The sequence below is a fragment of the Candoia aspera genome, chromosome 7 (genome assembly GCF_035149785.1).
Source record: "Candoia aspera isolate rCanAsp1 chromosome 7, rCanAsp1.hap2, whole genome shotgun sequence".
NCBI classification, from domain to species: domain Eukaryota; kingdom Metazoa; phylum Chordata; class Lepidosauria; order Squamata; family Boidae; genus Candoia; species Candoia aspera.
The window spans coordinates 29317211-29389299 of record NC_086159.1 but is presented as its reverse complement, the minus strand read 5'-3'; the positions used below and the strand labels follow the sequence as shown (position 1 = coordinate 29389299).

Here is a 72089-nt window from a genome sequence, read left to right as displayed (position 1 = left end):
TGGTGACAAATAACACCCTACCCAAATGTTCTCCATTCTTGATCAAACTCTTGGCTTTCCAATTCTCCCTATTTCATTGTCTGCTATCTTGCTTTGCTTCTGTTTTTTTTCCAAATCACTCCTCCAGTTACTGTTGCTCAAGACAAATTAGTTGGGCATGATGCAGGGGTCAAGAGGACACTGAGGGAGGAAACACAAGTGCAGAGCACACAGCATTTTTCCTCCCCCAACCTGGTGACCTCCAACCATGGTGGACTCTAACTCCCATCACCCTAAGCCACCTATTCTCAAGTGTACCTCACACACACACACACAGGTGTACCTATCCTTTCGGTTAAAACAACAACACACAGCATAAGGAAACTATAGCAGAAAGTACATCAGAGTTGGCAACTGTGAATACAGGTAAATTGTACAAGGACTGGTTTTTATCTGTGGTGAAAGACAAACAGAAAGGGGAAAGTGAGAAGGAATTCTGGATCCAAAACAGTTCCTTATCTCTTTTCCATTTCCTTTGCCCCAGAGAGATACTGCAGTCTCAATGTGCTGTTGTTCCCTGAAGAGGTCTTTCTCTCCCTCTCTTCTCACCTGCAGCAACTCAGTTGTTGCTCAAGACTCAGTTCTTGTCCCACAGCAGTTTCCCTTGTACCCCCCGCCCCCATCCCTACTAGATGATTACTAACCTGACTGGTGTGCTGTTGGGGCTAACTAGTGTCAGTAAATTTAGAGGCACATGGGCATCTAGTATCTGGAAATAATTCAGCTCCTTAAGAGTTCAATTCTGAGAACACACACATACTCTTTGCTGAAGGGTCACAAAGTAAGGCTTAGCTCTGAGGCAGATTTCTCTGGGTAACATTGACTTTCAACTGAAACATCCCCTCCTTCCCCCTATGGTGCTTTCCCCCAGTCTGGGCTCTAGATGTGTTGGGCTTCAAACTCATTGTTCTTTTTAATGTGGCCAGAGGGGATTACAGAGATTACCTATATAGGGAGCAATCACATTAACTTCATTTAATTACTGTACTACTAATTAAATATAACTTGATTAAATCAAATTTCATTCAGCTATGTATATCTTTTTGGAATGTACCTTTCCCTCAGTCAAAGATTGCATATGTTCCCAAGTCCAGAAGAGTTTGTGCACTCAGAGTCAACCAGGCCATATTACAGGTTTACTTTCTGAATAATATTGTACAATTAATATCCTGAACATATACAGACTGCTTTATATAACTGAGTATTTCACACTTCTCTGAGGAAGAAACTATGAAGTGTCTGCATCCAAACCTTATAATACAGCTGTATCTGCTCAGACTCGTTGAACTCAGATTTACATCTTAATGATTTAAATTTCAAACTGCATTAATCACCCAAATAGTTGAATGCATACACCCCAACAGGGCCAGATGGAAAAACAAACAAATTGAACACCTCCTGTCATTTACAATTCCCAGCTAAAATTCTTCAAAGATACATGCAGTGAGCTATAACTCATCAGGAAAATGGATGTTTCCCTCTCACAGAGTTTGGCTGGTGGGTATGTACTTTCTGGCTTGGTATTTCAGGAGATGCATCAAGAGTTCCTGGTTGGGAAAAGCTGGCAGCAGCATGGCTGCAAAAGCGACTGTGATGAGCTACTACATTTCAGTTTAATCTAAAACATAATACTCTGTGCTTTAGGGACCAAAAGGCATAATAGACATTGTGTATATAAATTATCATGCTTTATCGTGCTCTTTCTCACTGTTTTCCTAAATTAACAAGTCCCCAGCATTGTGACATTTCTTCACGAGATATGCATCAACCATACTGTTCCTGAATTTCTCTATTTTCAGCAACAGATAGCATTGCTGTTCTTTTTTATACAAAAAGCAGGAAAATCTTGCTAGCTAAACTTACAGGAGCCAATACCAGGCTATGCTGGGCTCCAGAAGTGAACAGTTAGGCTTGTGCCTTTTGCAAGATGTCAAGAATCAGGTGTTAAGTGTGAACTTTCTGAATGTACTGTATAAGTTTTTTTTTTAAGTAAAAGCATAACTCTTAAATTGAACAATATGAACTGCACTTCAAAAATGAAAGATGAGCCTCAGTAAACAAAGTTTACAGTTTTTGTTTGTGAGCAAGCTTTCTGCTAATTAGCTCTGCAGTGTGACCCTTTTCAGGGTAGCATTATGTATCCATTTTTCTATCCCTTTCCAAGCCTGGATTTAATGAACAAGCCAGGATGGGTGTTGAAGGCTGTATTTCCTCCGGGGTAATCCCTCGGCAGCCATTTGGCAAACTGGGCTGAAAGAAGCAAAAAAATAGATGGGGATGTCCACTTTCTCTCTGGCACATGGTATGTTTGTTTTTCCTTTTTCTGATCCTTTCTTCGATCTCTCCCGGGCAATAAACCTCCTGGATGGAACCCACAGCTATTATCTAACCTCTGAAAACAGGGGGGCTGAAATTAAGCCAGAGGCTATAGGTTATCCAAACTTGGTGTACGTGGTTGAGATGTGATGACTTACAACCAGGCGGTAGACTTGACAGAATCCTCAGGAATCCCACCTCAACTGTATAATTTCTGAAGGATTGCCATCCTTATTGTTTTGCTTTAGCTCATAGTTAATAAATTAAATAATGGATTAAATATATAAAATAAATGAGTAACACTCATTTGCACAAGGGCTTAACTGGCATGCATGTTTAATTCGTAACACTTTGTCACTGGGCTTGAACAAAGAAGTAACAGGACATTAGAAACTGTGAAAGGGAGCTTGGGAATATTGAAGACATCGACTTTAGAAAATGACCACTAGCCTGTGACAATACCTATTTAGTTATTTGTTCAAATATTTATACCATATGCCTCCCTTTTTAAAAACGCTTTCAGAGCAACTTACATATAGTACAACCATCCAAATTTGTAAAAAAAAACAAAAACAGAATCAAAACCAAGAATCTCAGAAGATACTGTAGGCTCAGAAACCCATAAATGCTTACAAAAACAAGGAGAAAAGGGGCTTGCCTTCCTAGAGAAAGAATTTGAGACGTTAAGAGCCTCCACCTTGAACAATTTTCTCTCTCTACTACTGATAGAATGATAATAGTGAGAGAGACCTCCAGTATAAAAGCTGCTTAAGGGGTAGATATACTTCTATTAGAAAAGGATAAACAATAAATTTGCCCCTTAAAGAAGAATGCTTTCAAGAATGTGCTTAATCAATGTGAGAAAAAAGTTGTAACATCTGAAGTGCTTCCAGTTTCTTAAACAAATTTGATGGGGATTCAGATAAAGAATGAATAAAAAATATATATACCAGCAGAGAGAGTACAAAACAAAAATGCATGGATCTAAGGCATTTGACACCTCCCAAACTGTTTTCAGCACTGCTCATTATTTCATTTCATTTTCTTTCCTCTCCCAACCAGAACAGTTAAGTATGCAAAAATACATTTCACAGAAAGCCAACATTTTCAGCAATGAGTACGCAGATCAGGTCTACCTGGGTTCAAAAATTTGGACAACCACTGTTCATTGCCACTAGAGCTCATTAGGATTTTTGTAGCCCAGGTCTCATATCCGTACCCAAGAGACATGGGAATAATTAGATGTATACATCTAATTCCTGTGAACTACTAATCTCTGGAAGAGTCTTATTGTTCCTTGGTACTGGAAGCAGAAAGGTAACCCTTTTAAATAATACCTTTTAGGAGTTTTAGAGTCCTTTTGCACAGCTCCAGGATGAGACCCTGCTGACTTCTGAGTAAGCACCATATGCATTTGTCTGTGGCACAGGATACAGCAATGGGGTTCATTCTATGCATCCTTCCTCCTCCAAAAGAAAACCATTGATGTGCATACTTCATGTTTAAATTGCCTGAAAAATTGCCATTGATAATTATAGCTTATCTAAACAAATGTCTATGTTTTTGTTCAAAGTCTTTTGAACAATATATTTCCTAACAAAATTGTAGACCTTGGTTTTGTATCTATATGTATGTTTACATGTCAGTGTTAGCATGCACAGGCATGTAAGTTTGTGTGTGTATATGCACGTATACGTACACGTCCTGATTTCTCCATGTCTTTTTTTCCTTTCAAGAATGCCATATGGGGCAGAGAAAATATGATTCTTGGCAATTTTTCTAAATGTTACCTCTTCTGCATTGTCTTTCTGGTGGAGAAGCGTAGATAGAAATCAAGATCCCTTTGGCTCTGCCAATACAGTGACCTTCCAGTCTTAGTCTATAGAGATCTCATCCTCCATTCCATCAATCCTAGTAGACATCAGCTGCCATTGTGTACCACTGAGCTGCTAAGCACCACTTAGTGCTCCAAATGAATGTTGGAATGTAAGGACTGTTGGAAGAAATCAATATGGCAACTATGCAGTGTGGCCAGAGGATTGGGTCCGTTTTTTGTTTTTTGTTTAAAGAGGGTGAATATTGTAACTAATAAAGAGGAAAAATATAGATGCAGTGAATCTTGAAAACTGCAGGTTGGAATTTGAATGGCCATCATATGGAGTAACTGGATTGATGACATATTTAGTTCCAGTTCTGTTTTTCCAGTCAAATTTGTTTCCCCAGACAAGCTTCTTCTGAAGCTCTGGGCCCAGCCAAAATGTCTGGCAAAAACTGATGACCTTTCCCAAGGACAATGGCTGCCATTGAAATTGGTTGGGAATGCCAAATGTGACTGTCAAGACAAAGGCATTGATCTTGGCCATAGACATGACAAGACCATGGTTCTGCTTCGCTTCAGTACAAGTGAAATGGGAAGGGGGGGAGATACTGTGGAGAAAAAAAGGAAAGGAAGTTTTTCCTTTCATCTGAACCCAATTTCTCAGGCTTTTCCCTTCCTTATGCCAATGGCTTTGGGGTCAAACTGATGTCACCCATATTCGTTATGCTATTTTCCATTCTCCTCCAGCAAATTTGGTTGCAATGGAAGAAATGAAATTCAGTCTAGCTACTCGTTTATCTACATCATGAGCTATAATTGGCAGTGGGGGGGGGGGGTGGCAGGACTTGACTTCCTTCCTACACTCCTGAGACTAGAATTGCTCTGCTACAGTGGGACCATCTTTCATGGCTGGAGAAGAGCTCAGCCTCTGTTCTCCAGTTACTCTTCCATTCTCCTGCTAAGAAGCCTGCCAGCAAGATCTCCATTGCATTTTATTCTATTTTTTTGCAATGTGAACCTAAGAGGCAGCAAAAATAAGTGGTATGAACCAGATAAGAGAAATCTGAAGATTAGAATTTTTCTCTGGCACTGTTAGCACTGACATTGGTTGTATCACATAATCCCAACCAAAGGTTTTATTACAAAGTGATGCTATAACAAAGCAACACTGCCAAAGTACTTCTACTTATTTAATAAAATTATAGCCTGCATTTTTTTACACTCTCAAAGTGGCAATGCTATTAAAAATGTAGATGCACTCAATTAAAGTGGGTACAATGGAATCAACTATGTTAATACAGACCAATACCATCCAGCAGTGCTCAGGTTAAGCAAAGGCCTGAGTGAACAGATACATTTAAAAGCTGAAATTTCAGTGAAAGCAGCATTTCTCACTTCACTGAGAACTTCCCTGACATGGCAAGACAGTATACATCGGTCAAAATTCTAGGGCTGCCTTCTTCAATTAATTCTTCACATTGATTGGAAATGATGTGTTCTTATATGCTAGATATCATCTTAGAAGAGACATTCCATCTTTCTCATAGGAAGGGTATGCTGGTGGTATGTATTATGATGCATCTTGTTTTCTCCTTTTGTTTTAGCCATATGCAAATATATACACATTTAATTAATTCATGTAACATTTCTTTATGCTGGTTAGAGCCCAACAACCCTTTTTTTTTAACCTGTACAATTTTACATTTTATCTCCCAAAATTGATCATGTGTTTGGGCTGCTTTCAGCAACAATCCATGGTTGAAAGTCCTATTTACATACTGTATGCTAGTTGGAGCAGATGAGCAGAGTGGAAAGGCCTTTTCTTCCTTTTGTTATGTATATTATCTTTTGGAAATGGCAAGGGGAAGAGGAATGATGGTGGGGTGGGGCAGGACTTGGAAGTTAAAAGAAAGGCAAACAAGGAAACCTCATTGACATGAGACTACCCTCAACCCTTTTGACATGGTCCTGTGTAAAATGGGCAGAAACTTAGCAGGTGTTGCTTTCCCAGCCTGAGAGAAGTAGTATCATACAGATGTGCAGAGGTGTACAGACATGTGAGAATAAGATAATATATCTAACATGGCACTGACATTATTGAAGCAGAAAAGTAATACTAAGGAATGAGCTGTTTTGGTGCCATGGTTAATGGCACCAGGCTAGAAGCTGGACGACTCTGAGTTTTTGTCTTGCCTGGGACATGAAGCCAGATGGACGACTTTGGGCCAATCAGTCTCTCTCAGGCACTGGCAAACCACTTCCAAAAATGTTGCCAAGAATACTACACAGGCAATCATCAGGAGTCAAGACTCACTCAAAGGCACCAAAAACAAAACAAAGGCATGTTTCATGCTGCTGCTATTGTTCCCTGTTCCCAAAAGTCAAGGATTATTTTGCAACCTGGAAAAAAAAAAGGATGAGTCCAGGAAAATTCAAGAGGCTAAAGATCTGATGATGACATAGCATAGATGGCTTGCAAGAAAGGGAATGAACAAAGCATGTCTATTCTGACATAAGTTTCTAAGGTAGAAATACCACAATGGCATCCAGGTTCACCTACTAGCTTAGTCATGGTTTATTTTAGCCATGGTTTATTTTTAGCCACATGGTTGTGGCCACACATTGCCTTTAGCCATAAGCCCTATTTTATAAATATAATGCTTGGATCCCACAACACACTAAGCCAAGACCAAATAAACTATATTTATGGTGTAACTTAATGTATGAACCCAGCTATTGAGTTAAGTGGAGATGATTTCTGAGGAAGAGAGGATAGGAATACTGCATCATTACTATCATTCATACTACTATTAGCATAAGCATTTCTAATACTGGCTCTTCTCTGAGAGGACAAAGCAGCTTATATTTATTGTCTGTATGTAGGTGAGACCAAGAGGGCATGTCTGGCCAGGGAGCTCTATGGTTGAGGGGGGCTTAAAGATGGCCTCTCCTCCTAGCACCTAAACCACCAGCCACTCTGAGCTACCATGCAGCTTAGGGCCAGGAACACTGTCGTCCCTCCGAAACCAGACTGGCAAGGTGCCTGAATACTCCCTTCCAGTAGTGCTGAACCCTTTTGAGCCCTGACTCATATTACTCTAACAGGCTGATAACCACATCAAAAGGCTTGGCTGGCAGAGGTGGCCCTGCTAGCTCCAGCATGAGGAGGAATTATAGGCAAAAGGTTTTCCCTGCAGAGAGAGGTTTTCCCTCCTAGGATGGAAGTGCATCAGAAGCAGTCAGACCACCATGCAGCATACCAAGGAACTATAAAACTTAACTATGAGCTGCAAACCCTGGAATCCAGAGAATGCCTTTTGCATAGAATATGTGAATCCTATTGCATATTAACAGAGGCGAGGGAATGACCTGTCTTCATCTGCCCTCACCCACATACTCTACACAGAAACACACACTGCCCCCAAGGGGATGCATAGTTTCTTCTTCCCTTTATGTCAGGGAGTGACCAACCGCAAGAAGCTTGCATAGCCCTGGGAGAGCTCATACCATTCTTGCTATTGTCACCGTGCCGCTGTAGGTGATACAGTTCCTGAGTAATGGAATGCAAGAAGTTTAATAGTCATTAATTGTCCTCTGCAGGGAGATTTGCTTTCTCTTTAAGTGCCCAGATCACTGTTATTGGTTGAACAGATTTTATTAAACAGAATGATGTGATTCAAAGACAGCAACATCAAGACCTTTCCATATTTTTTTTAAAACAACATGGATAAATTTGTGTGCACACCAAAGGCAAGCTCAACTTAAAGAAGACAGTTGTATTATTTGGTTCCCTGATAGACTTCTGGCCCATAGCAAGGATTCTCCTGGGAAAATATACTGTCTGCCTTTATGCATCATACAAAGCAAGTTTGTTTTGATAATTTGTTAAATTAGTTATCATTTGACTAAGTTTAAAATGTTTACAATGTTTACAATGACTGGGTTCACTCAACATGTGAAGCCAAAACCTAAGAACCCGCATTATGACTTACTGTGATGTGTGAACCAGCCATTGTAACTTATTCAACAAAGCAGTCAACATCGTTAAGGAGTATGTTTACACATTATGCTAAGTGAAAAGCAAACAAAGGACTTTGTATTATGTGTGACCAATATGTCAGAATGAAACACATCCTCCCACATTTTAGACCTGCCCTTAATAAAGTCTGCACATAACCACTTCTCTATTGCTTTCCTGAGATGATGCAATTCGGGCACTGGTGTCATGTGCGCCGTTTCAATGTACTTGATGCATCGTAACGTTTCGCATGTCATTCATTGGATGCGTGTTGCATTTGTCTAGGGAGGATGGGAACGATTATATTTTGGCTTTGCTTTGGAATGTGTTTGTCTTATCTACTGCGCTCAAGGTTACTTTCCCAGGCTAGCAACTCTGACGATTGCTAGCACCTGTGCCGGGCGGGGCTGTTAGGAGGGAGGCGGGATACGTTTGAAGCAAGGGTTTAAATTTGTATTTGGCGCGCTTTTGCTCATTCTCAGCTTTCTCTGTATTTGCTTTTAGTACTCTAATAAATCAGATTTCATTTAGCATCCTCTTGTGAGTCTGAGTATTTGGGGCTGGGGCAATCATTACATAAAGCTGAGAATCTCAGTTCCTAACTCCGCTGGCCCCTGTCCAAGATAGGCAAGCGTCTAACTTGTGAGGGAGAGAGCCCGCGATGACCGAGCCCGAAATCGTGATGATGGAGGAAGGGGAACCGGACTCGACCGTGAGGCCGTCCGGCCGACCGTCCCAAGGAGGGGAGCTGTCCGCCATCAGAGAGGAGGCGAGCTCCGGGTCGGAGAGCGAAGCCGGGGGGCTGAAAACGGCCCCGGAGACCACCGTGAATTCTCCGGGTGAGCTGCTCACCTGGGATGAGACCCGAGGGGATGCCACAGCAGCGGGGGGCCCATCCTGGAGGCAGAGATACCCTTTATCCCCCAACGTGGTGCAGGTGCAGCCAACGGAGGGCTCACCCACTCCGGATCGAATCAGAGTGCTGGAGTCGAAAATGGATTCGTTGGAGGCTATTCTGAAACAGCTGAGCTTCGATGTAACCTCGATGCGAGAGCTCCGGGAAGAATCCAGCCAGAGGCATTCAACCCCTTCCTCCCAGGGGCTGACCCCGGAACGGCGACGGGTGGTGCGGAGGCGCGAAGGGGACCAGTCGGTCCAGATGGAAATCGCAGCAGCGCCCGGGCGATCGCCCCGGGGCCCCGTGCCGCTCCGAGTCAGGGAAGCACCAGCCGCTGCAGCCCCGGTGGTGGGGCGCAGCCCGGCGGGAAGCGGTATGCGAGACTTCCCTGTCAAGTTTGATGGGGACCCGACCAAACTCTCGTTCTTCCTGACTAATGCGAAAGCTTATATGGAAGAATGGGGGGGGGCTTTCCAATCGGAGAAGGCAAGAATCATCACCATTGCCACCAAACTGAAGGGGAGGGCGGCAGACTGGTATGTCCAGATGTGCCAGTCGGAAGCGCCTGAACTGGAAAATCTCGAGGAGTTCCTCTGGGCGTTAAAGCAGCACTTCGAGGACCCCTTAGCAAAGGAGAGAGCAAAGCGAGCCCTGAAGGAACTCAAGCAAGGGTTCCGATCAGTGGCCGATTATGCTTTGGAGTTTAAAGCGCTAGCTGGGAAGGTGGATGACTGGTCCCAAGCAACCATTATCGAGCTCTTCAAAGATGGCTTGAATACCGAGGTGCTGCGCTGGTCCCTGGGGAGGGACGACCCATACACGCTGTATGAGTGGATCCTGCTAGCAGGAAGGGCTGAACATGCCCAAGAGGTCTTTGCCCAGCGGAAGACCGTCAAGTCGGGGCGGGAGATGAAGCCCAGCCGCACATCGACCACCGGGGGAAAACCGGGACAGCGACCCTGGGACGAGGAGCGTGAGAAGCGGTATGCCAAAGGATTGTGCCTGAGATGCGGCAAGGAGGGGCATCGAGTGGCAGCATGCCCGAAGGCAAAGGTGGAGGAACGGCCCGGAAAACCGCCGGCGAAGTCCCCTGCGTTGCCGAGGAAACAGAAAGCTGCGGTGGCTGAGACCGAGGGAGACGATGTGATGTTCTACGAAATTGAAGGGGAGACCGAAATCCCGCAACCGGCGGGAAACGCCAGCCACCTGCTCTAAAGGGCGCCGCTGGGCAGGTGGTAGAAGACGGGCGCGAGCCTCCAGCGGTGAGTGGCACTTACCGCATACTCATGGTGAAATTGAAATTGGGTTCACAAGTCAAGACGGTGGAAGTTTGGGCCATGATTGATTCGGGGTGTTCCCGGTGTCTGATGCACCCCGACGTGGTGGCGGCTTTGGAGCTCCCCACTTTTCCCCTACAAAGACCCATCGCATTTACTCAATTGGATGGGTCCATGGCAGGGGGCAAACCGGTCACCCACTTTACAGGGCGGGTAGCCTTGCAACTGGGCAGTCACCAGGAAGGGTTGTCTTTTGTCGTGGCTCCCGTAGGGGGCCCATTGGTGGTGTTGGGGGTACCATGGTTGGTGCAACAAAACCCCCAAATAAACTGGGTCTACCGGACCATCACATTTAGGGATGGGTTTTATCAAGCGGCAGAGGGGAAGGGTGCCCCAGAGGAGATGGTGGGGGTTGCGGCAGCTGCGACTCCGCCTTACCCGGCCTCTCCTCTGGAGGGCTTGCCGGCCGAGTACAGGATGTTTGCTGATGTATTCGGTGAAAAGGAAGCTGACCAGTTGCCCCCCCATCGAAAGACGGACTGTGCCATAGAACTGCTGCCCAACACTCAATTACCTAAACCAAAAATTTATTCCATGACGCAAAAGGAACTGACTTTGTTGAGGGAATTTGTGGACAAAAATTTGGCGCGCGGATTCATTGAGCCGGCGAATTCACCCGTGGGGGCGCCGGTTCTTTTCCGCCCAAAAAAGGATGGGACATTGAGACTTTGTACGGATTTCCGCGGATTAAATGCCGTCTCAATTTCCAACAAATATCCCTTGCCATTGATAAAGGACATGTTGTCACATCTGGCCAAAGGCAAGATTTTCTCTAAACTGGATTTAAGAGAAGCCTACTATCGTGTACGAATCAAGGAGGGTGATGAGTGGAAAACTGCATTCAATTGCCCCTTGGGAGCCTTCCAGTATAAGGTGTTGCCGTTTGGGTTGGCTGGGGCCCCTGGGGTATTTATGCAATTAATCAATGAAGTTTTGCATGAACATCTGTTTAAAGGTGTACTGGTGTATTTGGATGATGTATTGATTTATACGGAAACCATGAAAGAGCATGTAGCTCTGGTAAAGAAAGTCTTGTGTAAACTCAGATCTGCTGAACTGTATGCAAAGCTATCCAAATGTGCCTTTCATCAGACCCAAATTGACTACTTGGGGTATAGGATTTCTGATAAAGGTATAGAAATGGACCCTGCCAAGGTACAGGCTATCATGGACTGGGAGAGTCCCCGTACCCGCAGGCAACTTCAAAGTTTCTTGGGGTTCAGCAACTATTACAGATTATTCATAAGGGGGTTCGCTGAGATTGCCTTGCCCCTAACGGACCTGCTTCGAACGAAAGGGGTGGGAGATACTAGGCGAGTCAAGAATCCCGGAGCGTTGTTGAGGTGGACGCCTGTTTGTCAAACGGCATTTGAGCGGCTGAAAGCAGCTTTCGTCAAAGAGCCCATTTTACAACACCCTGATCCTTCAAAGCCTTTTGTTGTACAGGCTGATGCCTCCGATTATTCTATTGGCGCATTGTTGATGCAAAAAGACGAGGCAGGATGCCTCAAGCCCTGTGCGTATTTATCCCGCAAGTTCTCCGAAACTGAGAGGCGTTGGCATGTTTGGGAAAAGGAGGCATTTGCAGTGAAAGCTGCATTAGAGGCTTGGCGGCATCTGTTGGAAGGGGCTAATCACCCCTTTGAGGTATGGACTGATCATAAAAACTTGGAGGCACTTAGTACCCCTCGAAAACTGAGCCCTAAACAGGTTCGTTGGGCTCAATTTTTCAATCGATTCAATTTTCAGTTCAAATTTATTCCAGGGAAAAAGAACTTCTTGGCTGATGCCTTGTCAAGGCAACCTCAAGACTCTGGGGCGGCGCCAGATGTGGTGAGCACCCTATGGTCGGCGCCCCAATTGGGCATGCAAGCTGTGACGCGTAGCCAAACGCGCGCGCAACAACCGCCCACCACAAGCGCTGCTCAGCCAAGCTCTTTGTCAATTCCCTCCCAATTGCAACAAAAGTTTTTAAAAGAATTAAAAACGGATACTTGGTTGCTGGCGAATAAAGACAATGTTACTTTTGACAGAGGCTTCGCGTGGAAGTCCGACCGCCTCTACGTTCCTGAAAGCCTCCGAAAAGACGTGTTAACACGTTCACACGATGACAAACTCGCCGGTCACTTCGGGTTTGTAAAAACCTTGCACCTCGTTCGGAGGCAATTTTGGTGGCCCACATTACGTAAAGATGTCAAAGACTACATTGCTTCCTGCACTGTTTGTGCAATGTCCAAGCGCAAGGTGGGCAAGCCCCAGGGGCTGTTGCAGCCAGTAGCAGCCCCCTCTTCCCCTTGGGAAGAAATCTCCATGGATTTTATTGTAGAGCTACCACCCAGCCAACGCAAAACGGTCATTTGGGTGGTCAAAGATTATTTCTCCAAACAAGCCCACTTTATTCCCTGCGTGTCCATTCCGTCAGCGCGTCAATTAGCCCGCCTATTCCTTGTACACGTGTACAGGCTACACGGATGTCCCTCCCGCTTGATTTCTGACAGAGGTACACAATTTACCTCTCAGTTTTGGCGGGCGTTTCTCAAGCTGTTAGGCACGAAGCAAGCCCTCTCCACGGCTTGGCATCCTCAAACGGACGGGGCCACTGAGGCGGTTAACTCCACTCTAGAGCAGTACCTGCGCGCTTTTGTGAATTATCAGCAGGACAATTGGGTAGACCTTCTACCATTTGCTGAAGTGGCTTACAACAATGCAGTGCATCAAAGCACTGGACAGACCCCGTTTCGGGTGGCTCTGGGTAAAGACTTTGTCCCTATCACTGATCTCCCACAACCTCCTGCAGGTGCGGTCACTACAGATGATTGGTCAACACAACTGGCTGACTCTTGGCCAATGATTCAAAATGCATTGGCTGATGCTCAAGCGGATTATAAATTGTATGCTGATCGGAAACGGGCCCCCCAACCTGCATTCCAAGTTGGGGACTCAGTGTACCTTTCTACCAAGTTTATCAAGTCATCACAACCTTCCAAGAAACTGGCACCTAAGTTTGTGGGTCCTTTCCCAATTGTAGCTCAGATCAACCCTGTGACTTTTAAACTTGATTTGCCTCATAACCTGAAACGCTTACACCCTGTTTTTCATTGCAGCTTACTCAAACCGACTATTCCTTCTGATCGCTGGCATCGGCAACCTCCACCTCCCACCCCCATCATGATTGATGGTCAGCAACACTTTGAAGTTAAAGAAATTTTGGACTCTAGACGCCTTCGCAATACTTTGCAATATTTAGTTCGTTGGAAGCATTTCCCTCATCCTGAGTGGGTCACTGCATCAGATGTGGCTTCCCCGGTTCTAGTGGCCCGTTTCCACTCCGCTTATCCCTCAAAACCAGGTCCCTAGGGGTATTTTTGGAGGGCGGTATGTCATGTGCGCCGTTTCAATGTACTTGATGCATCGTAACGTTTCGCATGTCATTCATTGGATGCGTGTTGCATTTGTCTAGGGAGGATGGGAACGATTATATTTTGGCTTTGCTTTGGAATGTGTTTGTCTTATCTACTGCGCTCAAGGTTACTTTCCCAGGCTAGCAACTCTGACGATTGCTAGCACCTGTGCCGGGCGGGGCTGTTAGGAGGGAGGCGGGATACGTTTGAAGCAAGGGTTTAAATTTGTATTTGGCGCGCTTTTGCTCATTCTCAGCTTTCTCTGTATTTGCTTTTAGTACTCTAATAAATCAGATTTCATTTAGCATCCTCTTGTGAGTCTGAGTATTTGGGGCTGGGGCAATCATTACAACTGGTCTCAAATGAAATTGTCTGGTAGCATGTTATATAGCAATGGAACTGGGTCTGAAACAGCACCCATGCAGGACAGCCCTTGAAATAAAAAAATTAAACTTCAGGATTTTTAGGAAGAAGCTAATTATCTGCTTTGAATGATTAGCAGTTCCACTAGATGAGAAGAAGGAGAAGGAGAAGGAGAAGGAGAAGAAGGAGGAGAAGAAGGAGAAGGAGAATCATCCAATTTGGAACTATAAACAATAGGTAATACTGCTTCTGGAAGTTATCTGGCCTACTGTATAATTTAATACTATGTGGTAAAATTCACATGAGTAGGCCAAGATATACAAGTGTGAATGTCCTACCTTATTCTAGAATCATCTCTCCAGGAATCTGTAGCCTCTCAGGCTTCAATTAAATCCCAAGAGAAGATCATAAAATATTCTTCCCTTGGAACAGGAGTAGGACATGTGTTTGCTTTGAGGGTGCAAAGATTCATTCATTTGCATGGCTTCCTCCCCCAGCCTTCCTCCCTTCTTCCAAGTGGCATTCTTGTAGGGGGAAGGGTTGGCTGAGGAATTTTTGCTCAGAGGCTTTTTGGCATCAGCATATCTGAGCAGCAGGTGCCAGACTCTGAGAGGGATATTGGGACTGTTTCCACACAAGGACCTCTTTTTTTTCCCCACTTGTTTCATTGGCATTGCTCACAGGCTAGGTGGTGTGGCAAAGGGGTTCGTTATGATGAAGTACCTGCAACAGAAGAAGGAAAAGGGCACAAGCATGGCTGCAAGGAAGGCTGGAGAAGGTGACAAGCACAGGGACTTAGTTGTTGTGCTTGGCTATCACTGTGTTTTCTTGAGATAAGAGTGACCTATTCAGGCTCCTTCCATAGCTGTGGCAGGAGCCAACACTTTGCGTCTAACCTGACCTTCAATTGTGACTTGGAAACATCAGCTGATGAAAATGCATTATATTTTTTAATGTAGCAGAAGTAGAAAATTGTGAAACACATTGGGACTAATCTTCTTAACTGTTATTATTTTTCCTGAATTGTAAATTAAATGTTAAATTTAATTTTTGATTTTACCTCGCCCACAGTTTTTTCCTGGCCCCCTCTACTTTGTGGAGCACATCGCCCACCATGGCACTCAAGGTCAAGTGTGGTTCCCGGCTGAGAAAAGTAGCACATCTGTGACTCAGAGTCTAGCTCTCGGGGGGTGGTGGTGGTGGAGAATGCCAGGTGAATAGAGGATGCTATTTCAGCTCCTCTCCCTTGTTCTACTTGCATACTCAGAGAGGAGAGGGAAGAAGCAATGAACAGATATAAGAAGAACAGCAGGGCCCTGCAAAGGTGTGGATTTTGTCAAAGGCCTGACAATGCCACTTCTCCTGACCATGTTCCAGGCCAAGTTTAGGAAAGAACAAAATCACCTGCAAATAGAGGTAGCTATAAACTTAACCAGCATCCTGGATTTCAGTAACACTGCCATATCTAACATGATCATGAATCAGCTTTCACATGGAGCTACTACACTTGAAAAGGATCATTTGAGATTGACTATCAAATGTTCCTCCATGCTGACTCAAAAACATGAGAGAGGCAGTGGGGGAATATAGAATTTGGTTTAGATTTGTTTTACTGGGTAGCGGGTGGGTACTTCCACAAGAATCTAGTACATGGTTTCAATAATACAGATTGATCCATATACCTGATATTTCATATACTTCAATTTATGGTATCTTGCTTTGACATCTTTTGTGGATCTTTTTAGGCTCTTTGGTTAGGAAAAAAACAATCAACGGGTACACTTTTCTACTCATTTACACCATATTGATGCCTTGGAATTAAAGGATGAAGAAAGGACACACCATTCCCTGACTGATATAAATAGCTTCCTTCCCCTAATTGAGTTCCCATGATTCCAAGAGTAGGCATTGTTAAGAGAGCCATGTTAGTCTACAGTAGCAAACAACTTAGGAGAGTCTGGTAGTGTATTTTCCAACTTATACATTTTATTAAAAGACAGAATGCGCTTAAATTTGTTAGTTGGAAGGTGCTACCAGACTCCTCCTGATTTTTTGATTCCAAGAGGAGAATATTCATTCAGAATATTGATACTGAATATTGATTCAGAAAATCAATTTAGCAATTCATGCTAAAGAAGCTACAGACACAGTTGTCAAGAGTTTGGCATCCCTGCTTGGGAGAGAAGTTAGTGGATATGATCATGCATGGTACAGCATTAATGCAGTTTGGTATGATGCATGTGTTCATAATATAAAGATGCTGGAAGATCAGCACAAGGATAAGAAGGTGACACTGTCCAGTCATAGCAGTGCTAGAGTACTGCACATTCTACCTGCAAATTTAATTAAATTTGCCCTCTGGAATGACACCCCCCCCCCCCAAGATCTGGATGGCTCCCACCTTGACGGTGTTCTGGAAAATCTTAAAGATCTGGCTGTTCTCCCAGCCCTTGAGGTAGGGTGGATGGAAGCTCTTCTCGGACATGTTTGGCATATACTGTATTTTGATGTCGGTTGTCTGGATTTCCATCTTGTTTATTTTATTGCATTTTTCTTTACCTTTGGGAAAATAATATGGGTTTTATCTCTTTCTCTTTATATTGTGAGCTGCCCAGAGTCAGTTTGAAATCATCCTGTGCTGAAATCAATCAATCAATCAATCAATCAATCAATCAAATGTAAAAGATGCGAGCTAGGCCAGAAGGATGAGTTCATACCATTAAAAAAATGCCAGGTGTGCCAGGATATAAAGAAGTTATTCCATTGATAGATAAGGAGTTAGAGGGTCATTCTGGCACCTGTCCCTGCTAATGAATGATGGGAAGGGAAATTGACTCAAAGGAGCTAATTAAAATGTATGCAGAATTTTCCTCCAAGATCTTAACAGCTGCTCACTCATTGTTTGTAATTTTTAAAATAACAGCTTCTTAGCACGGGGTCTGGGGGTGAGGGCAGCCCAGCATCCTGCAAAGGTAGGAAAATGTGGCTCAAAAATAATTAGTTCAAATGCATTTCACTAGCTGTGCCCTTTCTTTCTTCTGACTGCTGGACAAGGGAACGTGTCCTTCAGATGAAGCGTGTGATTAACAAGCAACAACCAACACGCAAAAGGAGGCAGGGAAAGGTGGCTCCTATTTTGCAGACACACAAGGAGAGTGCAGATTCTGCACAAATACTGCAGTCAGTGTAAATGGTGAAAATGTTTTCACTTTGCTTATCCCACTTTGAACTGGGAGCCTTTATTGTGCAGCTGCAACGAGTTTGCAGATTTTCTTCTTTGGCATACTTGCGGAATAGTTCATGGTCTTTGAATAAAAAATGCTTGATGCGGCAGCATTTGTATGCCTTTTACAGGTATGTGACTGGAAGATGAAGCAGCACTTATTATTTATCCCTAGGAGAAAACATGTATCACATGAACTCTCATATTTCCAAATTACATTGGAATAGAGGTTCAGTCATTGTCCACAAATTCAGTGTGGAGTTGAGAGAACCTCAAATTAGCAGGCATCTGTTTGACTAGGGAGGGAAACAGTCCATTTACTGGACCTTAGAGGGCATCGTCCAGGTACATCAGATCTTACTCCAGGACTCCATCCAGGTTTGAAAGAATTTCTCTCTAAGCAGCGGTTTTCATTCTCCACCACGGGTCCCTCATTATATCATCATTCTCCATCACTGCTTGCCTGATCCTCCTTTTCTGTCTGGGATAGAATTAGAAACCATGATCACTGGTTACGTATCTCATGGATAGGATTGCCTTTCATCTCTTACCTGTTTGGAAAGCGTCCCTGTAAGTTAGAGGAAATCATATTTCTCCCCTTTTCTCCTCCTCAGTCCTGTTATATATTTTCCATCTGTGATTCGGATTGTAGCTGCTGTTGCTTCTTCCCCCGCTTCGTGTATAGTACAGATCTGGTGTTTCCCCCGCCTCCATGCTTCTGCTGAACTGGGTAATCAACTGCCATGGGAAATCGAAGCCACATTCCAAAGGAATGGCCCCTCCCTTTTCCATTCTTGGCACAAAAAAAGAGGAAAATGTTAAACTTTTACAGTTCAAAAATAAATAAATAAAGTGTGAGAATGCATGGCATATTTCACCTGTTCCCTGCATGAAAACAGAACGGGGAGTGGGGAGAGAGAGGAAGAGCAGGCTGGTCCTGGCTACAGTTGCCAAAGCAAGGGGATTTTTTTGGAGTGATAATCAGTCTTTTGTATTTATTTAACAGAACTCATACACTCCTCTCTACAAAAGTCCTTGATGAAAAGTTCTGAAAAATTCCAAATGTTAGAATCTGTAAAAGAAAACAGATTACCATGTAGGGGTGAGTGGGTGATGCATATATACAGTAAAAGGTGGCAACTTCTTTAACCTGTGGTTTTGTTTTCTTTTTCATAATTAAAGAGTCAGTGTAAACCTAAGAGATCATCCCCAATTAGAAGCCTGTCTTCACCAGTGAGAGGAAGACACGTTAAAAAAGAGTGGGCAACAGTTGGGGAGTCAAGGGCCACATTTAACATTATTGAAGAGTGGGGAGGGGCATCACACATGCGGGTGAGAGTGTATTTGGGGAAACAATTATGTGGGGGGAGCTTTGTTTCTTGTTTGTGTGATGTCTATACAAGTCTTACATCACAGTTTTAATCTGTTCCTACCTTAGCATGGCAAAAAAAAAATGGCTGCAGTTTTCACCAGTCATGGCCAGTTGGAGTTGCAATCCAAGTGATTCAAAAGCTTAATGCAGTCCTGGGGCTCTTAGTAAAGGATAGCCTTGTAATTTATTTATTTATTTATTTTATTTTATTTATCTAATTTATCCCCGCCCATCTCCGCCCGTCGGAGGCCTCTGGGCGGTTTACAACAAGTGATTAAAACCATCAGAATAATACAAAAAATAAAATACAGTAAAAATACTATAAATAGAAATAAAGAATAAAGAATAAAAAATCCAAGCGATGAAACATCTAAAACAGTCCAAGTGTGGGAGGAGTGGTCTATAGCAACCATCCCCATGTAGATCTATTCCCCTCTCCACCCCAAGCGAGGCGGCAGAACCAGGTCTTCAGACTCCTCCGAAAGGCCAGGAGCGATGGGGCCAATCTCACCTCCGGGGGCAGCATGTTCTACAGGGCGGGAGCTACTGCGGAGAAGGCCCGCTTCCTGGACCCCGCCAGATGAAATTCTTTTACAGACGGGGTCCGTAGCATGACCTCTCTGCACAATCGGGTGGGACGGGTTGATGTAATGGGGAAGAGGCGGTCCCTCAGGTAACCTGGTCCCATGCCATGTAGGCAATTCCTCTCACTGTGGAGAAACAGAGATATGATACCTTCCCCTTCTCTTTATTCCACCAACAGAAACTTTACTTCAACAGTCTTAAGTCTCTACTTCACTATAGCAAAGTGGGTTGAGCTTGGAGAGGTGAGGTCAGGCCACCATGAAACTCAACTGGCTCTTCCAACAGACGGAAGGGTGAGCAATCGCTGACACTGCCCCTTCCAGATTTATTACCTGAGACGTTTTCTCTTTGCCTAATGCTAAGACTAACCCCAATCAAGGCAATGTTGTGTCTGAATCTATGCAAGTAAGCTGAATACAGAGACTTGGGATTAGCTACAGAGCCCTGCGTTTCCAGTTCAGACTACTGTAATAATAAGCCATAGGAATGAAGGGTCACTTGGCAAAGCAGGCTGGTAGTATAAGCAAAGCACCCCTGCTCGGAACATTAAAGCAGCCTTATCTTCTGGAAAACTTGGGGCTACTGTTTCAAAGGTTTTCTCCATTTGTTTGCACATATAGGCATGCAGAGCCACTTTGCTTCACTAGTGGTTCCAGGAGTATTGTCTATGCATGCATGCATATATCACAAATACAGACAACTGCAGAAACCTGAAGTAGCAGTGCCAATCTTCTGGATGATATGGCAGCTTTACTGCTTGGTGGGGTGGGGGGTATCTTCACTCACATGATGTGCTTTGCAATGAACCCCTTTTAAGTGTTTTCAGCCCTAACAGACAATATAAAGACTGCATACAATGACTGATCGAAACTAGCCTTTTCTATTCCATACTGTCCAGAAGTATTAAAACTCCCATCATTCTCAGGATGGATTGCAATCCCTTACCCATTTATCTGAGCCAATTTGGTCTAGTGGCTAAGGCTCCAGGCTAGAAACCAGGAGACTGTGAGTTCTAGTCCTGCCTTAGGCATGAACGCCAGCTGGGTGACTTTGGGCCAGTCACTCTCTCTCAGCCCATGATGTCAGGCTCGGGCAACAAGCTGGTCAGTCAATTCCTGTCACAACCAACGGATCAACATTCAGTTGATCTGAAGAATCAGACCCTGAACCCATGGGAAAAACACTAGGAAATAAAAAGGAAAAAAAAATATGCATTGAACATAATGGTAATCCCCTCCAGGCATGCAAATTCTCTATCCATTTTTGCTTAATAGAAAAACTGTTCATAATAAAGAAGCGGTAGGCCTATAGACTAAATAAGCTCCCCATAGTCTTGGGTTTCCCCTCCCCCAATCAAAGTCTCTTCCTCTGTTATTGCAAAATATTGGTGGTATATTTGACAACAAAGTATTGTTTTAAGACTTCTATGAGCATTAATGCTTTGAAACACATTTACTTTATGGAGATGGCTTGGGAGATTATTTTAGATTTGTACAAAATCATCATTCACTGATCTGTAAATGAATACCATAAGCAATATGGACAAAATTGTAAATAGTTCTACTAGTTTGTTCTAGCAGTTGGTTCACATACTAACAAATTCCAGCATTCTCATGCATTATTAACCTTGACTCCAAGAAAGTGATTTTAGCCACAGATGCATGCATGTTCACTGGTACTTAAAATGCTCTGAATAGTTCATTGAGTTGGAAATATAATTATCAGCGGGGATCATGTACAATCCTCAACAACACAGAATTTCCTGTGTGTATGCACAAGTCTGTTTTCTATTGCACACACAGAACTTAGGAATTCAGCAATATATATAAATATTTTTAAACCTCTGCTATCCGTCTCTTCCATCAAAGCAGCATTCTCTCAATGTTCTCCAGCTAATTTACACAGACACAGCAGCATCTGTGGCAAGACTAGAGACAAGGAGACCAGCCTGATATCAGGAGCATTGCAGCATCATTACATGCAAGCCCTGCCTTTTACTACATGCACTGCAATGTTGCACCCACACCCCAAAGGAGCAGAGCATGCATTCTTATGTCATAATGCTGCTTTCCTTATTCTGAAGAGAGCAGCAACTTCCCATGGGTGCCACTGCATGTGCAACCACCTTTAATCCTAACCAGAACTTCTCCCTTCAGCCCTGAAATACAGAATCTAACGATCTTGGACCAACCCTATGCCAATCCTGTAACCACGCAGCCTTGCACATGGGAAATGTTTTAATCAGAATTTTCTTCCAAAACCAGTGAAACCAGAGAGAAACAGGAGTTTATTGAGAAAGGGGACTACAGGGAACAAACACACTCTCACTGCAGAAAGGGTAATTGGAAAAAGATCATTGGGGCCTCCTGCTTGGATATTTGTAGGCAGGCCCGCCTCTCTTTTAAGTAGTTATCCTCAGTTTTACAGAATGTGGGGGTTAGGTGAAAGTCAGCCTTTTTGGGGAAACTGACTGTTGCTTTGCCCAGTGAAGGAAAATATTCATCTCTGAAGTCCTGGGTCTAGCCAGCAAATAATAAATTATGTAGGGCTAAATCCCCTTTTGCAACAACCCTTGATGGAATTAAAAGGTGTGGTCTGTTTTTTACTTGTGCCTTTGTATAAATAAAATTACCTAAGAAAAACCTGGGTGGTGCAGGGGAACAAAAACTGAATTCCTTCTATTCAGGCTTCTCAGCATAGGATCAATTTATCAGACTCTTTAGGGAGCATTTTCTGCCATACCAAACTAGAGGTTTATCACTGATTAGTAGGATATCTTCTCAAAAAGGGGGTGATCTATGCTAGTGAAAATGCTCTCTACTGAGATGACTTGGGGCAATCTCAGCCTAATGCCAAGTAAACAGGAAAACATATGTATACTCATAAACTGAGTTTTCACTTTGCATAAGGTCATTTTTTAAAAAATAACAATTTCTTGAACAAATGAGAGTTGGCTAAATTGGTACATGCCAAGCGTCAAATCAATGGTTGGATTCATGTATGCTACCCCAAAACTAAACAAAACACTTTCTGGCTTAGCATGATGTGTAATCCAGATACAGGGGTTTAATTTTGCCCGTATCTAGTGACCTTATGGATTAGAGCTATGGGCTGAAATGATTATTCCTTGATATCATCACCTGCACACCCCGCTGTGGTACAGAGGAAGGTTCAAATTTGTATGACAGTTTTATCGGTGTTAGCTTGAGTAAAATAACAGGAAGAAAAAAGAGCGAACATGGCTTGATAGAATGGAGCAGAGATCCAGCACAGAACTCAAAGGCCACGTGCACTGGCAGGACTAAGTGGGTGGTCCAGAATTAAATGTGGGTGCAGAGGAAGAGGAGTGAAAGGCTCCCTGTTTGAGAGTGAACTGCCTTGCATGCAGTACTTGTGCCTTCTGACATTTGTTCCCACTCCAACTCTGGCTTAAAAGCAAGGACAAAACTTTGGAAATCCCCTCTGCCTCTAAGGTGGGGAGGAGGTGGTCTTGGTGATCTCACTCCCTTTGTGTTAGTTGTGAGTGTGTGAGATTAGTGGCAGTATAGCCAATAGCAGGGGGGAGATGGACGCCCGACAGGCAGGAAACCAAGAATACATCAGAGGTTCTATATTTAGGGCTTTTTACTCAGCCGTGGACAATATTCTGTAACTTTGCATTGTTTAGGAGAGGGCAGAGGGCAGGAGAGCTATTGAAAGTCTTTGTTTGCAGAGATGCCACTTTGTCTGGGCCCAGGGAGCCAGGGAGGGAGAGGTAGGACATGCTAGCCCACTCAGATGTGTGTTTGGGGCGTTTTGGTTGGAGCAGATGCTCTGGTTGGAAGCACTGGAAGTGTCGTTCTATTGTTCTTCTCCAAATGGCTAAAAAGGGGTGGGGGTGGACAATAGGTAGAAAAGTTGTCTCTCTACCAGTTTACCATTTTAGTTGCAGTGTCAGAAGAGCGAAGTGGATCCTGCTTCTCAGCTACAGAAAATAGTGTTAGGTTGTACAAGGACTCACCAAAGAAGAAATATAAAACTGGTGTTAGATTACTTGGAAGACACAAAGAATCAACAGAATGTACACAGAATATATAGGGATACCCAGAATCCTCAATGGATTCAGAGACAAAGTTTACTATTGTTACCCTCAGCAGAGGTATTTCATTTATGTAACTGAGGATGGTGTGAACATGACCCTGGAATGATGAACTTACCAAAAGATGTCTATATCTCAGAAAGGCTTCCTTGCTTCTCACAAGGAAGACTAAGGACAGAATGTATGGTAGACAGGATTTCTGACTCCCACCTTGGGAGAAACAGAATTATCTCTATTAGTCACACAGAAAAAAAGAAACCCAAATCCCTAATTAAGGCAATACCATTATTAAGTGAAGTTGAGATAGATTTATGAAATAGTTTGCAAATTTTCAAGCTTCTAAAAGTGCTTCAACAAACAAGATAACCAAGAAAGAAAAGAAAATGCAAAAAGTAGAAACATTGTGACAACTGTGTAATCCCTATTTGCATGGATTACCACCTTATATGGGCTGGGAAATTGTAGTTCAAGATGTCCAAAAGACAGCACATGGGGAGGAAAAGCATCAGAAAAGAACAGAAATGTAACCATCATATAATAGTGGTTGGGTTCACAGAGCCCTCTGAGACAGTGTTTTGGCATAAGTTGTATTCACCCAGATGCTGCTGCAGTTTATAAACCAGGGATTGTGGCTTAGTGTCTTGTACAACCATTTTTATTCAATACATCATCGTTAGACAAGTTATGGCTTAATTTGATGCATGAGCCGAGCCAGCATGGGGGAAGCAAAGTGCAAAATGTAAGCACAATGAAACATAAGAGGAACCAGATTTGTTACCTAACTCAAGAACTGGAACCTGAAGTCCATTTAGATCCCTTTCAAAATACAGAGGAAAGAGAAAGATACTGGGAGACAGATATGGGACACCAGATCTCTATCATGTCTTGCTTTCGCCAGTGGGAAGCCCCCTACCTAGCTGGTCCATGGCTCTTAACAGGTCGAGATCAGTATGAGACCCAGAATGCCTGACCCTCAATGCCACCAAGGTTTCAGGCACACAGCTGGAGGCAAAAATTGTGGGAGAATGGCATGTGTGGCCTGAGTGACACCTGCATGGAGCTTTGTATGCTGGTACGAAGTGACAAGAAGGTCTCACTCGAAGCTCAGAATCTGCAAACTTGGCATGCTGGCTGGGGAATTCTGGGAGTCGAAGTCCACACATCTTAAAGTTGCCAAGTTTGAAAAACACAGGCGTAAAACCTCCGTGGACTGGAGGTGAGGCATGTCATCTTCACATTTCTAAGCTTCCAGCAAGTTAAGGACAAAGTATGCAGGGACAGTTATGTGGTCCCAGTAAGTCCCCACCCTCAACAGCCACTGGCTTAGCCACAAAGGACCCCATGAGAAAAGTAAATTAATCCCCCCACCCAAGGCTGCATCAAAGACAATACTGAATCCACAGTGTTGGTAGAGTAAAAAAATAGATGGGCTTTAGGGGCTTCCAACCCGGTTGTCTTTATCTGGGAGCTCAACAATTGCTTTCCCCTCATCTTCCTTTAGGCCTGAGATGCCACAAACTTCTCCAGGTAGAAGGAAAAGTGGGGGGCGGGGAGGGTACAAGTATGGTACTGGGGGGAATGCGACAGCTTCCGATTTTCGCATCTCTTTATTTTACCTCGCGAGTCATACCATCATGTTCTCAGGAGCTGAGTAACTGCCGGATCTATTTTTACTTCTGTACAGCAGGCTTCCTTTCTTCAGCTGCTGCTTCCACTGAAGAATGCAAATACGATGAACAGGGGGGCAGAAGGAGTAAGGTTGGAGAGTGATGGAGGCCGGAAAAAGGGGAAGTTAAATGCTCCCCTCAGTCAGGAAGACCAAAAAGCTGACATCCCAAAGGAACAGCATGTGATGCACATCAGAAATTAACATATGCACACAAATTATTGCTATACTGGGATAGTATGGAGGGGGGGCAGGAGGGAGATAGCCTTTTCCAGTGTTATTTGGCTCTTTGGAAAAATAAAGAAGGAAAATGGGGCATTTTTTCATTCCATGAAAACAGGAAAGAGCTAGCAGTGAGAGAAATTTGTACGAGCAAATGCTCTTCATGGTTGGGGAGAAAGAGTTCCATTCTGTCCTGAAGCTCAAAAGAGAAAAATGAAAGCAGAATCACGTGTAACTTTCTAAAAGGAAGATTTTTACTTCTTTGTTGATGAAAACACAGAGGCATCAGAGCAGAGAACACATTTGAGGAAAACTGTTTTCCTCTCCTCTCGACTCCTCTCCTCAAAGCTTCATGCTTCTGCCAGGCATTCTGTTTTCCTCCTATATCCACAAGACTATTACAATGCAATCTCATCCTCCAGTAACTCTGAAAGGAGGGGTGATGATGGAGAGATGCTGCCACTACGCTGATGGAACAGCCACCGTATCCTCTACATTCTCAAGAGGAGAAAACTAAGCACTCCGAAAATATAGATGATGTAAAATGACAAATATGTCCCACTGCCCCTCAGAACACCTCCAAAGTGTACCAAGCAAAAGAGATGCCACCCACATATAGTAGTTGCATAAAGGACACCCCCCCTCCCCATGGACAAAACAACTTCGCCCCCAAATCCTGGTAAGGTTCACAGCAGGTAGCACCACTTAGCCTACCTTGGCTAATTTCACCCTGGAAACCTGCAATTTTCCACAGGAGTGGTGGGAAATGCGGATTGGTATTCCTCTCTTTACCTCTCAGTTCCTAACTGATGAGCTTTCTTCTTGTTTTCCATCACTCTCTCCAGTTCCAAACTTTGAAATTGTTTCTTTTTCTCCAATTCTCTTCTCTCTCTCCACTTCCGTTTGAAAAGATTATTTTTCCTCCTGGAATTCCAGGTCCATTCTGAGTAACTGGAACTGAGTTTCCAATTTCTTTAATTCACATGGGTCAGTGGTTCTCAGGTGGGCTGCTCTGGCCTCTGGTATGACAGCATTGGTGTCTGACTCTTGTGATGTCTTCTGTTGCTGGACAGGCAAAAATGTCTTCTCAATGTTGCATGGAAGACTTTTATTCCTTAACACCAACCTAGCTATCCTGTTGAACCTGTAAGCTACAAATAAAAAAAACAACCCAAGTTTTTATGTCTGTGCAGGTCACTTCATTTCTCTGCTAAAGAAATTTCTCCAAGTCAGATGAATGACCTAGAAACAGAAACTCTGGATGAAAGATTCTGCCATGCTGCAATGCTATCACACATTGTTCCAAATGCCACAAGACTGTTTCTCTAATATCTGAAAAGATTTTGGAGCCCAAAGCCTTCCTTCATTCTTCCAGGTTCTAGATTTCAGCATAAGAACAGATTATTCAAATGTCAAGACAGTTTAAGTCTTAATCCAACAATGTCAATATTCCACAGAAAACTAAAATGCAGTTTTCTAAGCAGCAGCTCGGCCATCTTCTCCCAGCCCACCATCCACCAGAGCTCTTGGTCTATATAACCCTCCAGCCCCAACTATAGGTTATGCTAAATGAAGATTATGAAGGATATAGTCCAAGGCAACTAGAAGGTACCAAGTTGAAGTAGGTTGCTCTGAGTAATGAGTATCCTTTGATATAAACTACATACATACATCTTACCTAGAAGCACTGGGGGGTTATTGGTTGTAGCAATCACAACAACTGGAACATTGGATTGAAAAACACAACATTTTCATTTATATAGCACTTTAAACATAAACTTGTAAATCCCACTTAATTTAAATGCATAAATGTGGCAGGATAAGCAAATATAATTTCCCCTTTTCTACCCCCACATTAGAAATGAAAGGGTGAAAACCATCATTTAATAACATAATGGGAGAAGTAAGATTCAAAGCAGAAGCTATCAGCTATATAACTCAGCCTCTCAGCCAATCTGCAATATTCCATGTGATGTAGAGATGTGCATCCCAATCCTATATAATAATTTATCAGCTCCCTATGTGACTATTATAGTAAAGGTAAAGGTTTCCCTTGACATTAAGTCCAGTCGTGTCCGAATCTAGGGGGCGGCGCTCATCTCCGTTTCAAAGCCGAAGAGCCGGCGTTTGTCCGTAGACAGTTCTGTGGTCATGTGGCTGGCATGACTACACGGAAGGAAACCATGTTTACAACACATGAATAACTCTCAGAGTCACACAAGAAAGGAAAAGCCTTGCAGAATCACATCAGATGCCCATCTACTCCAACAACCTGTCTCACCCAGATGCTTCTGGGACATTCACAAGCAGAATTTGAGGTCAACTAAGTTCTCCTGCTTTTGCTCTCCATAAACAGTAACTCAGAGGCAATAGCCAAAAAGAAAAAGAAAGAACTTTGGGCCACGCTAGCATTCTGTTTACAAGCCACCTTGGTCTCTTGTTTATTTACCATGAGGTAACTCATGGGCTTCAATTGCAGGAAACCCTATCATCTGCTTTCATTGGCTGTGATACTCTAGAAGAGGATTCACAACCTAATGTCCCAGCATGGACTTCTGCAGAAGAGGAACAAGTGGGGGCCAACTGACAACATGTATGTTTTGTCAGAAATTGTGCAGTCTATATACTTGCATGCAGACTCACAATGCAAGTATGAAAGGGCAGAGCATGCATTGTGATGTCATGTCACACATTTCATCATTTTGGCATCACTGTGGCTAACCACAAATGCCTTTGTGTCTCAGAGCTACATGTGGTGTCAGATTCTCTGGCTTAAACTTGGCAGAAGCTATCCAAATACTTGGCATGGCATGGCATGGCTAGATAAGATTTTTTATTGCATATAGGATAAAGCTACTCTACATGAAGTGCAGACCCTTCTTATACCTGGAGTAGTTTAATTTTGGCACTTCATTACCCTGATTTTCCACAGCTTAATAGGCATTCTGTCTTGAGTTTCTCGGAGGTTAGTGACTGATGGCTGTTGACATAGCCAACATATCTGTCCTGAGAAACTCTATCTTCCAATATAACTTCTACATATAGCTTTATGTGGTTTTATGTAGTTTTATGTGCAGTTCCTAGAGCCCACCACATTGGCATGAAATTATCTTTTCATATGAGGAAAGAAAAAATGAAATAAATGGGAGTAATCAAAATTATAAATTTGATTTATTTCCCCTGACTCTATCCATATCTTTGTCTTTGACCTGACAACTTTTGGAGTTAACCTCCTGGCCAAGTGAAGACTTTGGGCCAAAAGAGGTTGACACATTTGCTCTAAAATTTCACTCCCAAAACATCTGGACCCTACGAGATTTGGGAAAGTTGTCTTGGATTAGCTACAACATACTCTTCCAGAGCAACTGATTTGTAGCATCTGTCTTCCTACAGGGAAAGATGGTCTATTTTCTTCTCATGTTAAATAAATAGCCACTTTTATATTCTGTATACATTCACTAAATAATATATAAATAAATAAATAGCCACAGAAAGGTTAAGAGTCTTTGAATTGTATTTACCTCAAGACCTCTCCAGAACTACAGTCTTTTTCCAAACATCCTCTTCCTCACTGTCTGAATTGCTAAGATTTAGCTTGTCTCTAAACCTATGATTCTAAAAATTCTGCCACACATCATCCATGTGTAAATAAATAACCTTTTCCCCTATATTAGATCCCACGTAATTTAGCCGGATATGGAAAAGACGGTGCGCCAAAGACTTAAAAATAAAACTTGGATTTTCATGCCACGTATCTCACTCTTCCTACTATATTGACCCTAGACTCTGCACATTCCCACTTTGATGTACTTAAAAGGGATTATGAAGTTCACACCATGAAAAAATAGTTTTTCATCTGAATATGGAGTTTGATCTTGGTGGCATACACTTATGAAGATATGCCTAGATGCTTAACAGTGCAGTCCTATGAAGTTGTGTTCAGAAGTTAGTCCCATTACATTCAGTGGGTCCATAGGAGTGCAATCTAAGGGAACATTAAAAAAATGGTATTTTGGGGGTCTAAAATTAGGTTTTGGGGAATTCTGGAAACTGCAGTGCTAGCATCACTGTTCAGAAGATTCCCACAGTTCAGGAAATAAATATGGAAGTATATCAGTAACTCAGGCTAAACATATGTTCAAGCAAGGTCAAGGAAACAGTTTTTCTGTGGAGGGCTATGTTCTCTCTTGGCTACTGTGAAATATCCAATATTTGTGGGCAATAAACCAGCTGCTCTTTCTTTCTGGAGGGGGTGGGTGGGAAGGAGGGAATTCCCTTCCACTGTAACCTCTAGGGGATATTCCAATGCTTGAAAAGCTCTTCATCTCTTTGTCCTAAATGCCTATTAAAAGCACATAAAATGTAACCACTGCAGCTGGGACGAGGGAAGCGAAATGGCCCAAGGTTCTCTTCTACATCCTCACAGCCAAACTACATGGAACTAAACGTGCCAATTGTATCATTGACATACTTTAAATAGCAATCATTGTGGTGGCCAGCTGGAGCTTTCTTGCTGTACTAAAATGCAAAATTGAAGGCAACACAATTTTCTCAAGGTCATAATACTAGAAATGTTTTTCCGAACATAGTTAAGATTATAACTTTTAGCATTCCCAACAAGCATTGCTAATGGGAAATTCTGGGAATGTAGTTTCTATGCAGCTGAAGAGACCCAGTATGGGGGAGGCTGTTCTATAAAAAAAGTTTTAATCCCAGCACACACTCACACGGTACTCCTGATCAGAGACTGCAGTGGCTGGGTTGAAAAAAGAAATGTGAAACTTTGGGTGACATATTTAATATCAAGCATAGTTTCGCTCTCAGGAATACTAAGGCCACTTAAACAGTGCTTAAAAATACAAATCATCACACTCAACCACATAAACAAGGTCAGGAGTCAGGCTTAAATAAAAATTTGCATGCAATAATATAAATATAATGACTGCAGTATCATAATACATTTAACCTGGTTACTAATTTATTTTCTGAGGTTACCCAATACAGTAAATTCAAAACTAACCAAGGGCCTGGGTTCACAGAACATGCACCCCCCCAGCCAATGTTAAAATTAACTAGGTTTAGCCCGCTAAGCAAATGCAACTGTCAACATGTGTGAACACAGCCAAAATCTTGTCTTCTTATATAGGTAATGGAAAGCAGAATATAGTTAAATTTAAATAAAAATACTGTATACTTCATCTCATGAAAATGGCAGCTAGGCTGTCTCTAGACAATCCGCTCAATGTTCATAAATTCCATGTTTCTACTTTCCCTTCTTATGGCTTGCTACTTTTAAACAGGACTTGGGTAGCACTCCCCCTTCAAACTGAGCCCAGAGAGTGGGGACACAAAGCTGACCTAACCAGCATGTTTAAGCTTCCCATAGTAATTCCCTATTCCCAAGTTGGGTTAACTTGTCAACAGAGACCATAAGGAGGATAATGGCTTTAACTCATAGGAGGGAATAAAGAGGGATTATTTGTCCCCTTTAAGAATAAGCAACCATAGCATGGTGGCAGAATACATAGTTTATATACGAAGTGTTGATGGTTTAGTCTTTTGTGCCTCCAGTGAAACAGGACTGGAAAGTTTAAATCAGGCTCTAGAGAGCTGATGCTAATCTGAACAGACAATGGCTGTGTTCACAAAACCTTAATCCTAACATAGTTAACTGAACCCAATTACCTGGATTTGTACATATTAAACCATAAACTAATTATATGGCTGGGTTCACAAAATGCACTGAACCACAACTAACCACTTACATTTTACTTTGTGTGTTTTGTGAATCTAGCCAGTACAGAGCTGGATGGGCAAAAAGTGTGACTCAATGACTAGGTTTGTGTATTGCACTAAATCATACTATGGTTTGGTTTGGTTTGTCTTAGTGGAGCTTGTGAATCCAACCACTGTATCTGCAAGCAAAAGTTTACAGTTTAGAGCACTGTACAAACTCCATCACTCATGGTTTATTCAATATACCATAGTTAAGTAAACTAAGTTTAGCATAATCTGAACATCCAGCTAGTATAAGGCAGTTTATTCATAAAGAAAAGCCACCCAAAGTTCCTTCTCATTGCTTACCTTCTTGATGTTTTTTTTCCTTTGATTCACACATTGTGTTAATATATGAGATTTATCTAGATTTAACATGTTGCATGAGCCCAGAAAGTTTGGGTTTACTCATTAAACTATGGTTAAACAAGCTATGAATGTATTCATTTACAGTGTGAATCCAGCCGCGATGTCACTGCTGGTTTTCCTGCTGAACTCCCCTCCACAACCAGAGGTTCCAGACACCCAGTTCTGGTATGTACATTTCAGGTATGCAAACCTCTGGATTCTGAGCAGCTCTATGTGAAATCGCAATGGAGCCCATTGAAGAATGAATGGCTCAGATAGATGGCACTCAGCAAAACTGTAATGCACAAAGGAAATATCCTGGGGCTTCACACAGATAACAGGGCAACCCCAAAGCCCTAACCAAAAGGGGCATCTGATGTTGAGCGTTAACCTCCTGACACAGCTGAACAGAGGCAGGTCCCCCATTTGGTTGGAAGGCTTTGTGCTCTGCCACGTTTGTTAGTTTTTGCCTTGTAAAGAACATCTAAATCCCAAGATATAAACTGACATTAGACCGTATTCTATGATCTAACAAGAGTCAGACTGTATCTGTGTTGATAGAGAAGGAGAATGGGGGGTGGGGGGGTTGTGCCATTTATTAATACCTCTGAGCTGTCCAGATTGGGTAACTATGAATTGGCTTATTTGGCTGTTATGAATCTACATAATCCTTATAGTGCTATTTAAGGCACAACCTAAGAGGAATGCCTAGACTAAATACTGCCCCCTCCCCTCCAAGTAAGCAATATATAATCCATTTCCGTCCAGCTGCACTGTGCTATTTCTCCCTTGGCCCTTTTGTGCAAATCTTTAGGAACAACCATGGTGCAGGATCATAGTCCTGATAGCCATGGATTACTAGGTGGATTCTTCAGGCCACCTTTGAAATCATTCTCTGTGTTGTTGCTCTTTTACAGTTTGTCTTTATCAGAGAATATATTGGTCCATCTTGGTGAGGCTGTTGACTGCCATAGCGCTGTATCCCCAAGCTTCTGATCACCCCCCAGGCTGGCTCACTGCCAACGAGTGACCCAGCCATTTTACCATCCCACGGAAGGGGGTGTGCGTAGCTACATCATTTCACAGGAGAGAGAAGGCAGAACTACTGGAAGTTGCTTGCTTGCACTCAGATCCAGACATATTGACGAGAAAACATTTAGGATGACATCTGCTGAGCAAGGAATGACAGGGTAAAAATGGTTCCATTTAAAGAGCAACAAAGTGGTTGGCAGCAAGGCTGCATGGATTCTGCATCTAATCAATCCATTACAGTACAGACTTCATGCCCGGTTCCAATGCTGAGCTGCTTTATAATATAAAATTTATGTGCATATGTCTGGTCTTAAAAACACCATGCAGGGGGGCTGCTCTGAAAACACTTGCCCTGAAACATCATGAAACTGCCAGAAAAATAATTAGCAACACCCTGGATCTGACATGCAGAATGTTCACAGCTCAACCATATAGCAGATATTTTGTATACGGAATACCCCACCGCAAGTTCCACCCCAGGCACACCATGTTTAAAGAGTCTGAACAGATGCACTTAGAAAGAGTTCTGCATGAGCAGCAGCTGTTGAAGCAGACAATACTAAGTTAGATCAAGCAATGCCCTGAGTTTGCAATAAGGCAATTCATTTATTTATTCAATGTATTAGTTACAGTGTAACAAATCATTCTCGGGGAAACTTACATAATCAGACACAGCAGAAAAGGATCTTAACAGTTTACCAGATGGAATTTAGATGCAGAGATATGACCAGCTCTACATTTTAAGAGCAGAGTCTACAATTGCTTTTTATGACCAGGTTCACATATAAAGTTAATCCCTGGTTTAAGTAAACCACCATTGGCTCACTTTCCAAACACAACAAATCACTATGGTTTGCAAATGGATAGCTACTGGCTGGATTTTCTTAACAACATAAGCCAAAATAAAACCATATTAGGGCTTAACATGTGTAAACTGAGTTAATCCTCTTGGACAAGGATTTGGAATGTGAGTAGAGAAAATATAACATCAAATGTAGTTTCCAAACCATGGTGGGCTTCTATTTTAAAAGAAAATATTGACTCTTGTTTTGTTTTCATCTAACAACTAATTACCCCAACTTCTCCCAGCAAATGTCTCCTATTCAACTTTCCGAAGCTTGGATGTTTATTACATTCTGGAAATTATTACTATAACAACGAATTGCCTTCCAGCACTGAAGGCTATGACATGTGCCAACTTCGGTGGATCCTTTTGCTGATATCATGTGTATCTTTTGGGCTTTTGTCTGTTTTTGCAGGTAGATCAAAGATATTCAAGCTCTAGATTCACAGAGCTAAAAGAACACATATTAATCTTGTCTCCAAGTACCTACGCTTCAACAGAGAATACTAGGAGCCAAAAATACAACACAGCAATGCTAGGCTGAGAACTATCCTCCCCCTTTTCACTTTGCCCTGAAGGAACAGAATCTCCCAGGTTCTCCCTTTTGAAAGCAGAGGTGTTTCTCCATTCACACCGTGTTTGTTAACTACAGATTCTGAAAAATTCTACTGAGACTAAATTCTCTTTTTCCCCTCTTTGATTCATAGCCAAGAGAGGAGTTCCTGCCAGCCCTGTCTCCTCCCCCTCTCCTCTCCCTCCCCCTCTCCTCCTTTAAAAGAAGGAACTGTAATACTAGCACCTTATTTTCTTGCAGACTAAAATTGAGACCCAAACTTGCTCTCTCCTTGGTGCTGGGTCTGCCTCCAGCAGAGCGGACCTTTTGCTTCCTTGCTGCAACAGAGTACAAGGATCAGCGAGAGCAGCTGCAGCAATTCTAGGAGATTTTGCAAGACTTTATTTCCACACACACACTTGCTGCAGCAAGAACCATTTGCTCACCTGTCTGCAAACATAACAACTGAAGCCTCAAAACTCTTCCTCAACCAAGACTACCACTGCTCTTTGGAAAGACAGCTGACCAGGAAGCTCAGTCAAATGGTTCCAAGAAATGGAGCAGTGTAAGAAGTCAAGTAAGGGAGAATGAGGGACACGAAGATCTTCATTCTCCCTGTATGGTTTTTAATGGCTGAAGTTTAATATTTTGAAGAAACAGCCTAAATAATTTTGCTTTTGCCAGCAGACTTTTTTATCCTTAAGGAAAGAGGACCTGATTTCACATGAACTGCCAAATCTAGGAACACAGACCTTACACTGAACTACTAGGGGTATGTAGATGGAAGAGACCCATTTTGGATGGCTAAGTTTTTGATGGGGACATGACTATATTTTTATTTTTACAAATACCTTTTTCTTCTCTACCAAGAAGGCAGACTAGTAATCAAGTCCCTCCACTCTGGAGCTGTTAATTCCGCCCCCCCCAAGAGTACATATTATTTTTGGGAGAAAGTTTACTGGGACAGAAATGAGACAGTGAAGAGCTCTACACTTAATATACAGCCAATTACAGTAAGTGCAGATCCTCAATCAGCCTGAACTGGGAAATCTTAATTCTTTATTTTTTTTAAAAAAAAAATAAGACTCTCCTTCAATGTGTCTGGAACTTCTGGGGATTGGAGTCGGCATGAATTTTGGACTGCTTTTCGTGTCTCTCTGTTACCTGCCTCTCATCAGCAGTGAGGTAAGTACTTGCCTTTTAACAAAAATATGAGAAAGAAAAACCTCCTGGTGAACATCAAACTAATGATAAAAGTATATACAAGAGACTAGGAAACACATCAAGTGGGTGATTACCAGCAAGGGGTAAGATTTCCATGGGATATGCCCCCCTTTTCCCCTTATAAAGTACAAGAATTTTGATCCATGAAATTAAACTGACAACTTGGCCACCTCTTCTTGAAAGAGAATCTTCCTGAAAGAATTGTTTGCTGAGGGAAAGTTATTGATTCCAATATTTAGAAAGACAATACAACCTTATGCATGTTTACCTGGAATTCCCAGGAAATTAAATATGATTTACTCCCCAGAAAGTATGAATACAATTGGACCTTAATCATAATAATTGTCAAACAGCTGCTCCTGGAGATGCCTTTTTTATGGTTGGCAGTTCTGTCCAATCTGGGTAAATACAGTCCATGTGGCCTTTTCATTTTCTCCTAACGAGGAAAAAAATGTTCCTACAGCCCTTCACCTGTTTGTTATGCACACCAAGCTTTCTAATTATCAACAATACTGGCCATCAATATTATCATATTACCTGAGAGCGTGATGTTGATGCTGTGACACCGTTTGGCCATCTGTGATTAATACACTTGGAACCAGTGCTTTATGTTTCTCAGTTTTGAAGACAATAAAATTGTATTGGCATTCTCCTTCTCCAGTATATTTGCAGCTACCTTGTGGGCTATGCTTATGGTTTGTTATGCTCCTGAAAGGTAAGGAGCACCTTGTACAAACCAGCCTATATCAGATGGTCTCAGAAGATCCCTAACATAGGGCACTGAGGAAATCAGACAATCCTGCTTGGGGATTCAGCCCAGGTAGCTGGCTTGGAGAGGGTGGGAGAGGGAGAGTCTCTGGTAGTTAATGGAGGGAGCCTGCCATATTCCTTAGGATGCCCAAGGGAGCTGGTCTGAATGAAAAAAGCAGAGGTTTCTCTCTCACACGCTCCTACGATGGGAGGGTCAAACTAAAAGGAGTTGGAGAAGCCAAGAGTATTGGCTGGCAGCTGAATTCCAACTGGGGGTTACTTAGCTGGGGATGTAATCTTCCAGCTGTTCCAAGCTGGAGCTGCCACGGGAGAGATCCTGTATCAGTTCCAAACAAATGCCCAAGAGGAAAGGCAGGGAATGTGGAGATTGGGTGGGGTGGAGCTCTTAAAGGGCCAGAGCTGCTGGATTTCCCTTCCATTTAAAAAACCGGTCCCTGCAATTTCTACATGCATTACTTTCAGTCCTGCTCAGCTCTGCTTTAGTGACACTTGGGGGCAAATCAGATTATTTGGGGTTCTTTGGGAGGGGGTATTCTTCTGACCTCCCCTTGAAGAAAGGGGACAGCCAGCTGCCTTGAACCAAACACACCAATTTAAGAGGCATGCCCAAGTTCATTAATGCTGAGTGGGTGTGCTGCCCTCATGAATCTAAAGATGACAAATAGATTTCCATTATCCTGCCAAGGGAAATAGAATCTAGGCACACAGGTATGTGCAGAGTAATAACAAAAAAGGGGTCATGAGCATATCGGCAAGAAAGGCGCCACAGATTTTGTAGGTTTAAAGGAAGGACTGAAAAATAGGACTGTTTAAAGAAAAGAATGGAACCTGCCTCCGTTTTTGGAGGAGGTGGTGGTTGAGGCAGCATTCCAATCTTGCAATATCATTTATACAGAGTAACAGAGGCTCAAATAAATTGTAAGGTCACACCCCTTTTTGCCAAATAAAACAGGTGGATGGGAGCCAACAAAGAATTTCGCCCATAATTTGTACCCACTGCTAAGACTGGCCCAGAAATTGGTGAAATATAAACGAGCCCACGCAGAGTGCATTCTCCTTCGTGGGTCGCTGCAGCTCCCCGCTTCCAGAGCAACAAAGGCTTCCCTGCCAGATGATTTGTCCTATAGACCAAAAAAAAATAATCGGTGTGCAGTGTCCCGAGCAGGAGAATATCTGGGAGGCTGCCAAACCTCAGGTTACTTGGGTGCCCACAAACCTGTGCAAAGAATTCTTCTTTTGTTCTCGGGGAGAGGGGGGAGGGGGAGGAGGTGCGTCACGCGCTCCTCGCCGGCCTCCTCCGAATCCCGCCGGAGGTGGTCGTAGCAACGAAAACCACCCGGCCCGTCCGCGGCTTCTCCAGCCGGAGGGGGGTTAAGGAGGACGGCACACCTTCGGCCCTCCTTCCGTTGCTCGCGGGCGGTGCCAGGCTCGCATTCGCTTTTCCTCCCGGGCTAAACCGAGGCCGCGCTCGGGGCGGGCGAGGAGGAGGGGAAGGGTTTTCCCAGAGCGGGCAGCCCCCTCGGCCTGCAGTAGCAGGGACATGGGTCGTTGGCGCCTCTCTCACGCGGCTGTCCTCGCTGCAGCCCTCTCGGTCGTCTTAATGCTTCCCTGTTAGCGCTGTATTGGTGGTCTTAATGTGCCTGCGCTGGTTCGTGAGGTTCGCGATTCCTCCCAACAGCAATATAGTGGCCTCAGGGCTGCGCCTCGTAGCAGAGAGAGGCAAGTTGAATGGTGACCTATTAAAAAAATGGAAACTACAGTAGTGCCTTACTAAAAATAGGTGAGGGCCAGTGGTGAAGAGGGCTTGAGGCCCCAGTAAAAATTCCTATAGGCTTGATGTGCGCAGATGACCTTCCCACCCTAGATCAACGTTGAGGGATGCTGTGTCATCAAGCTGGTGTGGACTCTCAGCAATCCCATAGACCTTCTCAGTGAGGATGTATCCCTAACCTGACCTTTCAGGTCTTCCAAGGTTACATCCATTGCTGCTGTAACTCAGTCCATCTGCATTGTTGCTGGTTATCCTCTTTCCTTCCACCTGTTCCAGCAAATAGCAATGACAAAATTGCACAGGATTGGTAAGAAAAAGGGTAGTATATTGATAAGTACATCTTCATGGATTTACATCATGCTTCAGAAATATCCATATGTAGGTCCAAAGTTGCATCTCCTAAAGGAATGCCTTCTAGGTTGCAATGTAATGATAGAGCAGCTGTCTGTACATCCATCATAAACTTTTATTAGGTGTTGTGGCTTTTTTTTAAAGTAAGCTGTGACCTTTTTAAAGCTGCTTTTGGAATCCTTGTTATAGGGGGACTAAATACTCTTTGTTCATAGATTTATTTATGTGTAGATGTGTTGTAATTACCTTGTTTTCTCTTTTGGAAAGCCAGTGTCTTTTCTCAAATGAAATTGGCCCAGTTAACAGTAGTTACCATTTTGTCTGTAGGTGTAAATAGAGTGCAAAATATGCATAAATTTATGAAAGGTATGTTTGTATAAATTGTGGCTTTCCTCTTAAAAGTATGAGTTGTGATTTAATTGTACATGCTCTGAAGAAGAACTACATATCTAGAGATCAGTATTTGAACAATATAAAAGGTCCTGATTTGTTTGTTGACCTAGATAAATTAGTTTAGCTCATGGGACAAGGTAAGTATTCTACTGCTACTACTGTTACAGTAGGAAGAATAAACTTTCCAGATAAAGCTGTTAGTTGTGCTATAGCATTATTAAAAACAAACAGATCCAATGTGATGTAATAGTTAAGGTGCTGGAATGGGGCTGGGGAGACCCAGGTACAAGATCACCCTCAGCCATGGAAACAGTATGGAAATTTTGGATTAGTTACAACCCAACCTACCTCACACTGTAGTTACAGAGATAAAATCAAATCCCCTTATAAGCCACCTTGATCTCTTGAAGACAGAGCAGGATATCACTCTAACATATACATATGAGTTGCTTAAGGCTAAATCAACCATCCATTTTGTCTATAGTCAGGCAAATGATATTCCAGCAAACACCTGCATTCAGGCACCATGTGCATCCTGCTTTTAAGTACCCCAGAATATGCAAGAGACAAGTAAAGGCGGAGTCCCTGCCCTTAGGAACATACAGTTGTCATTGAAACAAGATTCAGAAAAGAAAGCTTTGCCTATATCAAGGGATAAAAGAATGGGAGGGGCTGCGTAGTGGAGGAAGGAAAGAAGAGAGAATATAACTCTTGATAGTAAGGCAGCTGCTCACCTACATGAAGGAGGCACAGCTTTCCAAGCAGTTCAGGCAGGGATGCATCTTCTTTAGGGAGAACATAACGTGTTACACATGAATCAGTGATGCAAACCACATCACAAGGCTTTGCAGAACAAGGATGGAGTTCACGCTATTCGTATGTGTTTCTGAGGCCAATATAGACCTATGGGATTGATTTGGTCACTCCATACTTGGTCCTGATCAAAACACTGGCTCCTTTTGAGCTGGCTTGCCTTGACTTGTGGCTTTACACCTTTGCAAAGCTCTGGGGTAGATCTACCAGCTCCTTGAACTTGTGGCTCCCTAAGAAGGAAGTTAGGTTTTAGGATGGGTCTTGCTTGAGGTTCCTGGACTAGATGGGGCAGCCTGGCAGGACACTGGTAAATAGGGCTAAGTCTGTGCCAGTGCAGGTTGTCTTGTAACAGACAGGAGGCGAGATTTTTGTGGCTGGAGGCTGTTACCCCCTCCCCCCTTTCTTTCTTTTGGTAGGAATGGGTCACAGGGAACAAGAGGATATGGTGACATTGTACAAGCAGGCACGCTGATTTTTTTCCCCCCTCTTCTTTATTCTTGAGGGTTTCTGGCTTCCCCTTCTAATTCAAGCCTATCCAAAGGCTTGACATGTCAATTGACATATCATTTCTTTGGCTTCCAGATAGAAATTGCCAGCAAATTATGGCCTTGTCCAACAGTTTGCAACTCTATTTTAACAGTCTAACCTCAGGGGCTGCAAAAAAAAAAAAAAAAAGGTTTGTGGGATATATGGCCCCCAGGCTGCAAGCTGCATATCCCTCTTTTTTAAAGTCTTCCTGGGTGTTCTTGTGCTAGGCCTTGAAAATCCTAATTGCACTTCAACTGTTTACAATTACAATCAATTAAGTAGTACTGTTTACAATTAATTTAGTACAATTAACAGTCAATAACTAAAGAGATATGAAGGTATAGTAAAACTGAGTGTGGGAGCAAGTGGGTGCTGGATGTAGGATTTTCCCTTCCTTAAAAATTCTCTAGACGTACATCAGTTCTTCCTTTTAGACAAGTCCTATATGACCACAAGGAAGTGGGTAGATATGAAGCTTCCCAGAGTCATTTCGTTGTTACACAAGCCATAAAGGGTGTGCAGTTAAAGATCTGGGCTTGCTGGTGTTGTACATATGTGACCAACTATATTTCCTCCTGAAGCAGTTACCATTTTGTCCTTTGCTTGATGGATCTTGTAGTCTGTGTCTGGAAAGTAGGGTTCTCCATAGCATTTACATACTTAGGTAGTCAGCCCTATGCTTGTATCTTCAGATGCTTACTCACATGCTGTTTTGTCATTTGTATGTGGGATTGGGTTGCAGGAATTCCAGTCCCTGGCAGTATGTTATCCCTTTGCTGAAAATGTAACCTGCCCACTAGGAAATCCCTACTTTCATTCAGCTTGCCAGGAAAGCTGTCTGGGTTTCTGCATTGGTAGCAGTGAAGATCTTTCCATTGCCATTTGTTATTTTAATAGCACGTAGTGCTCAGAAGAATATGCCTGTGGTGAAGCTGTTCTTTGTCACAGTGCATAGAAGAGGAGAATAAGAAATGTTTGTGTTTGAGTGTTTTTATTTTGTTAATTTATTGAACAAGACTTATTTGCTGCTCCAGTCATGCCTAAGTGGCTTACAGTTTTTGCACTTTCAAGCAAAATTTCAGACTCTGTGCCAACTTGATGGCATTCTTTTGTGAATACCTGGTCATTTTTTTATATGTGTGGAAAACTTGGAATGTGTTTGATGGTATACAAGACCTCTAAAGTGTGCATCTGTCACCTAGATTTCTGTACTCAAGATTCTTTATAAGCCCCACTCTACTTTATTCTTATGAACCATGTTCATTAATGATTTTCAGTAGCTCTGCTGTAGGCAGGTTTTACATACTTGGAACAGCTAAAGGAGGGATTTTGAGTACTTTTAATTAGGATATAGGGCAAAATAAAGTTCAGTGGCAATTTGCTTTTGTATACACTTATTAAACAATCCTTTTGGACTCCAATGTTATAAATGAAAAAATGCAGAGAGACTCTCAAAGTGTGGGAGAAATGCTAAAAGTAGGCTAGCTTCAGAAACACAGACAATTGGTATGTCTGTCTGGATTTCTGGGTTGAATGTTCCTCATGGCCACATTAATGTGCATCCTCCCATCCTTGAGCGAGCAGAAAATTATTTTGTCATAATTTGCATGGCTGTGACAGCTAGATTGCTGCCTCAGTAGCAAGGCTGGCTTTTGGTGCTGCCCTTACAGTTTTAATGTGGAACAAGATAAGGGCAGCAACTGATGGCTTCCTCTGACTGTGTTTCTCCTCCCATGCAACATCAATTTCCAGCAAGAAGAAGAAAAGAGAACTTCCAGTCACTGCCATGAAAATGTGATTGGGCAGACTCAGGTAACTGGGAGTGGGTGCCAGAGACAGATGCTTTAACTACTTTCCAAGTTGCCCAAACTAACAGGTCATTGGTGGTATGCTGGTGACTTGGTCACTTGGATGATTTTTGAACATAGGTATAGTGATCTTCTGGAAGATTGCTATACCCATGTCCATGGTGGAGTAGAGAAGGAGGGATGGGTGAAGCTCTGTTTCATCCTGTACTTACCTCTGCTCTATTAACCTGTCAGTGGCTATTTGGACACCTTGGAGCGGTTGCATTGATCTCTTTTCTGCTTCACTCCATGCTGTTCTGCTGTACTCTGACTTGTCACTTGGGCTCAGAAACAAAACTTCCCTCAATTCCACCCCAGCCCTTATGTATCCCAAACTGGTAGGTGCTTAAGAGAGGGGCCAGAGCTGGCTGCCCCTGGAAGTAGGCCATGAGGTATGCAAAATGGTGTTCCCCACCAAAGTAACAATGAAAAGTATGGCTGTACAAACCCCTTGTTGGCAGAAGCAGGGGAAAACCTGTAAGGCACTTATTGCTGACAGAACCACCACCACAGCTGGCAGAACCTGGTCTCTTTCCTGGCTTAAATGGGCTGGATTTCCACATCTTTTTAAAGACAGAGCTAATGTTATTTCAAAAGATGAATAACTGTGTTCAAAAATAAGTCTAGCACTTTTTTAGAGAAGTGCTAAATTGGCATATATAAGGAGCCCTTTTAATGCTGTTCAGGCATTAGGTGGGCAGATGCATCTGCTTGGCATCTAGCAGCCCCAGTAAAATGGCCATGGAGGGCAGTGCCCAGTGAGTGGACACGAAGGAGTGGGCCTGCAGCATCCTAAAGCAGACAGCAGGTTTCAGAACAAATTCATGCTGCAGTTTGAACGTGATAAGCCCTTGAGAATGACTTTCTTTCCAGGCTCCAGCTGTATGCATCCAGCTGTTGGGAAAGTCCCTCCATTTTGCTTTTATTTGGAATGAACCATTGCTTGAAGGATGTAGGATGGAACTGTCTTCTTTGATAATCTCAGAAGGGGAGTAAGTGTTAGAAGGGCTGAATTTCCATAGCTTAGCCTAGCCATGGTTTTCTGGCTTCACATGATACAATGAACCACAATCAAATCACATGAGTAGATTCATACAATATACTAAGGTAAAATGTGGTTGGCTAGTTTGTGGTTCAGTATATTGGGTGAACACAATCAGGGTAAAGCCCATAGAAGAATTCAATTTAAGGAGCCTTATTTAAAAAAACACCTCATTTCAAATGGTGTTTGTTCTCATATCCATGAAAAACAAACTTCACAGACATGAAGGATTGTCCACCAACATGTGAGAGTGGAAATACTTTAGATTTCAGAGGTGACCATTCCATGGTTATGGCAACAGAAGAGTTAAAGTCATATTTCCAGCCATGGAAGCCTTGGGGTTAAGACAGTTTAAGTATCTCTTGTTAGGTTTTGCTGGGACTCGTTGATGTTACTCCATGATGAGGAATGTCATGGTATTTTCCCACTACCACCCCAAGCACAATTTTCAGAGTAAAGAACATCTGTGTCTGTGTATGCTTATGTGTATATTACTGCTTTGCTTTTCCCTTTCCCCAGGTGTGTCATACCCACGGCACCCTGGTCTAGCACAAAGCCATTAACTGTTAATTATTGTAAGGAACGCTGATCCACACATGTTTGGTGGGAACCTGGGAGTGGACTAGCAGACTGCATATATGAAGCCTGGGTAATATTTTATGCTTGGTTCTTTGTGTTCTGTCCTCTCCTTGCAGCCCCCCCCCCCTTTCAGTCTGTCTTTTTTATTTTCCTTTGAAGAATAGAAATGTGTTGGCTTAACTGGAATCCACCCCTTTTCAAAATATTGCGAAGTGCTGGAACAGCACAAGAGAATGAGTGGATGTCAAAGTGGATTTCAAGGTTGGGCTTGGACTCACTCAAGACATTCTGGGTGAGCTGCTTTGTTGAAGAAAATAAATCATCATTATAGGGCAGCCTTTAACACCGTGGTACCATCAACATGTCTGGAAGTTCAGCTCCTTTAATTTGCAACCAGTTTTTGCCCTGCTTCTGTTACTATCTTTTTTCCCTCATGTCAATTATGAGATAATAAAATAATTCTATTTCTTGGGGCTGAAAAGAGGATGAAGTGGAAGAACTTGCAAACTGAAAGTTCTTCCCTTGTATGTTATCTTCCATGCCCTGAGTTGGCATTCTTGATATTCAGAATCAGCATCCAAATAAAACAGTTTAAAATACACTTGTGTCCCATGGGTTTTTAGAACTTTCCCCAACAGGTTACCTTTTGGGTGTGTTAGGACTATAACTTCAAGAATTCACAACCAGTCCTAACACATCCAAAGGACATCCTTCGAGGAAGCATCTTTAAAAATCTCTCCAGCTTGTTTGAGTTTTACAGTGTTTCCTTGGAGTCATGTAAGAATGAAATGTTCTTTCTCATGGTAGGGCCAACCCTGTATTTACATTCTCTACCACCCTTCGTAAGTTAGGTGTCTTGGATAATCATATTTATTCGGAGGTTCCAATGATGAACAGCTGATCTAGAAGAATCTCGCAGCACTATTGCTTATGCTTTTGATTAGCTTTTCATGGGAATATCCGGTGCTTTGTAATGTTCCCACCTTCACATAAACCCTATGGAAAGGCAGTTCCTAGCCATTCCCATATTATTGCCTTCACTTCATACCTGCAGAATGCTTTTCCTCTCCTATTTACACAGCAGATACTCTGGATTATCCAGGACACCTAACTTACAAAGAGCGGTGCAGAATGTAAATACAGGGTTGGCCCTACCATGAGAAAGAATGAACTAGTTACTTTAGGCAGCTGATTTGGAGTTGTCATGAAACACTAGCAAGTTATTGTTGTTATATATTTACTAGTGGGAGGAGAGGAAAGATGTGGTTGTAGATTTTTTTTTTTTTTTTTGCTTCAGTTCCAGAAATTTAGACTGGCTTAGTGTTCACCTTGACTTTTAGGTAGAGATTGCACATGGCTGGCTGGGGAATTCTGGAAGTTGAAGTCCACACATCTTCAAGTTGCTGAGGTTAAGAAACACTGCTCTAAGCTAAAGCTCTTGATGGTTATAGCGTCTTAGAGTTGATGCTTTTTAAATAAGTCAAGAAGCAAACTTTCATATACCTAGGCAAATGTCTGCCTATGGGAAAAATACCCTACAGCTAAAATAACAATAGCTGTGGTAGGGGAGAACTTGGTTAAATTGCATGGAATTATGTGGCATTCCTAGAAATGTGACATCAAAAAGAATGTTGATAATATAGATATAATCAAATTGTACAGACTATTTGCAACTAAGGAGAGAAGGCAAGCCAAACTTGAGGCTCTACTAATTTGGTTTTCAACAAATCTACCTTGTTCTCCACTTCTGCCATTTATATCTTGTGGAACTTAATTGTTGTGCAGCCTTTGTATCATTATGATTTTGCACATGGTACATGGATATTCAGATGAACAAAGAAGTGTCTTCTCTGCAAGAAAAATATAGACCTACTACTGCTTTACACAGAAGCTGCTAATGAATATGAGTCTGTCTCTGTTATCATCAGAGGATATCAAGCTTGGATTTGTGATTTGAAGTTGGGACCTAGCTAGCCAGGCCAGGTACAGTTAGCAGGAGATCAGCCTCATCATGGCTGGTTCTACCATACCAGAGCATTTTGCTTCAGGTGGCACCCTTATCAAGGGAGGCAGTGCAGCACTGTTGCTCTGCCAGCTCCTCCACCAGCTGTAGCAGCCAAAAGGTGGAGAAAATAAAGTGGCATGTATGTGAAAAAGAGGGGTGGAGGCATATAGCATAATCCTATGCAAATTACTCAAAAGTAAATAATCCAGTTCATTTGAATTTCTTTTGGGTATCTGTGTAGCACCTACCTGACTTAACAAATCACATTATAGCTTAGTGTGATATCTAAACCAGGCCTTTATGTGATCCACACACCTTTGGTAGGCTTCACCCAAGCTGGAAGTGAGTAAGACTCTCATCAATGAATGAGAATTTAAACCTTTAATTCCCTTGCAATTCCAGTGAAATATCTCCATATCATCCTGCCATTTAGCATAACAAAATTGTAATAGCTATGGAGAAGTAGATGGCATTTATCCAGATCTTTATTGCGGGGGAGGGGGGGGCTACATTGACCAGTGTGTGTGAATGAGTGGGGGAAGTCAGCTTGTGGGATACACACATTGCACTAAAACATGTATGCTTTAAAGCTGAACTGATGAATAAGCCACAATGGTTGGGTTCACGTATTGTGATAAGGTGGGATTTCCAGACTGGGCTTCATTGACTGAGTTTGTACAATACACTAAGCAAAAGGAAATGAGTCATATTTGGGCTTACTTCATTTGTGAATCCAGAATATATGTAAGTGGAGAAAGCAAAGAAGAACCTGGCTCAATCCTGCTCTTAGGAATGAAAAAATTTGCAGACCTGTTTAAAGAGTTGGCACCAAAATTGATTTGCATCTGTACTTCTTGTCCTTGTTTGAAGAATCGCTGCCTGCTGAAATGATCCAGGCTCTAAAAATGATCTTGATCCAGGCTCTAAACCCAAGCAATTTAGTGCAGAGTCCCTGGGTTGGAGATGCACACTCTGTATCAGGTTCCAGATATTGACTTCCATAATAGTCAAGCCCATCGGCCATTGCTGGTGTGCACATATGATCTTGGACGTGTGTGGTTGGTAGCTTATGGGCATGCCAGTACATCCTCTGCACAGGAGAACCGCAAGTTTGAGAAAGAAAGGCAAAGAAACTGATAAAAGAAGTAACAAAGCCCACTGGGTTAGGCATTCTTAGCCCTGCAGTGATGCAAGGCCAGCCCCAGGGTATTCAATAACTAGCCAGGCAAGAGCCTTCTTTGAACTCCTTAGCAGTTAAAAGATTATTAACCTACTCTAGATACATAACCTTACCTTCACAGCAGCTGAGCAGAAAATATCTCTTGTTACTCTGATTGGCTCATGGATAGGACTCCTTCTCATTCCCATTCCACCTTTCTTCCAATGGTAGTTTGCAGACCAAATGTTTCCTTATTAGGTTTGAGTATCTCTCTGCCTGGAGCTTATGTATATCATTGCCTGCACACAGCCCTTTTTCTGAAGTGGGCTATGTCCACTGCCAGAAGCAATTTAAAATGGACCAATTCCCTGCTCCATAAGTGCAGGGAACCTGAAAAATGTATGCAAGTTAATCTCCATAGTTGAACACTGTCTAATTTGAAGCACGTTTACTGAAAAATAAGAATATTTGTGTTCAGTGGTACTTGCACCTAAGCATGAGTGCAGAGGACTTCAACCCTCAGATCTGCTCCAAAAAGAGAATAAAGAGGCATTGTACCCCAGGGCTGCACACCCTTCCCTGAGACAGAGGATAAAGAACTTTACAAGCTGGGTGTGTTGCCATGCTTTGGTCCAACTGATAACATCTCTGACAAGAAAAAGTTGGCACCTAAACCTACCTCTCTGAACAGGGAGTGGAGCTCATTCTTATAATCTATCCTTCAGAAGGTTGCCTTCTAATGATCTGCTTGTTTGCAGTGGAGCATTAGTCTATAAATGCTTGTCAAGTTCCCTTTCTCTGATTAATACGGTGCATATTGTCACCTGACCCCTAACATTTTGCACTCAACACTTGCCCAGCTCTTATGAGTGTCTTGAGTTTAAATTAATGTTCTGTCTTCTCTATTAAGTATTAGGATGGTCCAGAGTCTTCTATGTGATCACACCATTTACTTACAAGATTTTTCCCCCACAGGAGCATCAGTTTCAGGAGTATCACTATTCCATTTGGCAAAAGCAATAGTTTCCAAACTATTCCAGTGGCAACAATGAATTTTTACAGTGACATTCACTAGTGATAGCATAATTGCAATCCTTAAATGATAACACCTCTTTTTTGTTTTCAAACCAGTATGTTTCAGATCTCTGCAAACAGCCTTTCTTCCCAATTCATTTCTATTGGTTCTTAAGTGAGATGGCCTAGAGGTCCCCAGTCATATTCACTCAGTGGCCTAATTATCATTCCCTCATCCCAGGGAACTTTATACTAGGGATAAATAATGTCGCCAAGGGGAGGTGTAATTTATGGACACCAAGATATTTCTGGCCACCTCCATCAACTCCTGCTGAGCACCCTAGTCCACTTCTATCACTTGCCATGTCTCCTTTGCCCGCCCTACCTCACTGCCTTCCCATGGACCACCTTCTTCCATTCCCTGCCATTCTTCCCCCAGGCATAAGCCCTTCTGAGAACTCAATGTCATGCTTCACCATCTGACTGGTCTGGTGGTATTCTCCAAGCTGATTCTGCCTGGCATTCAGCAGCTCCTTGGTCCCTAACAGGCCAGCCTCCCCCTTCCATAGCAGCCCATTGGCAACTGCCATCATGTGCTTTGGAAAGAAGTATGCCTACCTGCCCAAAAACATTTTTTTAACACAAGATGAAGCTGACACAACACAAAACACAAACACAACAATTAAGCTGAGCTAGAGGACAGGATTTAATGGAGAGAGGACACTCAGTAGCGTGTTTTCTAGTAAATTGGTGTTTTGTGATGGACTGCACAGTTTGTAAATAGGCAAGTCATCCATGGCAGCCATTTTGTGTGAACTTGCATTAGGACAGTGCAGAGCTTTGGATCTGAAAGGAAAATGGTATTTCTGATTGTGCGGGGTGCTTGTATAGCCCTGTTAACAATTCCTTAAACAGCTGGGTCTTTTCCTGGGAGCATATGACTACTCTCTCTAATTGTAGCATAATCCTGGGAAAAGACATATGTAAGGAGTTGTCAACAGGTGCAATGTGTGCACCCATGTGCACTCTGAAACACTTTTTCTTCTTCAAATCCAAAGCATTTCATAGCCCTAATACATACCACATGCTCTTCATGTTCCAGATGTGTCCCTTAGTCTCCAAAGCCCCCATTCAAACATGGGATTTACTGGGGGGGCTTTGGACCAGTCACACTGTTTCCAGCTTACTTTAGGGGGTTGTTGTGAGTATAAAATAGAGACACCTATCTATACTGTGGTGAGCTCCCAGAGGAAAAGGCAGATAAAATTCAATAAATAAACATGTATCTAGGAATGTCCCAAAAAGAATTCACAGGAAAAATCACAATACTTTGAGGAACCATAATATTTTACTTAGCTGATTGTGATAGAAGATTGCCACCTCTTCTAGGTAGCAGAAAGCATATTTAAATACCCTACAAGTAGTCTTGTTTATTAATCTAGTTCAGGATAAAGTGTTGAGCTGAAAAGTATGATGGCTGGTTTTATATCAGAAGGAAGGAAAGAAGGAAGGACACACACACACACCCCTTCAGATTTACACAGAAATGTAATTGATTTTAACCATGGTAACTAAGATTAGAATGCAGTTGCTCAGTCCACTGTCCAGATGCTAACTACAAATGGACCACTTTGGTGTACTTATTTTCCCCTATTAATATAGTTCTTCAGCTTATGTTGGAGGCTATCCTTTAGAAAATAGGACATTTGGCCAGGATACGTTCAAGCATAGTGAACCTGTGAAGTATGATGGTTAAGGTGTTGGGTTAGAACTGGGGAGACTCAGGTTCAAGTCCACCCACAGCCACTGGGTATTTTTCAACCTCCCTCATGAAGTTGTTTAATAAATAAAATGAGAGGAGATCCCCATGTAAACTGCCTTAAGCTACTGCAGAAAAAGGGAAGATAAACATCTAAGTAATAAATTACCCCTAGTTTGACCAATTAGTTATATTTTGTTTTTCATTCAATGAGCTCAAGACAGCATTCATCAGTGGTAAATGAACTTGTGGTTCTGCAGATATTACTGAACTATAACTCTGAAGGTCCTTTCACCCAAGGATTCATCAGTTTGAAAGTAACTCTGGACTACTCAGATCCCACAATAATGGCACATTTGAGAATTGAGCCAATTTATTTCTGGCTCAGCTGTGTTGCATTTGAAACCATGGTAAAAAGAATCCTTTGAAATCCTGCAGCTCTGTGAAGCTCCTAGTATTTATTTGTAATGCTGATTGTAGTTCAGTAATATTTGGAGGATCACCCCACCCACGTCATACATGCTTCTAACCCCCCCCCCCATTTCATCCCATTTTATCAGCAGCAGCAGCAGCTAGTATGTTAGTAACTGGCTCAAGATTACTCAGGAAACTTCGTATCCAAGTAAAGATTTGAACTAGATGTGCCTAGTCCTATTCTATATTTAAAATAAAAAGTCCCTGTTTCTAGATAATCTACTGACAGTCTTGCTATAAAGACCAAAAGGTACCTAATCTTGTTGAAGAGAGGGAAATGCCTCCTGAATAATTGGCACCCTTCAACACCCTTTTGTTTCATCTCTAAATAAGGGTCAAAATAATGGAATCTGTATAACTCAGGCATGCAGAAGTACATCCAGAAATGAATATTCTACATGCATATGCTCAAAAGTCAGTATTGTTGGAAGGCTGTGAATAACTTACACATGTAAGATAAGAACTGTTGATCCCAGTTCATTATTTTGGACCAATTCCTTAAGTTCTGGTATCTGGAGTTGGGGTAGATTTGTGGAGGATTGAGCCTTATGGAAACAAGAAGAATGATGACATTCTGTACACTTCCACACCTAATGTTGTAATATAGCCAAATGATGAGAAAACGGGGGAAAGATACATACAGTTAATACTCAAATATAATGCAATGTCCTTTCTGCATGGAGCTCATTTTGTCCTACAAAGCACTTCAGTTTAATCCACATGCTACATCCTGAGTTGTAGCAGTAAAATCCCTAGCATTTACATCCCAGTACAGTGCTTAGAACATTGTTTTTTCAGTCAAGGAAAACAATAGGGAGTACAGTGATCATAAATAAACATTGATGGAGATTTTTTTTCCTCATTGTTTTCTGCAGTTAGTCTTTAACTAAGGTTAATATGCTATTATACAGTCAGGGTTGGGTCTCTAATTGTGAGGATTGTATCATGAAAATAGATCTCCCTCCTCAATGTATTATTAAAGCAAAGGTTAAAATTAATGCAATGCATCCTTAAAAGGAAAAAAAAATGGTGACTTATTCATTAGGAAAGATGCCATACTTTAGTATTGGAGCACATGCTTTGCATGCAAAAGTCCCAGGATCAGTTCCTGGAAACATTCTTGTCTGAAAATTTAGATAGTTACTGTTGGGTTATTAATGATCTGATTCAGCAAAAGATATGTTCCTATGGATACTGAGTTTCATGCTATTGACCATGATTGCAAAATAACAGAAGGCTCTCCTGTGCAAACTCTAATGCAGGGGTGGTCAACTCTTCCAGAGGACACATTTTTATTTCCAAAATTATTGTTAGCCTCTGAGGACTACAAGAAGCATTGTTAGTGATGGGAAGGTATCTCTAAAGAGCATAGAACTAACCTTTTAATGGAACGGCAGGTATACAAAGTCTCCTGGAGATGTAACAGACCAACAGTATACAGCTTGCATACTATTTTTTTAAAGACCAAAAAATGGCACCAGTGAAAATCACCATTGTCACTGTATTTTGCCAGTGTGATTATGGGGCTCTGGAGGCTGCAAAAATGGGAGTGTGGTTAGCATGCAGAACACAAGTTGATTTCTCCCACCCACATCCCGGCAGAGCTAAATAGGACTTCACCAGAAGCACTATCTTCTTTTAAGTAGCTTCCATAGATTTCAGTTTTGAGTGGAGCAGAACTTGTGAATCAAACCCAATATGTTTGAACATACAAGTCTTTGAAGTAGGCATCTGAACTACTTCCATTTGCTCCTAGCCTTACTTCTCTCACAGCTATATTTCTTTTTCAAATCACCACCAGAAAAAGATGATGATGATTTTTGAAAGAAGACCAGGTTCCTTAAAAAAACCAAACCCTGACTTTGATACCACATATTAGGGATTTCTGCTTTCCTCACTATCAAAGTGAGGATTAATTTAGTGCATCCCAAACACCATCTGGAATGGTTTGGGATGTATAAAGCATTAGGGTGTTAACAACTGAAGAAAAAAAATTAAGCAGCTGTATCAATTTTTCAGAACATTTCATTAACTATAAAAGTATTCAATTGTCCTATGATGTGAAATTGTGATGCTCTTCAGTGCTGCTCTTTGCATTACAGTTTAATCTCATTTTTCCTGAAGGCAACTCAGGATTATTGTGTTCTCTTGTGCCACTCTGACAAGGCTGGGCTTGTTTCAAAAATAATTCAAAAGGAGTATTTTGGGCCTCACATGAGCATAGCGCCTCTCTGATAATTATTAAGGGAGCCTGGTCTTTTTTCAGAATCAACTCATTAAAGCAACTATCTTTAATATTTTTAAAGCAGCTGCATCTTTTCTCAGGCTCACACAGAAGCCTAAAAGAAGACATGTACTACAGCCAGTTTGGTCTAGTGGTTAAGGCAACAGGCTAGAAACCAGGAGACTGTGAGTTCTAGTTCCGTCTTAGGCATGAAAGCTGGCTGGGTGACCTTGGGCCAGTCACTCAGCCCAACTCACCTCACAGGTTGTTGTTGTGGGGAAAAGAGGAAGAGGAAGGAGTAATAGGCATGATCCCTGCCTTGAGTTATTTATAAAAATAATAAAGGTGGGATAGAAAATAAATAAATAATTCTGAATCATAGAGAGGTCCTGTGCTTGCACTTGCTTAAGAGTTGTGAAGCATGCACAGCCATACTTTCGTCAGTACTGGGAATGAAACAAAGCTTCCATGGTGAAAACTTTAAAGTGGCATGAAACTGTATTTGTAGAATGTTGTTATGGCTAATATCCTAGAAGCAATTGGGGGTTTATGCACTTGGCAATAGCCCGACAAATGCAGAACAGGTTTTGTAACTGCTAACAGTAATAAATAAAGAAGAACATGGGATACTTAACCCTTTCTCCATTTTCCATATTCTCACTTCAAATAATTCATCCTAGCAATTCCCACATGAATGGGCATTTGGTATGGAAGAATCACTTGGGGAGAGCAGAACTATCAACTATTATTTAGAATGAAGAAAGTCTTCAGGAGAAAATGTAACGCTCCAGCAGCTTATGCTGTATCCTCAGTTGCCCTGCCTTAAAATTGCTTTTCTTCTAAACAAATTACACTGAGCTTCCCATATGTAATTTACTCCTTAGTTAAAGGAGTATCCAGCTTTGTTGACATTACAGTCCAGTGTTTGACAAAATATACATGATAGCATTTTAGACAGACAGAAACCAGCAACATAATTTAATGAAGTGGGCACTGCTTTTATTTGGGCTTTTGCTGCCAAATGAAAAAAAAACAACCCTGTTTTAATTTTCATAGTGTATGGTCTCAATATAACGGCTCAACAGTTTAACACCAGCACCAAGTCGCACTGGGGACTGAGAACCATCTACTGCAGTGTTTCTCAACCTTGGCAGCTTTCAGATGTATGGACTTCAACTCCCAGAATTCTGGAAATTGAAGTCCACATATCTGAAAGCTGCCAAGGATAAGAAACACTGATCTATTGGCTTTAATATCAGAGAGAGAGATATTAAGGCTGCAGTAGTAAACATATTTACAGGAGAGTAAACTCCAATAAATGCAGGTGGACCTATATAAACATGCATACGATTACATATAATAACCATTTCCAAGTAGAAGGTATTTGGAACTATCTCAAGATCAGCTTATTAATGGAATATTCAGAATCCTTGGATGTATGACTGTAAAGGTCATCAAAATTATACTCTTCTTCTTTTCCTAAAGAGAAAATGTGAGAGATTCTCTCATGGATGGTGAATACTCTGGCGTTTCTGATGCCTGCACTTTAAAATACACGTGTGCACATTTCTCCTCACTATTTTCTCTTTTTCTGCTAGACCAGCCTTCCCTAATCAGACATTTTCCAGGTGTGATGGGACTGAAGTTCTTTGCTTTTGGAATTCTGTAACTGCAGTCCTAACATATCTGGAGGGTACCAGGTTGGGAAAGGGTGAAGAAGAACTTACCCCATGATAAATGTATAAAATTGGTACAGAACTGACACAGGATAAATATTTAACAAATCTTTTTCTTTTTGGTTTGGCAGGGAGACCCCATCCCTGAAGAAATATATGAACTGCTGCGTGACAGCTCGGTGCGCTCCATCAGAGACCTCCAGCAGGTCCTGCATATAGAATCCGTAGGTAAATTTCCACACCAAATGTTCCTCTTCCATAAATCCCAACAGATGTAACAGTATAGCAAGAACAAATGCATTTGTACATCACCTAAGAGATGCCGCTGTGAATTATGTTGTCTAGATTCAATTTACACCAAGTAAAGCCACAGGCTATATCTGGGTTGACATACTCTCCCCCCAAGATGGTATGTGGCAGTTCACCCACAGAGTAATCCTATAGCCTATTTTGATTTGTGTCCTAAGGGTTTTGGCTATATAGTATCAGAAATACACAGGGATCTTTCAGACAGGGCAGGACATGGATCACTGGTGGAAAACCTGAGAATGTGAGTTAATAAATGAGAGTTATATCTGAATTGAATCCTTATCTTCTGTATGAGTCCAGGCTATAGAATGTTTCCTTATCTTGCCAACCCACCATTTCATGGGATGAGAAAACAAAATATCCACTGCAAAAAATGAATAAACACATCTACAACCCATAGGAAACCAACTTTTCTTCACAATTACAAATAATGGACAGAGTCCTGGTGTAAAAATGGCTGGCTCAGGAACTAGGAATTCTCATCAGAACAAGAACTGAACATGGGACAGTTTCCTTTATTTCTAAGACGAAACATAGGAGAATCCAGGCACAGTTATATTGTGCCAAGGTAGAGGCAGTGCTTCCATATCTATTCTTAGGTTAGAATAGTCCTATGTGATACATACCATTTCAGCACATATACCTCATGTGTATGGTTGAGGAGCTGCAGTTGGCTCAGCTTCTGCCATGCATACCAGTGAAGCACAATCACTGTAAAAAGTGCCTGCGGTCCTCCCACTATCAACGGCACACAACTGCTAATTCCATAATGTTTGAAGCTGTCTTGATTAAACAGAACAGGAAAATTAATTGTTGCTCTAGTACAGCGAACATTCTTGAAATGCTCTGCAAATGATGGAAATCGTGGTTCCTAATCACTGAAATCTTCATTTGCCTCCTATTTTCTAAGAAAATTCAGCACAACAGTATTCACTAGGACTATTTAAAAAGTTTTACTCTTGAATATAAGCATTCTGGAATGTAGGTAGACATGAATGAAGAAGTAGTTCGTCTGCTGTGAGATGTTCCTTTTCCAATTTGAGACCCCACCAGGTCTGGTGCCATTAGCAATGCTGGGAAGTGTTGTTCCATACATTCGGAAAACCTCTGGTTGGAAAAGGCTGCATACATGAATGTCCTGGTTTTCTTTACATAACTCTAGTTCCACCCTTCTTATCACTTCCTTTTTCTTCTGATGACCCTTCATTACCATCATCTTCCCTTCCATATTTTCAGTGATTTGCTGGAATGTAGCAGCTGAGAGCATGAGCCGTGAACCAAACATCCCTGAGTATCAAAGTTGCCTTTGCTGTGAACTCATACAGCATTAGACAAATGTTCTTTCAACCATTGTTCCCACAGTAAAATAATAACATTGGCCAGCCATAGAAGGTGGATTAAAAGAAAAATTGAAATGCTTTCAAAGACTTAGAAAAGAGCTATGGATGCAATTCTAAATATACTTGCTAAAATAAGCCCCATTGAATCCAGAGGGACTTACTTCTCTATAAAATTATTGTGATCAGTCTTATATGAAACAGGCACTTCTTTTAACCCAAGAAAACTTGTGGCTTGACTCTTGCGTGTTTGGCTTAAACTGGGTCTAATTTGGTAATTCATAATACAACAGGGGCAGAAATATTACTTGTAAATGGGTTTTAATATTTTTATTATTTTTTAACCAGTCTGTAATGATTCCTGGTGCTTGCAAAAAAAATACGCCATGAAGTCTGGGGAGTTCATCTTCTTCTGTACTTGAAATTAGATATCAGTAATTCATTATTTGTTTCCTTGGCTGTTAATTTTTATAGTCTATATAAAAGGAAAAAATGAGTAACATCAGGTAACAAGAGGAGAGTTGCTATCTTGCTTTACTGCGGTGACTGGATCTCTCTTAGGCTGCAGAGAGAGTTGGGGATACCTGTCTACAAGACTGAGGTCACAGCCCAGATTGAAGAGGCTTTGGCACGTGCAGGAATGTGAGCACACGTCATGGCCACTGGGTTGGCCCTGGAATGTATTTATAAACATTTTCTCCACAAATTCCATTCTGATCCAACTTCTGCTCCCGCCTGTCCCCTCCCCACCCCCTGCCTTCTCTGTTGTGTTTGTCTATTGGTAGCTTTGTAATCTTTGCCGAGACACTATCTACGGGGGAACAGAATTTCCTGTCTTTGTTTCCGATGCCAGTTGGACCACTGGCACGTTCTCAAAAGCATTCCCGCTCCCTTTCAAAATGCCTGTAAGGGGAGGAGGGAAAAAAAGAGGGAGGGCACCAGCTGTGTTCTGCTATTGTTTCCTTTAAAGTTGCTTGGTCTCTCCACCCGCCTGTCCCGGACTACACAAGCCATATAATGGTGTGCCTTCCAAAATTAGCAGCGCTGGCTTTTCCAAAGCTGGGGTTGTTGCCCTGGTCAGCAGTAGCTTTACTGCTCTATCTGGAAAGACACCCTTGGGGGAAGGGTGAGGTTAACTGGAGAACTCTGTTTTTCAATAGAAGATTTGTTTCAAGTCAACAGCATTGCTATTTTTTCCCCTGTCTGTTTAACCTTTACACAAATACAGCCCCCACCCTGCCCTGATAAAATTCCAGAGAATGGGGGATGGAAGAAGATGGGGAAGATCCAGTTGAGTCCTATGGTATGGACAAGTGACAAAGCTTTGATCCCATGATTCATCTTCCTCTTTCTTTTGGGAGTTCAGAGGTTTTAGGGGCAATGAATCTGGGAATAATAGCCTTTCAAAATATTGTAGTATCAAACTTATATTGGAGATTCAGTGCCCATCTTTGAGTCCTGATTTCTGCAGAATCTGATGCAGAAATCCTGTAGTTTTATTTCCTTTAGCCTTAATCATAGGGATCAGTCAGGTGTTCATAGAAACCTTGCCTTCATTCTCTTTTTTTTTTTTCCTATAAGCTTTCCATTCCTTGTCTCTCATGTTCAGAATTATCCCCCAGAATTAAAATCTGCCCTGCTTTACTTCCCAAGAAAAGTAGTTCATAAAGGTAAAACCTGCAACTGTGCAGGAACTATCTTCAAATACTGCCATTGACTTTGGAATCTGGAGGGATTTGTTGACTCCAAGGAAGGTCTGGCTGATGTGATGGGAATTGCTTTGTTCAGCATTTCCTATGGGAAAATGTTAGAGTATGTTTATAAAGAAAGCAAGCAGGCCTTATCTCTTACCCCTCCCCCCCCCAAAGACCCAATTGCCTAAAATTGAATGCATCCTTAGTAGGAGGGAGAGAACTGTTATACCTACCTACATCTTCACTTTGGAAGGATAAGATTGCAAGGGCCTAAGATCTTGAAGGATATTTATTAGTCAGAGAAGGTACAGAACTGAATAAATGATTAAATAGCTAGATTTGTGAAAAGGCAGCTTAAATCACTCAAATCATTTATTTTACCATTCATGCATTATTCATATTTATAATTTTGTTGTTTTTTTTAAAAAAGCCCTAAAACATGCCCAGTACAACTAACACAATAAGATTACATGCAAATATTAGACAGCAATCAAATAAAATTGTTATTAAAATGATTTCTTGGGTATGAAATATGATGTAATCTGAGGACATCTAAATATAAATATGTTTTCTAGAATGTATAGAAATATATTTTAAAATTTACTTCAAATTAATTTGCAATGCTATTTATTACCAAATTCCATGGAAATGGTCTTGTGGTGCTTAGTACCACATTATCTGAACTTGAAATAAATTGTCAAGTATTTTCCACTGCAACTATTAAAGGATATGATAAAAACTGCAAATTTTAATCTCAGATTGCTAGAATTTGGCTTCTACTATAGAATGATAGTCTCACCTTCTAGCTAAAAACAAAAACCCAAAACATATATTCTTATCTTTCTCCTTGCTTAGAAATACATTTTAGGGCATGCTGGAAAAAAGAATTCCATTTTTTAAGGTGGGGAGAATCCTTGTCTTTGCATCACTGCATTTTCCCTGCAGCTTCCAGTTTATCACTTATGACTGCTTCTTCCAGGGAAAAAATCTGCACAACTTTACCTCCCCATTTTAAAATACTTATGCAGAATAATCTTTGCACATTTTACTGTATATAATACATCTTGAGCAGAATTAAGAAGATAGGCAGAGCTGCAGGTTACAGAATTTTTACTGAGTTTATTGTTCTAGCACCACATTGACTGTAATTCTTCTTCTTGGTCTTCTTAATAAGGATAATTATAGTAACATTTTGCTGTACTAGAACCAGTCATTTCCTTCTTTATGATTTTGTGAACCTCCTGGTAACTGCTGTACTGATATAAGTTACATATTAATTTAATTAAGGACATTGTTACTTTCTCTTTTTGCAGATGAAGATACCTCTACTTCATACATGAATTTCACCAAAGTACATGCTGGTGAAAATCTTGTTCCTTTGTCCCGTGGAAGACGAAGTTTAGGTAAGCTATAGATATGCTGGCTATCTATAGTATTTCAACTACTAAAGTATGGGGTCAGTTTTAGTCCAGAAATACTTGAGTTTCAGTTCCTTCATGCATAAACTATCACTATCTTCTACTGTACCAAACCAAATAACCCTTTCTTTACATTTTCAGCCAGAAATAGTAACTGTTTCCCTAATCTTTGGAATTTGTTTTGTTCCCAATTCAGAGATGGGAATATTGGTTGGAGATCTGTTACATGCATTTTAAAAAATCTTAGATTCTGCAACTGAAAAATCATGCAGTATTCCTTCAGCTGAAGCAACTAATTAAAAATAGTTTGTTTTTAGGAGTGCAGTAATAATAAATTTGGTTATAGTGGAAGGTTGTGTAAGATACTTGGTAAATAACTAAGATCTATATTCGGTGAAATATTTTCATCCCTTGCTCAATGGAAAACTTACAAAGACTCCTAACAACTCCTAAATGCATAGCACAAATTTCCTAAACATTTCCAGATAAAATGAGACATGCAGTAAAACATGAAATAAGGAAACATAGTCGTAAGTTCCAAAGTTGATTTCACCGGGAATTTTTTTCTTTGATTTTTCTAGGCAGAGCAGAACCTATTGAGCCAGCAGTAATTGCTGAGTGCAAGACACGATCTGAAGTCTTTGAAATCTCCCGGAGCATGGTGGATTCAACCAATGCCAATTTTCTTGTGTGGCCACCCTGCGTGGAAGTGCAGCGGTGCACAGGCTGTTGCAATACCCGAGCAATGCAATGTCGTCCCACACAGGTGCGGGTGCGGCATATCCAGGTATACAAATATATCCCTCTTTTCCTCGGTTCTCCAGTCCTCTCTGGAAAATCACTTTAAAGTTGATCAAGTGCAAAAAACATATCTGATAGCTTTTGAAAATCAAAACAAGGTTAAGATCTGGGCTTCTGTACCCTGTCTAAATTGTCTCCTGATATGGGGCACAGATTTGGCAAAAAGAATCTTGGTGTTACCTTAATGGCTATGAATGTTTCTTGAATAAGATATTCCCCTGCAAGATAGGTATGCCTGAGTGAAAGAAAAAAATGTATTCAAATGAATAGGAACAGGCAGCCAGAGACATACTGAGTTGCAAATGGGAGTGCTGTCTTGTGAGATGGCCTGTCAGTCTTTTCTAGTGATCTACAGCCTGGTGAAGGAAAGTCTGTTTACAAGTTAAGCAAATGCTATGAAGGCCAAGTGTCTCCAGTTCTTAGGAAAACTAAACTCTGTAGCATGGCTCCTCAGGATTGATGCTAATTCGGTAGGCAGTTTTCCAGGCCAGGCAGATCCTTTACAGTTTCTACCTAACCAAGTACTGGATTGGATAAGATCATGTGCAGGGGGCTGCAGCAGCAGCTTCTGAATTTATTCTTCACATTGCAGTGCTCCATAAGACTTGGGAGCCTTAAGCTGCTTGTCTCCAATGCATAAACTACTGTAGCTAGAAAGGAAGCCAGCCTGAGAAATCCCTTTCCAGATTTTAGCCCCTTCCTTCTCTATGACCACAATGAGAGCCTAATATTCTATCTGGATCATGCCTACCACAACCCCTGATTGATGTATTCCCCTCCTTCTTTTCAAAGGGAGGGAGGGAGGGAGGGAGGAAGATACCACAGTTTTAGCATTTTTCCTGTCACTAGGGCTAGAAGGGGAAAAGGGAAGATAGGTGGAAGTTGTCTTCCTGATGGCCTCAGTATAAATAGAAGATGACACTGTGTGTTGCTGCCTTCAAGAAATGGTCAGTGAGCTGTACATGTGTTGGGGCAACTGTGTTAGGAGGAAAACAATGAGTGGGAAAGGGGTTCTTAAGATGTATGTGTGGCAACACGAAAAGAGATCAGGTCAAGAATGAATGTGGGCTTAATGAATGCCTATTGAATGCAAAAGTGAGCAGCCAGTACAAGCAAAATATATTGAAGTGCTTTGGTAAAGGCAATGAAAGAGGACTAGCTCAAATATCAAAGATATGAAAGAAGACTAGAAGGACTGAGAGGAAGGGGAAGACCAAGAAAGTCATGTTTGGATGGAACTGATGAGACCCTCAAAAAGAATAAGGTAAAGTTTAAAGAACAAAAGACAGAATTATACAATGTATGCTCAAAATAATGCAGAAGATAGGTTAATATTGTTTGCAAAGATAATTCTTAGTTCATATGCCAACACCTGTTTCAAACAACAGAACTAAAACAGTACACCTGGACATCACCAGACTAACATTACTGTAATCAAATTGGTTACGTATAGGAAACAGTAGATGGGAACGTACAATCCAGTTAGCCAGAACTTCCAGGTGCATGTTGAGGAACCAATAATGAATTATTGTGTCAAATATCAGGGTTAAACCTATAAAATTAAAGAGAGTATGTAAGCCAGCAGAACATGACCTGGTACAATTAGAATTTAAGATCAGTGTAATGATTAACTTACGGTAAAGAGAACTGAGAAGCTATGGGAAGAAATAAGAGTCATGAAAATTTACATGGAAAAATGATTCTCAAAATGTCAAAGATCCAAATGGCTTCCAAGACAAGCTATCTTGACAGCCAGACAGACATTATGAAAGCCTTGACAACAAGAAGGAAGTACAGAAACTAAACACAAACTTCCAGCATCAAGCAAGAAAGGACAAGGAAAGATATGTCAATCAAGGATTTCAACAAATAGAGGAAAATAACAAGAAAAGAGAGATGAGAGACATTTTTAAGAAAATCAGAGAACTCACAGGAAAATTTCCAGCTTATAGGAATATTCAAGAGTAACTATGGAAGGGATCTAATTGAGACAAATGATACTAAAGATTGGTTGGAAAAATTAATGAAACTCTTTTCAAATGGGATTATGAGATGATAGAGGTATTTGAAGAGATAATATATTCAGGAACCATGAGAAAGTAAGATACAAAGCAATAGAACACTGTCAAATAGAAAAGCATCAGGTATAGATAAAATACCCATTGAACTATTTAAAGGTATAGGGAAGAGAGAGTTACAGCTCTATGTCAACAAATAATGGACAAGTTTATGAGACCTAGAGATTGGAAAAGTGTATTTACAAAGGATGTTTACCTTTATTTCTTGATTACAGCAAGGGTTTTGGTTCTATATAGACCATACCCAGTGGAACATATTAAGGCTAGTGGGCATGTCAGAATGCCATTCTTTTGAATAAACTTTACAATGAAGCTATTATAAAAACTGGATTTGGAAAAAACAAAGTAGTTCAGAAAAGTGGAAGAAAGGGATGTATATTGATTCCTTATTTGTTTAACTTGCACAGCAAATATAAGAATAGTGGGATTGGAAGAAATGACAGTGGAAATAAAAATTGGAGATTGAAACTAAGAATTTGAGGTATGCAGACAACAGCAGTTAGAAGAGCTCATTAGGAAAGTGAAAATAGAAAGAAAAGTCTGGGCTAAAGTTAAATGTAAGAAAGTAAGGATACTGTTCATAAGCATGCTTAGTGGATTTATGGATGTGGTAGATAGTTCTGGATTTTTGACTGAAGAATAGGTAAATATGAATAGTATACAAGAGAAAAAATAGATGAATTTTAATGAGGAAGGCAAAGACAAACTCAGGAAGATTATAAAGGAATTGGATTTTTTTTTAAATGTCAACAGAGATTGGAATAGTTTTTTTCCCGGTGCTATGAAAGTCAAACATTGTACAGCTGTGAAAGTTGAACATTGAGAAAGTGCCACAGAAAGAAGATAGTTATATTTGAATTATGAGCCTGGAGGCAGTTACTAAGAGTGCCATAAGTTGCAGAAAGGTCCCAGAAGAAATAAAAACTGTTCCCTTCAATGATGATTAGCAAGCAGAAACTCACATATTGTGGTTCTTGTATAGTGCCTGGATCAGATATTGCCAAGTATATTGCATTTATAGTAATCCTACAAACATAATATAATATAATATAATATAATATAATATAATATAATATAATATAATATAATAAATATAATTCTACAAATGCCTGCTTTGAAGAAAGCCATGTTAAGTTCAGCATTGGCTCCTGCTATGTTCATAAAAATTGAAAGAGACAGAAATCAATAGCTTTATTTTTAAGTTTTCTGAAGAAGGAACTCTGTAACATACTACACTTTAGTATGTAATGCAAGCATAAAATCCAATAGTCAGGCGGTAGAATTGGCAGAACTGAACATGCTGACAAACAGTATGATTCTTTACCACGCTGGTGCTCCTAACAAATATTATATTCCCAGCTGCTCCTCTAAATTATTCTCTCTGAATGCATTGTAAGAGGATACCTTGCAAATGACCTCTTGTTCCAATGCTGTTGAATTTACAACTAATATGGATCTCTATGCTTCCTCCCGGACAAATCATTTAAAACAAAAATGCCAATCCCTTGCTTGACCTCTGTATGAGAAAGACTTCCTTGGGTTTTTCATGCAACAATACACAAAGGAAGTAAAATGTACACCATTTCTATGCAGGAAATTCCTTTCTCCATAAAATGTTATGGAGCAGAAGAAAATGAAGTTGGGTGGAATGATGGGGATGTCATAGTTTTGTGGAAAAAACAATAAGGAGTTCATAGGTTAGTCAGCAAATATGATCTGGAAATGCTTTCTTTGAAAATAGAAAAGCCCATATTGTTTATTTGGAAACATTGTCTACTAAGCAATTTGTGAGTTATAGCAGAATGTGGCTTTTTAAGAAAGATAAACTGAGGGGGAGTTTGGTCACTGCTAAGTTCCTGGGAAGATCACACTCACACACTTTATGTCAGCATTTGCATAACATGTTTAACCAGATAGCCACCAACCTCATTGTAGTTCCTTATCCTTAGATGGGCACCAATCAGTCATGCCAACCAGTTCAAGGATTGCCATCCGGAGGTCCCCATCCCCTTCTTCCATCCCACTATGCCTGGAGAATATTGGCAAAACTTCATTACATTAACGGCTGCTTCCCTATTAGCTACATAAGCGGTTTGGATGTTCATTGTTTTAGAAGTATGTTTTGTGACTGCCTGACATTGCCAGTGAGTGTTGTAATGCAGCATGTTGCTTTTTCAGAGTTGTATGCTTTGGTCTCATTTCATTGGAGGACTGATTGACTGGTGCAGGGTGTTAGAAACTGGGTTACTGAATTTGTGTGACACTATCATACCCCCAAACTAAGCTTTGAGTAACAATTGACTCAAAGTTTGGGGTTAAAATGGTCCTTCTTCTGACCTTGGATATCTGAGTTTCCATGGCACATAGGACTAAAAATGCCTGTTAAAAGTGCTGTGCAAACCATAGCCTCATATCACATTTAAAACAGCCTTCAGTAGAGTTGCATTTTTCCCTCTAGTGAAAGTATTTCTTTAGCCCATAGTCACACTACATATTTAACCCTCCTACCTTTAGCTGGGTCAGTTCAGAGATCCAACATGGTGTGGTAGTTAAGGTGCTGGGCTAGGAATGGGGAGATCCAGGTTCCAGGTATAGGAGCCAGCTGGATGACCTTGGGCCAGTCACTCCCTCTCAGCCCTAATCACCATCAATGTGACAGTACTGCTGATAAACAAAATCTTGTTATATCACCCATTGAGTGCTTTGCTGTAAGAACTAGAAAAGGGCAGTGCAAATACAAGCAGACCCTGCAACCATGTGGAACAAATGCTAAGAAAAACAGCAGCCTTTAGCTAGAGCAGTTTGCTGTACAGTATTTCCTTTGTCTTCCTGTAACAAATCTGCTGTTATGCTTGTGACATCGACTTGCAGTTTGATCCGGGATGGCAGGAGGTGGGCAGGCAAGTACTGGTGAGTGAATAATTTCTTGCAAGGAGAATGGATTCAGTGACCTCTTGGTCTTCTTCAGCTCTATGTAGCTTATTACAGGATCAGCAAAGAGGAAGTATCATGAGCAATGAATAGGAGCCAGCACTATTCTTCATGGTGCATTTTCACGATTTGTTTAGTGAAATAATACCGATATTCTGAGCAAGGAAATTTGGTAGTTTGGGTGAAATGTTCCGATTTTCCCAATCTGGACTTGAGTTTCAATCCTTCATTACCATATGTTAATGGAGTAACCTAAGATGCTATTTTGATCATTACACTACATCTGGACTTTATCCCAAGGCAACAAAAAGCTTAAAATGTACAAGAATCTTTAATAGTGGTAGCAATGCTGGCTGAATTGAGGTGAATTCGGTGCTGAATATCATAGAGCTTGTTCTTATTCTCTTCTGATAGGTAAGTAAGATTGAAGTTGTTGGAAAGAAGCCAGTCTTTAATAAAGCAATTGTAGCCTTAGAAGACCACCTGGAATGTCGATGTGAGGCAGTATCACCCCAACTTCCCAACTGGGCCAATTCCCGTGAACACAGAGGTGAGTAATGTAGAATTTATGCTTATGAGAATTGGGTACATAGGAAGAGAAGTCAGAACTAATAAGTAGAAAGGATTGTTTTAAAATGCGTTTGTCAGTGTCAATAAGCTCTTGTATACTAATGTTCATTGTGCACCCTCTTCTTCTGGCAGGTGGGCCCGCAGTGAGTGCTGGAACATCTCTTCCAGCAAGGGCAAGAGCGCACAGGTTGCTGCCACGAAAGAGGAAGCATCGAAAGTTCAAACACGTACATGAGAAGAAAGTGCTGAAAGAAATTTTCCCAGTGTAAAAATGCTGGCAGGCAAAAGTACAAATGTCAGGTAACCGTACCAAATATAACCGCTCTGTTTGGGAACCTCTATTAGAGAATCTCTAGCCAACGTTGTTTTCACACTAAATCCACTTGAACTACTGAGGTATTGCTTTTCCACAGCTGGCTGGAAAGAGAAATCAGGTGACTGTTCCATACCTTATTTTATTAAGGGAATGCAAAAAAATGAAATGTGTTTTATGGTGAGTTTGGGACAAAACAGCCCAACTTGAAACATCCTGTTGAAACAGTTAGCTGTGTTCTGGCTGAGTTAAAATTAAAACAAATATTCTGATAATAGGAAACACTGGGAATTTGGAAGAAGCCACATTAATAGTTTTTTTGTCATCCCACATCCACAAGAATATGAGGGATGACAATCTATGGTGACTCCTTCTGTCTAGCCAACTTGCAGGAAAATTAACCAAAGAGATGATTTTAAAAACATGTTTGAAACTAAAGCAAACAGTGGGAACTTAATTCTGCAGTCACCCCCTGCAAATTCAATTTAGATTATAATCTGTTACACCAGCTACTTTGCAAGATCAATCAGTAGATTTGGCATTTCTTTTGCAGCCTCCTTGCCAAATATAACCTCAGCAAAATGAACTCCTTGATTTATTTTGTTTGCAAATGAGGATGGAAGCTGGCTGCAAAAAAGTTTGCTGCAACAATTACATTAACAATACAGTAAGAATAAACAAACATGCTAAAGCTCAACAAATGAGCACAAAACTATGCAGTATTTGCATTTTACATGCAATCTGAAGCACACTAAAAGAACACTAGAACATGTATAAAGTATGCATGCACATGAAAGCTTAACAACCCAACCAATCTAAGTTTATATTAGTACTCTTTGCCCGTACAAAACCTTAAATATATTACCAACACCTGTATATGAAGCACAGTAGCATGTGCTTGCAAAGATACCTTTGCATATCCTGTCTGCGAAATAAAGGCCAAGACAACTTAATCCAACCACCCACAGATACTCTAAATTCCCCGTAACATTTTTTTAAGCAGTAATTTACCAGTCAAGCTGGCAGAATGCAGCTGCAAGCAATCTTCTGCCTGCCCACATTTTTAATCGTTGAGTTCTTCTCACCCTGTCCAGTATCAACCTGTTGCAGTGGGGACATGAGTGCTTCCTGTACTTGTATAGAAAAAGAAATGGATAAAGCAAGCTAATCACAACCTGTGAAACAACAGCAAATCACAGTACACAGGACACTCAAAACAATGTCTCATTAAAATGCCAACCTTTGTTCCATGTGTATTTTGAGCTCAGGAGATTTGAAACAGCCATTCAATTGCCTAGCAGTGCCCTTGATGTGATCAAAATGTTTTACAATATTTAATAATTGCCATTCAGCAAACATGCTATGCAATATTATTTGTAATATTTCTTTTTAGCACAGTTAAAGGTATAGCAATGAATTTTTTGTTACTATGTCAAGTTTTATTTCTGCAGGAAAAGATATGAAATGAGACAAGTCATTAAAGCTCACCCAGCCCAAACTGAGAAATTCAAGTGCAACTCATGAGAAAGTTGCAAAGATCAAACAAAAATTAGCCTTTAGTTTTAAAAGACTCAATAATTTTTCAAAATTATGCTGACTTTTTAAAATGCCATAAATCACATTTGGAAAAAAAATGAGAAGACAGTTTAGGAAAATCAGAATGCTACAAATTGACATCAAAATTGTTAGGATGTTGTTGAAGGATTTTTATTATCAGCCTTTATAAAACTCAGTATGAGTTTCTGTAGAGTGTTCCTACAGTCATTCCCTGGTAGACATCTGGTTGGGTATTATGAGATAATTTATTTATTTATTATTCAAATTTAATTACTGCCCATCTCCCCCAGGAGAGGGACTCTGGGTGGAATGTTGGATAGATAGTGTTCCGGTCTGATCCAGCACAGTTCTACTGATTTTTTATGGGTACTTCTTAAAATGTTGTAACAAAAATATCAGAGTTCTGGAAAAGCAATGAATATGGAAGCAATCCTTGAATTTAGTAGTCAGGTGGCAGGATAGAAATCTCCTGAATATGAAAATGTGAAGTGGTATGCAAAGACCAGAACCAACATCATACCTGTCTCATTTAGACACCATGAGCAGACGACTTGTTCTCTGGAATGGAATGCTAATCCTCCTTTTTCTTTGCTTATGTTTCAGGTTTATTTAATATATTTGCTGTTTAGCCCCCATGGGGTTATCAAGAGTTTCTCTCCGTCCATCTGCCTCAGTGCCCTTTTGGACGGCTAATGGTGCTTCCTGATTCCTCATTCGCTGAATGTTTTCTCACCAAAGTTTGCCATTCAAGTTCATAATGGCATTACATTCACCTCTTGTAGAAGAAAAAGGACAGAGGAAATAAAGAAAAAAAACACAGCAATGGGGACGGACAACATGCTTTTTGCTGCAACGAACAGTTTCGAAATGTTGCAGACTTGTGGTTCAAATGCATTTTGGAAGTGGTGGGTTTTGAGAAAACAGGAGTATTACAAGGTTATTTTTCCTCCTTTTTTTTCTTGCCCCACCGTGGAGTTAACTGGGCTCAGGTCGTATACTGTGGCAGTGAGCATGTCAAAATAGTCAGTATGGCAAACAGTGACAGCAGATGCACTAAGGACTTTTAATGTCATGTTTCCACTGATACGTTTAATGTCTTCATGTATATTTCATTTTTCATGCCATGCCCTGGGGAACTGAAGCAATGAATACTAAATACCAATACCTAACACTTTCTGCAAACAGGCAGGGAGCAGTTATGTCGGGGGTCCATCCCACCCACCCCCCATTCAAGGCTTCCTCATGGGTCAAAGAGGTAATTTCTGAAAGTGATGTTAAGAAAGACTTGGCTCCCCCTGTCAATTGAATTTAGAGATGTTTCTGTTGATGGATTTATATTGAGGAAAGTAACAATTGCCACTCATGGACGAAGCAGGGCTGTTGTGCTATTTTTGCAACCACTGCCTCCATAGCTGCTAGAATAAAGCATTGCTTTTTAGTAAGCAGGGCCATAGCAATGTTTCAGCATGTTTTTTAACATTAGGCCATATGCAGGCAATCAGCATCATCTCTATAAATGATCTCAAATGCCAGTGGAGGTAGAGAGGTCTCTATTTAGGACAACAGAGAGCTCTTGCTACTCCAGATAAATAGCAGCAGATTCAACAGATCACTGGTGTGATACAGTTATATAGCATCGGTCTTCATTTGTATGTCCCCTTTTTCCCAGACACTGTTATTACCATTTCCTCTCTAGCATAGTCATTTATGCGCAGATGCAGTCTTACACAGGGGCATCTGTGGAGTTGGGTGGGGGTCAGGAGTAAAAAGAGTAAAGATGGCAGTTGCACTTGCCATCTTGACCCCACCCCACCCCCTGGATACCCCAGGTCTTATATTAATAATCTCAGGTTAATATCCTCCAATCTGATGAAAACCAAGCTGTGTAAAGTCTTAGAAAAGCCATACAAAATGCTGCCATTGTGCACAATGCATTGGATATCTACAGAAGTCAAGTGGTGCTGAATATCATTACACAAAGTGCTGTTGGCCCCATCAAAATCCCAATTGGTAGCATCTGATGGATATGGCAGATTTCTCTCCCCTTGTGTCTCCAGCCTTGGGATCTGCTCTCTTTAAAAGTATGATAAGCTGTTCCCTCTCACTAAAGGATATAATTCACTGAAAGTCTTCTATGAGACAGTAAAACAACAACAAAAGGTATTCATGTTATCAGAAAGGAAAAAAAAGTGGTTTAATTGTTTGTGGGCCTCTGCTGAGAAAATACTGAACAACAACAACAACAACAAAAGGGCAGGGAGGGCATAATTTCCCCTTTCCAACTACTTTTTAGCCCCGCTCTATGTTGTTATAAAAGAGGAAAGGCAAAAAGAAAATTGCTGAAGTCATAGATGGGTAGGCTTTGACCAAGATTTGGGCACTGAAGCTCTAATTCTATGATTTCTACACTATTGCCTGCCTCATGATGGTAAAATATCCTTAAATTTTAACTGAAAAATGTTCTAGCTTCATCCTAAGTCACTGAACACATGATAGAGCCCAGCAGTAACACAAATATCTTTGTTAGGAGAATCTTGCCTAAACAGATGAAACTGAAAAGCTTTTGGCAAGGAGACATCTCAAGAAGAAATAAGGCCTTTTGCAATCTTTAAAATACGTTAAATGAGCTAGGCAAACCATGGTTTGCTAGGATTACCAGTTCTGGGCCGAAAAACTCCAGCTGATCATTAGATGGCAGAGCAGAGTTACGACTTTCTATAATCTCTTTGCTGCTATCTAATCCTGATTTTTGCAGCCCAGGTGGTAGCTCTAGGTTCATTCTGTAAGCCACATTTGGGTTGGTTTCTAGCCCTAAGACATTAGCTATGGTTTTTAGATTACAAAGGCTGAGATTATGCAACATGTTAAGCCAAATGCAAACAACCCACACTATAATGTTGTAGGATGTACAAATTGAACAACCATCTATCTTACTCCACCTGAGACAAAAGGAAAGATCCTACAATCAGGCAAACTAAGTAGAAGCTACTGCAGAAACATGGGGCAACTAGAACTCTAATAGGAGAAGATTGTTTGTCTTGTTTCCCTGCCCGATGAAGAATTGTCCAAATAAACCTTTTCCTCCCTTGCTCCATTTTCAGTCCATCTGCCTATTGAGAGAGAATGGAAAGGGAAAATTAGCTGGAGTACTTAGTTCACCTCCTACTTCAGATCTTGTCCAAAGAGAATGGGGGCCAATAATCTTGACCTTCATTTCAGTAGTGCTACTGATATCCAGTGCCCTAGATCATTTTTTATAACACCTCTTGCATTGATTCCACCCAGTTTTTCTCTTACAAAGACATCTGTGGTGCTCTTATACCTGATAAGACTGAGATTGGTGATCATTAGTAAATAAATTACTTGTTTATTTAGCCAGATTGTACTGGTTAAAAAAAAAAAAAGCATTAGAACTATAGCTGTGGTCACTCGATATAATTCCATGGCAGCAAGATGTATGAAAAATCCGCTCAAAACAGTTTGGAAATACCTGTCTCTTCTCACGTTATACTCAATGGTTTATTTCTGACATTAAAACACTTGCTATTCAGTCCTATTTTGCTTTGTTTTCAAAGGCTGTTTGTTTTCTGCATAATTTCATTTGTAAGGCAGGAGAGGTCCTTCATCATCCCCCATTTTATGTACAATTAATTTATACTCTGTACTGTATTTAAAACTGTTTTTAAAAAATCTTAAAACCCAAAATCTCAATGGTTTTATGTTTTATTTGGGTTCAATTCCTATATGCAGGTTGAAGAGAAAATTTAAAAAGTCTCAGAAGCCAAACTATATTTTACATTTAGAAGTTGATGTTCATTATTGTTGGTTGATAGTCATTCTTTTCCTTAAGTATTCTGTGTTCAAAATGCAGGGACATCCATTGGGAATGGTAAAAAAAAAATCAAGATGGTAGCTGTGATGGTAATATTGAAGCTCTGTTTTTTATGTGCATCACAGCTATCATCTTGAAACAGGTGGCACTTGGATTGCACCATTGCAGGCACCATCTTGACTTTTTTGACCATGCTCTGCAGATACCCTTGCAGGTTACTGCTAACAGCAACATGATAGCTGAAATAAAATAAAGAGAATTCCACCATCCATCGTGGTGAAAACACCTTCTCTGTAATCTGATATCACTAGCACCACCACACCCCCTCCCCTCCCCAGGGGTGGTTTTTCCCCACCAGCAGCAGAAGGCAGCTGGTGGAATTCTCTCAGCATCACTGATGAATGCCAAAGGAGTGGGGAAATGCAGGTCTTGGTATCTTTGGTTTCTGATTTTCACATGCTTTGGGCACCACGGAAAGTGCTGCATTTCATATTTGCCTGCCATACTCCTTGTTCCCAACTTGAATTTGCTGAATAGAGAAAAAAAAATCTATAAAAAGGACTCCTCTGCCATCTCCAGAGGGTCTGAGCACATGACTGTTATCTCACCATCACACCACTGGCATTTGGAAGGCCAACATAGGAAAGCTGTGGTGTACTAGGTGGGTTAGGGATGATTTGGCCACATCATGAATTGTAAGGTTGCAGAGCTCACTGAATTCATTTCACCTATGGTAATGGTTTGTGATCTCATAAAAAAATGCTTCAATATGCACAAGCCATTGGTATACAACAGAATGAATTAACCACTGAATGACTGATACATCCATTCATGCAGAAAGTTGGCTCAGATAAAAGTGAAACCCAAAGAGTTCCAAGAGCAAGGATGACATCCTATTGGTGGATGAAGAGGCAACCTGCTTATTAAAACTGCTGCAGCCCAGGGAGGATGCCTCAGACTTCATTCTTAGTAGACTGGAAAATAAACCTTGGTGTATGAATTTACAATGAGAAACAGTCTTAATGTCTTCCTACTTCAAAGGCCTTTATTCCATTCCTAATTACTATATAGTACATATAGGATGAGTTCATGCATAATGCCAAGATATAACCCTTACTTTAGAAACCATAGGGCCTACTTTTGCACACTCAAACCAAAACAAATCCTACCATGGCTTAGTGCAACGTCTGAACCCAGCCAATGTGTTACTGTGGATAACAAACCACTTAGTTGCCAGAGGCATCTGCAGGATCTGATACTTTTGTCAAAATTACTTGCCGTTGTGATGCAAGCTTGCACATGCTGCATATACAAAAGGGACAGAGCTTGCATTGCAACAACATAATGCTTTCATCATTTGCCACCACTTGAGCTTCCTAGATGCCCCCAAGTCACCTCTGTTGATTGCCCAAGGTATAGTTCTACAGGGAACATGCCTTGATTGTTTTTGTTTCTCCAGAGTAAACACTCTCTCTTTGCATAAGTCTTTGTCCAGATGTTACAATGGTATCCAAGATGACATATGGCAAATTACGTTACCACAATGTAGATCAGCAAGTGTTTTTTTGCTTACTTTCAATCTTCAAAGAACATCCGGCGAGGTGGAAACCTTTGAATATTGGTCACAGTCCCACTAGAAGAGTTTGAAAGCTACAGATGTAGACTTGAATAATAATTTGCTTTAAATAACAAGATACTTTAAATATTTATATAGCCTTCTTCAGATAAGT

At 41.3% G+C, this 72089-nt stretch overlaps 1 protein-coding gene and 2 long non-coding RNA genes across 3 annotated transcripts; 1 reads left to right on the top strand and 2 right to left on the bottom strand.

The window, feature by feature from the left end:
• Window positions 1-18378: 18378 nt before the first annotated feature.
• LOC134501236 (uncharacterized) lies at window positions 18379-18980 on the bottom strand. Its single transcript, XR_010068325.1, has 2 exons — window positions 18848-18980; window positions 18379-18486 (listed from the first exon to the last, which is right to left on the bottom strand). It is a non-coding gene; the product is annotated as an uncharacterized LOC134501236 (long non-coding RNA).
• A 7533-nt stretch (window positions 18981-26513) lies between these two features.
• On the bottom strand, window positions 26514-37559 carry LOC134501583 (uncharacterized). The gene is made up of 2 exons (XR_010068363.1): window positions 37085-37559; window positions 26514-26660 (listed from the first exon to the last, which is right to left on the bottom strand). It is a non-coding gene; the product is annotated as an uncharacterized LOC134501583 (long non-coding RNA).
• PDGFB (platelet derived growth factor subunit B) lies at window positions 34158-70238 on the top strand. Its single transcript, XM_063309444.1, has 7 exons — window positions 34158-35074; window positions 53651-53747; window positions 58173-58262; window positions 58859-59064; window positions 64502-64637; window positions 64790-64957; window positions 67131-70238. The coding sequence occupies exons 1-6, from the start codon at window positions 34985-34987 to the stop codon at window positions 64924-64926; spliced, it is 756 nt and encodes a 251-aa protein (XP_063165514.1). The 5' UTR covers window positions 34158-34984; the 3' UTR covers window positions 64927-64957; window positions 67131-70238.
• Window positions 70239-72089: the final 1851 nt, after the last annotated feature.

What these genes read in the sequence shown, in the direction of transcription:
- PDGFB (XM_063309444.1), top strand. Translation starts at nt 34,985, where the DNA reads ATGTGTCTGGAACTTCTGGGGATTGGAGTCGGCATGAATTTTGGACTG. An exon ending in TGCGGGTGCGGCATATCCAG is followed by an intron (nt 59,065 to 64,501) that starts GTATACAAATAT and finishes CTCTTCTGATAG; the next exon opens with GTAAGTAAGATTGAAGTTGT. An exon ending in CAATTCCCGTGAACACAGAG is followed by an intron (nt 64,638 to 64,789) that starts GTGAGTAATGTA and finishes TTCTTCTGGCAG; the next exon opens with GTGGGCCCGCAGTGAGTGCT.